General features: G+C 46.6%; 17 non-coding genes across 17 annotated transcripts; 10 read left to right on the top strand and 7 right to left on the bottom strand.

The window, feature by feature from the left end:
- Window positions 1-31,692: 31,692 nt before the first annotated feature.
- On the top strand, window positions 31,693-31,856 carry LOC134898858 (U1 spliceosomal RNA). Its single transcript, XR_010172547.1, has one exon. It is a non-coding gene; the product is annotated as a U1 spliceosomal RNA (small nuclear RNA).
- A 152-nt stretch (window positions 31,857-32,008) lies between these two features.
- LOC134899419 (U1 spliceosomal RNA) lies at window positions 32,009-32,171 on the top strand. The gene has a single exon (XR_010173096.1). It is a non-coding gene; the product is annotated as a U1 spliceosomal RNA (small nuclear RNA).
- A 674-nt stretch (window positions 32,172-32,845) lies between these two features.
- Window positions 32,846-33,009, top strand: LOC134899134 (U1 spliceosomal RNA). Its single transcript, XR_010172816.1, has one exon. It is a non-coding gene; the product is annotated as a U1 spliceosomal RNA (small nuclear RNA).
- A 152-nt stretch (window positions 33,010-33,161) lies between these two features.
- On the top strand, window positions 33,162-33,324 carry LOC134899270 (U1 spliceosomal RNA). Its single transcript, XR_010172950.1, has one exon. It is a non-coding gene; the product is annotated as a U1 spliceosomal RNA (small nuclear RNA).
- A 675-nt stretch (window positions 33,325-33,999) lies between these two features.
- LOC134899152 (U1 spliceosomal RNA) lies at window positions 34,000-34,163 on the top strand. The gene has a single exon (XR_010172834.1). It is a non-coding gene; the product is annotated as a U1 spliceosomal RNA (small nuclear RNA).
- Window positions 34,164-34,315: 152 nt separating this feature from the next.
- LOC134899305 (U1 spliceosomal RNA) lies at window positions 34,316-34,478 on the top strand. Its single transcript, XR_010172984.1, has one exon. It is a non-coding gene; the product is annotated as a U1 spliceosomal RNA (small nuclear RNA).
- A 670-nt stretch (window positions 34,479-35,148) lies between these two features.
- On the top strand, window positions 35,149-35,312 carry LOC134899147 (U1 spliceosomal RNA). The gene has a single exon (XR_010172829.1). It is a non-coding gene; the product is annotated as a U1 spliceosomal RNA (small nuclear RNA).
- Window positions 35,313-35,464: 152 nt separating this feature from the next.
- LOC134899552 (U1 spliceosomal RNA) lies at window positions 35,465-35,627 on the top strand. Its single transcript, XR_010173221.1, has one exon. It is a non-coding gene; the product is annotated as a U1 spliceosomal RNA (small nuclear RNA).
- A 671-nt stretch (window positions 35,628-36,298) lies between these two features.
- LOC134898988 (U1 spliceosomal RNA) lies at window positions 36,299-36,462 on the top strand. The gene has a single exon (XR_010172676.1). It is a non-coding gene; the product is annotated as a U1 spliceosomal RNA (small nuclear RNA).
- Window positions 36,463-36,614: 152 nt separating this feature from the next.
- Window positions 36,615-36,777, top strand: LOC134899614 (U1 spliceosomal RNA). The gene has a single exon (XR_010173267.1). It is a non-coding gene; the product is annotated as a U1 spliceosomal RNA (small nuclear RNA).
- A 357-nt stretch (window positions 36,778-37,134) lies between these two features.
- On the bottom strand, window positions 37,135-37,298 carry LOC134898945 (U1 spliceosomal RNA). The gene has a single exon (XR_010172633.1). It is a non-coding gene; the product is annotated as a U1 spliceosomal RNA (small nuclear RNA).
- A 675-nt stretch (window positions 37,299-37,973) lies between these two features.
- Window positions 37,974-38,136, bottom strand: LOC134899341 (U1 spliceosomal RNA). Its single transcript, XR_010173020.1, has one exon. It is a non-coding gene; the product is annotated as a U1 spliceosomal RNA (small nuclear RNA).
- Window positions 38,137-38,288: 152 nt separating this feature from the next.
- On the bottom strand, window positions 38,289-38,452 carry LOC134899133 (U1 spliceosomal RNA). The gene has a single exon (XR_010172815.1). It is a non-coding gene; the product is annotated as a U1 spliceosomal RNA (small nuclear RNA).
- A 675-nt stretch (window positions 38,453-39,127) lies between these two features.
- On the bottom strand, window positions 39,128-39,290 carry LOC134899339 (U1 spliceosomal RNA). The gene has a single exon (XR_010173018.1). It is a non-coding gene; the product is annotated as a U1 spliceosomal RNA (small nuclear RNA).
- Window positions 39,291-39,442: 152 nt separating this feature from the next.
- LOC134899132 (U1 spliceosomal RNA) lies at window positions 39,443-39,606 on the bottom strand. Its single transcript, XR_010172814.1, has one exon. It is a non-coding gene; the product is annotated as a U1 spliceosomal RNA (small nuclear RNA).
- A 674-nt stretch (window positions 39,607-40,280) lies between these two features.
- On the bottom strand, window positions 40,281-40,443 carry LOC134899469 (U1 spliceosomal RNA). The gene has a single exon (XR_010173146.1). It is a non-coding gene; the product is annotated as a U1 spliceosomal RNA (small nuclear RNA).
- Window positions 40,444-40,595: 152 nt separating this feature from the next.
- On the bottom strand, window positions 40,596-40,759 carry LOC134898856 (U1 spliceosomal RNA). Its single transcript, XR_010172545.1, has one exon. It is a non-coding gene; the product is annotated as a U1 spliceosomal RNA (small nuclear RNA).
- Window positions 40,760-70,789: the final 30,030 nt, after the last annotated feature.

The raw sequence follows: 70,789 nt of genomic DNA, 5'->3' as shown, positions 1-70,789 counted from the left end.
TTTCTATCTCAGTCCGATGCCGCCAATGCCCGCTGCCTGCCTGCTCATTGTTCTTGTTATATATTATACATTTTTAAAGAAAAAAAAAATGAGTGTTTGGGACTGGGAAGGGTGAGGGAGGAGGACATGAATGCAATTTTGTTGTCCAGGGCTTCCATTAACTTAAAGGAGAAGGGTCTGCATGGGTTAAAAAAAAATGCGTGAGGTCCCCCCTCCTTAGTATAACCAGCCTCGGGCTCTTTGAGCCGGTCCTGGTTATTTAAATACTGGGGGGAAAAATGGACAGGGGTTCCCCGTATTTAGACAACCAGCACCGGGCTCTTAGAACGGTCCAGGTTCCAAAAATACGTGGGACAAAAGATGTAGGGGTCCCCCATATTTTTAAAACCAGCACCGGGCTCCACTAGCCAGAGAGATAATGCCACAGGCGGGGGACACTTTTATGTAGGTCCCTGCGGCCCTGGCATTACCCCTCCAACTAGTCACCCCTGGCCGGGGTTCCCTGGAGGAGTGGGGACCCCTTAAATCAAGAGGTTCCTCCCCTCGAGGCACCCAAGGGCCAGAGGTGAAGCCCGAGGCTGTCCCCAGCACCCCTGGGTGGTGGGTGCCGGGCTGATAGCCATGTGTGTAAAAAAAGAATATTGTTTTTTTTGTTGTGGAACTACAAGGCCCAGCAAGCCTCCCCCGCTTGCTGGTACTTGGAGAACCTCAAGTACCAGCAGGCGGGGAAATAACGGGCTTGCTGGTACCTGTAGTTCTACAACAACAAAAAATACCCAAATAAAAACACAAACACACACAGCGTGACAGTAAAATTATTAAGACAGGCTGTAGCATGTGGGTGCATGTAACCCTATAAAAGTGATGGATTGGGTGACTATTACAATACCCACTGTTGCTGTCTGAAAAATTATGGATTTATAGATTGCTCTGCCGAGACATGTTTTTTTCTAAAATGCACCACAGGTATGGATGGATAGTATACTTGACGACACAGAGGTAGGTAGAGCAGTAGCCTACTGTACCGTACTGCTATATATTATATTATTTATTATTATCCTTTATTTATATGGCGCCACAAGGGTTCCGCAGTGCCCAATTACAGAGTACATAAATAAATAATCAAACAGGAAAACAGCAACTTACAGTTGACGACAATATAGGACAAGTACAGGGTAAATAAACATAGCTACATCAGCAGATGACACTGGAATAAGTATCAGGTGGCAGAAGACTGCTGGATTTGGTGCAGCTGAAGATTATTAAAGTAAGAAAAGAGTAAGCACATGAGGGAAGAGGGCCCTGCTCGTGAGAGCTTACATTCTAAAAGGGAGGGGTAGACAGACAGGGGTGAGACAGATGGGGTACATAGAGAGCGTGGAACAGAGGTTTAGGATGAGATTTGGCTGGGTTTGGTGAAGTGGGTCTTGAGAACCCGTTTGAAGTTTTGTAGAGAGGTGGAGAGTCTGAGGGGGAGAGGTAGGGAATTCCAGAGAAGTGGTGCAGCACGTGAAAAATCTTGGAGGTAGGAGTGGGAGGAAGTAATCCGTAGGCAGGAGTCGGTGTGCATTAGCAGAGCGAAGAGGACGGGTGGGAGTGTAAAGCGAGATAAGATCAGAGATGTAGATGGGAGAGGAGTGGGTGAGGGCTTTGTAAGCAAGTGTGAAAAGCTTGAAATGGATTCTGAAAGGGAAGGGGAGCCAGTGAAGGACTAGTAAGAGAGGAGAGGTGGACGTAGTGCGTTTGGTGAGGAAAATGAGCCGGGAAGCAGCATTGAGGATAGATTGGAGTGGAGAGAGGTATTTGTCAGGAATGCCAGTCAGGAAGAGATTACAGCAGTCCAGTCTGGAGATGACCAGTGAGTGGATAAGAGTCTTACTTAGTAGCATCCTGGGTCAGAAAGGGTCTGATCCTGGAAATATTTTTTAGATGAAAACGGCAGGTTTGTGAGAGGTGCTGAATGTGTGGTTTGAAGGAGAGGGAGGAGTCAAGGATTACTCCAAGACAGCGCACTTGGGGGGTAGAGGAGATAGTAGTGCCATCAATAGATAATGAGATTGTAGGAGGTGAGGTTATGCGGGAGGGAGGGAAGATGATCAGCTCGGTCTTAGACATGTTAAGTTTAAGAAAGAGCTGGGACATCCAGGAAGAGATAGCAGAGAGACAGTTGGAGATACGAGTGAGGAGAGTAGGGGAGAGGTCTGGAGAGGAAAGATAGATTTGAGTGTCATCAGCATAGAGATGATATTGGAAACCAAAAGAACTAATGAGCTTACTTAGTGAGGACGTATAGAGAGAGAAGAGAAGAGGACCAAGGACAGAACCTTGGGGTACCCCTACAGTTAGTGGAAGTGAGGGGGAGGTGGAGTCATGAGAGGAGACAGAGAATGAACGGTCAGAAAGGTAGGACGACAACCAAGAGAGGGCTGTGTTACGCAGACCAATGGAGTGAAGGATTTGCAGTAGGAGAGGATGGTCCACAGTGTCAAAAGCAGCAGAGAGATCAAGTAGAATAAGTAGAGAGTAGTGTCCCTTAGATTTAGCAGAATGGAGGTCATTGCATACTTTTGTAAGGGCAGTTTCAGTGGAGTGGAGAGGACGGAAGCCAGACTGGAATGGGTCAAGCAGTGAGTGTGAGGAAAGAAAGGAAGTAAGGCGGTTGTAGACAATACGCTCAAGGAGTTTGGAGGCAAAAGGGAGGAGAGAGATGGGTCGGTAGTTGGAGAGAGTGTTTGGATCAAGGGTAGGTTTTTTAAGAATAGGAGAGATGAGAGCGTGCTTGAAGGCAGAGGGGACAGTGCCTGATGAGAGGGAGAGATTGAGAAGGTGGGAAAGATGGGAAAAAGCAGAAGAAGAGAGGTGGCAAAGGAGGCAGGAGGGGATTGGGTCAAGTGGGGAGGTGGTGAGGGGACAGGAACAAATGAGGGCCATGACTTCCTCTCCAGATGCATGGGAGAAAGATGACAGAGTTGGTGCGAGGGATGGGGAGGGTTCGTAAGGGTTGGGAGAAGGCTGGTTACTGATAGTCTGGTGTGATGTGATGTCCTGACGTATGGAGTCAATTTTGGATGTGAAGTAAGTGGCAAAGTCAAGAGCAGAGAGTGAGGAAGGGAGACGAGGTGGAGGTGGGCAGAGGAGTGAGTTGAGAGTGGCAAAGAGGCGCCGGGGGTTGGAAGACTGGGAGGAGATGAGGTTCTTGAAGTATGACTGTTTAGCAAGAGAAAGGGCAGCACTGAAGGATGAGAGCATAAGTTTGAAATGGAGGAAGTCTGCCTTAGAGCGTGATTTCCTCCAGTGTCGCTCAGCCGTACGTGAGCATTTTTGCAGATATCTGGTGCATTTGGTGTGCCAGGGTTGAGGTGTTAATTTGTGAGGGTGAATAGTGGTTGGTGGAGCAACAGAGTCAAGAGCAGAAGTAAGGGAAGCATTGTATGTGGAAGTGGCTTGTTCAGGGCATGAGAGAGAGAGAATAGGAGAGAGAAGTGAGTCAAACAGGGAGGAAAGGAATGTGGTGTCAATAGCTTCAATGTTACGCTTAGTGATGGTGGCCTTAGGAGGTAGAGATGGGGAAGTCGAGAGAGATAGGTTGAAGGAGAGCAGGTGGTGGTCAGAGAGGGGAAATGGGGAGTTGGAAAAATCAGAAATATCACAGCGGTGAGTGAAGACCAGATCCAGTGAGCTCCCATTCACATGGGAGGGTGAGGAGGTCCACTGGGAGAGACCAAGTGAAGAGGTGAGGTTAAGGAGTTTAGAGGCAGGGGATTGTGTGGGGATGTCAATAGGGATGTTGAAATCGCCTAGGATAATGGTGGGAATGTCAGAAGAGAGGAAGTGAGGAAGCCAGGAAGCAAAGTTGTCGATTAATTTGGAAGCAGTGCCAGGGGGGCGGTAAATGACAGCTACTCTAAGATGGACTGGTTGGAAGAGGCATATGGCGTGGACCTCAAATGTAGAGAATATAAGGGATGGTTCTGGTGGTATGAGTTGGTAGGAGTAACTAGAAGGTAAAAGGACCCCAACACCACCCCCATGGCGACCCCCAGGTCGGGGTGTGTGTGTGAATGTAAGGCCCCCAGCAGAGAGAGCAGCAGCAGAAGTAGTGTCAGAGGGCGTAATCCAAGTTTCAGTAATGGCTAGTAGGTGTAGGGAGTTGGAAATGAAAAGGTCATGAGTGGGGACCAGTTTGTTATAAACAGATCTGGCATTCCAGAGGGCACAGGATAGGGGGTATGAGTTTGTGGGAGAGATGTGAATTAGATTTTCAGGGTTGCTGTAGCGATGAGGTGGGATTAACTTTGAGGGCAGGGATGATGAGAGAGTAGTGATGGTACGGGTGCCTGAGCTAGGAGGGGAAACTGCAGGAGGTGGGCAGGGAGGGAGGTCAGTGTGATGTGGATGGGGGTGTGGGGAGGTGACAGGGAAGGGAGAGAGGGAGCAGGGCTGAGTTGTGGGGTAGCAGGACCATGGGGCAGAGGTGAATGAAAGTGGGGTAACAGGAAAGGTGGGGGAAGAAAACAGAGGGATGGAGGGGAGACAGAGGAGGGGAGAGAGGAGGAGGTGGAGGAGACTAGGGGGGAAGGCTAAAGATACATTATTAGGTAGACACTGAGTGATGTGGGGAGTATAAGAAAACCTTGACATAGTGTTAAGTAGGTAAATAGGTTGAGGGAAAGTGGAAGTAGGAGAGGAGACTGTAAGGCAATCTGAGCAGAAGAATTGCAGAAATGCAGGTGAGAAAAGCAGTGTAGGCTCAAGGGGTGTAGATTTAGTATGAAATGAGTCAAAAGCGTAGATAAAGTGGGTGCAGAAAAGAATTTGGAGTGTAAGAAATGAAAGGATTGTGAGAGGTTTAAGAAGCAATGGTAATTATGTTAGATGTTTTAAGTGTTTGCAGGTAAAATTGCATTGGTGCAGCTGTGCTTAAAAAACAAAATTACAATAATACAGATACAGGCATTTGTAGGTGAAATGGATGGTTTATGAAATGTCCAAGTAAGGTAGTTATGTGCTATGTAATCAGATGCAACAATCAGGAGGTGAGTGATCTGAGGAGTAAGTGACTCACATTTGTTATTAGTTCTTCAGTTTTCTTTGTTTTGTTAGATTGGTGTGCTTCTGTTTTCCTTCTTTTTCACTTCGATTGAACGCTGATTGAACACTGCTGTTATGTGTCAATTTTATCACGCTTTGATAAAAATGCACGCTTAGATCAATAAATGCACAGCCAAATGGCTTTGCACAGCCTACACCATTGGACTTAAGTAGAAGACTATTACAAGTGAAACCAATAATTGAAATCTGTAACCACACCCCACCCCCTCAAATGCCAGGCAATAAATTACCTTAAAAACAACAACCAGGCATTCCACAAAGATTAAACTGGGTCTATATCATTCAAAACTTTAAAAAAGTACTTCAAAATCACATACTATGCAATAATGTTTCAATTTGCATTACCCAGCAGAATTAGCTTTGCATATATAGATATAGTGCAGCAGAATATATTGGTGGTTGTAGTCAATTGTAATTACCTGTAGGTGACAAGAAGAGAAGAAACGTCAATTCACAATCGATATCAGCTGAAGATAAATTAATGCTGATTGAACACTGCTGTTATGTGTCAATTTTATCACGCTTTGATAAAAATGCACGCTTAGATCAATAAATGCACAGCCAAACGGCTTTGCACAGCCTACACCATTGGACTTAAGTAGAAGACTATTACAAGTGAAACCAATAATTGAAATCTGTAACCACACCCCACCCCCTCAAATGCCAGGCAATAAATTACCTTAAAAACAACAACCAGGCATTCCACAAAGATTAAACTGGGTCTATATCATTCAAAACTTTAAAAAAGTACTTCAAAATCACATACTATGCATTAATGTTTCAATTTGCATTACCCAGCAGAATTAGCTTTGCATATATAGATATAGTGCAGCAGAATATATTGGTGGTTGTAGTCAATTGTAATTACTCAGCAGAATTAGCTTTGCATATATAGATATAGTGCAGCAGAATATATTGGTGGATGTAGTCAATTGTAATTACCCAGCAGAATTAGCTTTGCAAATATAGATATAGTGCAGCAGAATATATTGGTGGTTGTAGTCAGTTGTAATTACCCAGCAGAATTAGCTTTGCATATATATAGTGCAGCAGAATATATTGGTGGTTGTAGTCAATTGTAATTACCCAGCAGCAGCTCTACTGCACTCAACATCACCAGTGCTCACAATATATATAATGATATATACTATGCCATAGTGGTGCTTACTATATAACACCTCCTACTGCGTTCCCCCTGGCAATGAGCATGACACCCAGAGAGTGAAACCCCTGGCAATGAGCATGACACCCAGCACGTGAAACTCTTGGCATTGAGCAGTTTTTGTAAAAGTAATTAGAAGCTTTACTGTAGGGCATAGTGTATCACAGATATTGTGGTGAGTGACATAATATGTTCCAAAGGGCATTAATGTGTGGGGCTTAACATGGTGGAAATTACTGTACTTTTTTCCCTGTGGTGGCCGAGGTCTGTTGGTGCAGGGTCAAGAACTGGGGTGTAAGGTAGTCTTTGCCTGCAAGGCTACGCCCATTTTATGGAGACCATACCCATTTTTGCGAGGTCACGCCCCCCCATCCCGTCCGGAGCGCTCACGCAAATATAGTTTTTTTTTATATATATATATATATATATGGGGGAGGGGCACAATTTTTAATGCCAATGGTGGCGGGGGGCACGCATTTGAAGCCAAATTGTTTAGAAACACCCCTGCAAGAAAATATCTGCAAATCCAATGTTACCATAAGTGTGGCATATACCTGCGCTTGCTCTTGGGGTGAGAACATCTCCCTAATTGAATTCAGCGATATGAATAGAGGTTGTGCAGCAGCCACAGAAAGGGTTAATCTCTGCAGCTTGTCACTAAATTACATTGTTGCAATTTTAGCTGGGAGCTGCAATAATTACTCTAATACATAACACAGCCAACACTTCTATATTCACACAATATACTGCATGGTGAATATAGAAGTGGTGCTTACTAAACAGCACCTCCTACTGCATTCCACATCACCGCTGGTCACACTCATATCAGGCCCATAATGCTGTATACTATGCCATAGTGGTGCTTACTATATAACACCAGGTGCTGTGCAGTGGTCAAAACACACTAACTGGTCCCATGCTGTTGTTGAACTAAAGGCCTATACACACGATGAGATTCGGTCTATGCTAATAGGTTTAAAAAGGTTACATAAAAGCTACTTTATGTATTTATTCATTAAAGTTTTTAAGTTGTATTTTACAACCATACAATGATATGATATATAATGTATCGTATAATCATTACATAATGTTGATGGCATTGAATTGTCTCTGCCTTGACTAGTGGCAGCAGCTTCAGCACTAGGTGGAAGTGGATCTTGATCTTTCCCTATTTTACCCTCCACCTTTTTGTTCTCCATTTTTTAATGTGTGGAATTATATGCCAGTAATATATCTGGAATTAGACGGTGGTAATGTCTGGAATTAGATACCACTAGATAGATACCAGATATCACTGCATACCCTCCAACATTTTACACACAAAAATCGGTACAAATTAGAAAAAGGGGCGTGGTCACATGTAAAGGGGGCGTTGTCACGCCCCTTTTCCTATACTTTCAATGGAAGTTTGGAGAGCCAAAAATAGGTACAGACCATGAAAAAATAAGATTTTACTTACCGATAAATCTATTTCTCGTAGTCCGTAGTGGATGCTGGGACTCCGTAAGGACCATGGGGAATAGCGGCTCCACAGGAGACAGGGCACAAGAATAAAAGCTTTAGGATCAGGTGGTGTGCACTGGCTCCTCCCCCTATGACCCTCCTCCAAGCCTCAGTTAGGATACTGTGCCCGGACGAGCGTACATAATAAGGAAGGATATTGAATCCCGGGTAAGACTCATACCAGCCACACCAATCACACTGTACAACCTGTGATCTGAACCCAGTTAACAGCATGATAACAGCGGAGCCTCTAAAAAGAAGGCTCACAACAATAATAACCCGATTTTTGTAACAATAACTATGTACAAGTATTGCAGACAATCCGCACTTGGGATGGGCGCCCAGCATCCACTACGGACTACGAGAAATAGATTTATCGGTAAGTAAAATCTTATTTTCTCTGACGTCCTAGTGGATGCTGGGACTCCGTAAGGACCATGGGGATTATACCAAAGCTCCCAAACGGGCGGGAGAGTGCGGATGACTCTGCAGCACCGAATGAGAGAACTCCAGGTCCTCCTCAGCCAGGGTATCAAATTTGTAGAATTTAGCAAACGTGTTTGCCCCTGACCAAGTAGCTGCTCGGCAAAGTTGTAAAGCCGAGACCCCTCGGGCAGCCGCCCAAGATGAGCCCACTTTCCTTGTGGAATGGGCTTTCACAGATTTTGGCTGTGGCAGGCCTGCCACAGAATGTGCAAGTTGAATTGTACTACAAATCCAACGAGCAATAGTCTGCTTAGAAGCAGGAGCACCCAGCTTGTTGGGTGCATACAGGATAAACAGCGAGTCAGACTTTCTGACTCCCGCCGTCCTGGAAACATATATTTTCAGGGCCCTGACAACGTCAAGTAACTTGGAGTCCTCCAAGTCCCTAGTAGCCGCAGGCACCACAATAGGTTGGTTCATGTGAAAAGCAGAAACCACCTTAGGGAGAAATTGAGGACGAGTCCTCAATTCTGCCCTGTCAGAATGAAAAATTAAGTAAGGTCTTTTATATGATAAAGCCGCCAATTCTGACACACGCCTGGCTGAAGCCAGGGCTAACAGCATCGTCACCTTCCATGTGAGATATTTTAAGTCCACAGTGGTGAGTGGTTCAAACCAATGTGACTTAAGGAACCTCAAAACAACATTGAGTTCCCAAGGTGCCACTGGAGGCACAAAAGGAGGTTGTATATGCAGTACCCCTTTTACAAATGTCTGAACTTCAGGTACTGAAGCCTGTTCTTTCTGGAAGAAAATCGACAGGGCCGAAATTTGAACCTTAATGGACCCTAATTTTAGGCCCATAGACAGTCCTGTTTGCAGGAAATGGAGGAAACGACCCAGTTGAAATTCCTCTGTAGGGGCCTTCTTGGCCTCACACCACGCAACATATTTTCGCCAAATGCGGTGATAATGTTTTGCGGTTACATCCTTCCTGGCTTTGACCAGGGTAGGGATGACTTCATCTGGAATGCCTTTTTCCTTCAGGATCCGGCGTTCAACCGCCATGCCGTCAAACGCAGCCGCGGTAAGTCTTGGAACAGACAAGGCCCCTGTTGGAGCAGGTCCTTTCTTAGAGGTAGAGGCCACGGGTCTTCCGTGAGCATCTCTTGAAGTTCCGGGTACCAAGTCCTTCTTGGCCAATCCGGAACCACGAGTATCGTTCTTACTCCTCTCCTTCTTATGATTCTCAGTACTTTTGGTATGAGAGGCAGAGGAGGGAACACATACACTGACTGGTACACCCACGGTGTCACCAGAGCGTCCACCGCTATTGCCTGAGGGTCCCTTGACCTGGCGCAATATCTGTCTAGTTTTTTGTTTAGACGTGACGCCATCATGTCCACCTTTGGTTTTTCCCAACGGTTTACAATCAGGTGGAAGACTTCTGGGTGAAGTCCCCACTCTCCCGGGTGAAGGTCGTGTCTGCTGAGGAAGTCTGCTTCCCAGTTGTCCACTCCCGGAATTAACACTGCTGACAGAGCTACCACATGATTTTCCGCCCAGCGAAGAATCCTTGCAGCTTCTGCCATTGCCCTCCTGCTTCTCGTGCCGCCCTGTCTGTTTACGTGGGCGACTGACGTGATGTTGTCCGATTGGATCAATACCGCCTGACCCTGAAGCAGGGGTTTCGCTTGACTTAGGGCATTGTAAATGGCCCTTAGTTCCAGAATGTTTATATGAAGAGATGTTTCCATGCTTGACCACAAGCCCTGGAAATTTTTTCCCTGTGTGACTGCCCCCCAGCCTCTCAGGCTGGCGTCCGTGGTCACCAGGACCCAATCCTGAATGCCAAATCTGCGGCCCTCTAGTAGATGAGCACTCTGCAGCCACCACAGAAGAGACACCCTTGTCCTTGTCGACAGGGTTATCCGCTGATGCATCTGAAGATGCGATCCGGACCATTTGTCCAGTAGATCCCACTGAAACGTTCTTGCATGGAATCTTCCGAATGGAATCGCTTCGTAAGAAGCCACCATTTTTCCCAGGACCCTCGTGCACTGATGCACTGACACCTGGTCTGGTTTTAGGAGGTTCCTGACTAGCTCGGATAACTCCCTGGCCTTCTCCTCCGGGAGAAACACCTTTTTCTGGACTGTGTCCAGAATCATTCCTAGGAACAGTAGACGTGTCGTTGGAATCAGCTGCGATTTTGGAATATTTAGGATCCACCCGTGCTGACGTAACACTACCTGAGATAGTGCTACTCCGATTTCTAACTGTTCCCTGGACCTTGCCCTTATCAGGAGATCGTCCAAGTAAGGGATAATTAAGATGCCTTTTCTTCGAAGAAGAATCATCATTTCGGCCATTACCTTGGTAAAGACCCGAGGTGCCGTGGACAACCCAAACGGCAGCGTCTGAAACTGATAATGACAGTTTTGTACTACAAACCTGAGGTACCCTTGGTGAGACGGGTAGATTGGGACGTGGAGATAAGCATCCTTGATGTCCAGAGACACCATATAGTCCCCTTCTTCCAGGTTTGCTATCACCGCTCTGAGTGATTCCATCTTGAATTTGAACCTCTTTATGTAAGTGTTCAGGGATTTTAGATTTAAAATTGGTCTCACCGAGCCGTCCGGCTTCGGTACCACAAACAGCGTGGAATAATACCCCTTTCCCTGTTGTAGGAGGGGTACCTTGATTATCACCTGCTGGGAATACAGCTTGTGAATGGCTTCCAAAACTGCCTCCCTGTCGGAGGGAGACTTTGGTAGAGCAGACTTCAGGAACCGGCGAGGGGGAAACGCCTCGAATTCCAGTTTGTACCCCTGCGATACCACCTGTAGAATCCAGGGGTCCACTTGCGAGTGAGCCCACTGCGCGTTGAAATTCTTGAGACGGGCCCCCACCATGTCTGAGTCTGCTTGTAAAGCCCCAGCGTCATGCTGAAGACTTGGCAGAAGCAGGGGATGGCTTCTGCTCCTGGGAAGCGGCTGCATGGTGCAGTCTTTTTCCCCTTCCTCTGCCCCGGGGCTGGAAGGAATGGCCTTTAGCTCGCTTGTACTTATGGGAACGAAAGGACTGAGTTTGAAAAGACGGTGTCTTTTTCTGCTGATGTGAAGTGACCTGGGGTAAAAAGGTGGATTTTCCAGCCGTTGCCGTGGCCACCAGGTCCGATAGACCAGCCCCAAATAACTCCTCCCCTTTATACGGCAATACTTCCATATGTCGTTTGGAATCCGCATCGCCTGACCACTGTCGCGTCCATAACGCTCTTCTGGCAGAAATGGACATAGCACTTACTCTTGATGCCAGGGTGCAAATATCCCTCTGTGCATCACGCATATATAGTAATGCATCCTTCAAATGCTCTATAGTTAACAGTATATTGTCCCTATCCAGGGTATCAATATTTTCAGTCAGGGAATCCGACCACGCGACGCCAGCACTGCACATCCAGGCTGAAGCGATTGCTGGTCGCAGTATAACACCAGTATGTGTGTATATACTTTTAAGAATATTTTCCAGCCTTCTATCTGCTGGTTCTTTGAGGGTGGCCGTATCAGGAGACGGTAACGCTACTTGTTTAGATAAACGTGTGAGCGCTTTATCTACCCTAGGGGGTGTTTCCCAACGTGTCCTAACCTCTAACGGGAAAGGATATAGTGCCAATAATTTTTTAGAAATTAGCAGTTTTTTGTCGGGGGAAACCCACGCTTTATCACACACCTCATTTAACTCATCTGACTCAGGGAAAACTATTGGTAGTTTTTTCACACCCCACATAATACCCTTCTTTGTGGTACTTGTAGTGTCAGAAATGTTCAATGCTTCCTTCATTGCCGTGATCATGTAACGTGTGGCCCTACTGGACATTACGTTTGTCTCCTCACCGTCGACACTAGACTCAGTATCTGTGTCTGGATCTGTGTCGACCCACTGAGGTAACGGGCGTTTTAGGGCCCCTGACGGTGTCTGAGACGCCTGGACAGGCACTAATTGATTTGCCGGCTGTCTCATGTCATCAACCGTTCTTTGCAAAGTGCTGACATTATCACTTAATTCTTTAAATACGATCATCCAGTCAGGTGTCGACTCCCTAGGGGGTGACATCACTAACCCAGGCAATTGCTCCGCCTCCACATCATTTTCCTCCTCATACATGTCGACACACACGTACCGACACACAGCACACACACCGGGAATGCTCTGATAGAGGACAGGACCCCACAAGCCCTTTGGAGAGACAGAGGGAGAGTCTGCCAGCACACACCAAGCGCTATATATATATACAGGGATAACCTTATATAAGTGTTAATCCCTTATAGCTGCTGTTTATATAGTTTTTAGCTGCCAATAGTGCCCCCCCTTCTCTTTTTTACCCTGATTCAGTAGCAAGTCTGCAGGGGAGAGTCAGGGAGCCGTCCTTCCAGCGGAGCTGTGAGGGAAAATGGCGCTTGTGTGCTGAGGAGATAGGCTCCGCCCCTTCACGACCACCTTATCTCCCGCTTTTTCTGTAAAAAATGGCAGGGGTTAAAATACATCCATATAGCCCCAGAGCTATATGTGATGTATTCTTTAGCCAATCTAAGGTATATCATGTTATATTGCGTCTCAGGGCGCTCCCCCCCAGCGCCCTGCACCCTCAGTGACCGGAGTGTGAAGTGTGCTGAGAGCAATGGCGCACAGCTGCGGTGCTGTGCGCTACCTTAGTCTGAAGACAGGATCGTCTTCTGCCGCCGATTTCACCGGACCTCTTCGCTCTTCTGGCTCTGTAAGGGGGCCGGCGGCGCGGCTCCGGGACCCATCCATGCTGAACCTGTGATCGTCCCTCTGGAGCTAATGTCCAGTAGCCTAAGAAACCCGATCCACTCTGCACGCAGGTGAGTCCGTTTCTTCTCCCCTTAGTCCCACGATGCAGTGAGCCTGTTGCCAGCAGGACTCACTGAAAATAAAAAACCTAAAATATACTTTTATTCTAAGCAGCTCAGGAGAGCCACCTAGCCTGCACCCTTCTCGTTCGGGCACAAAAATCTAACTGGGGCTTGGAGGAGGGTCATAGGGGGAGGAGCCAGTGCACACCACCTGATCCTACAGCTTTTATTCTTGTGCCCTGTCTCCTGCGGAGCCGCTATTCCCCATGGTCCTTACGGAGTCCCAGCATCCACTAGGACGTCAGAGAAAATACCTATTAAAAAGGTACAGTTGGAGGGTATGTCACTGTGACTGGAATGATGACATATGCACAGTGACAGGACACTACCACAGCACCCTACAGCAGCCATATGCGGCACAAGACACTGGAGTATTAGTAATGTACTGTAGTATACTGAGCACCACAAGACAATGAGCAGTGATACGGAGCACTGATGAGATTACTAGAACTGACACAGAGCAGCCAGATGCAGTACTGGACTATTAGTAATGTTCTGTAGTATACTGAGCACCACAATGCAGCACAAAACAATGAGCAGTGATACTGAGCACTGATGAGGATACTAGAACTGACACTGAGCAGCAAGATGCAGCACTGGACTATTAGTAATGTACTCTAGTATACTGAGCACCACAATGCAGCACAAGACAATGAGCAGTGATACTGAGCACTGATGAGGATACTACTGAGAACTGACACTGAGCAGGAGAGACACACTACAATTTCATCTTGCGCCTCTTTTTTTATTTATCTTTGCATCATGTGCTGTTTGGGGCTATTTTTTTAAGTGCCATCTTGTCTGACACTGCAGTGCCACTCCTAGATGGGCCAGGTGTTTGTGCTGCCCACTTGGGTCGCTTAGCTTAGTCATCCAGGGACCTTGGTGCAAATTTTAGGACTAAAAATAATATTGGGAGGTGTGAGGTGTTCAGAATAGACTGGAAAGAAGTAGAAATTGGTTATTGAGCTTAATACTATAGGATCAAAATTACCCCCAAATTCTATCTATGGGCTGGATTCAAATGTCCCTTTCCTCCCTCAATCGTGCCCGTCAGCAGCTATTCTAATGTTGCTGCCAACGGGTGCGACATGTTTATTTCAGCTCGCTACCCCCAGGGGAAACAAGCTGAAATGTGTGCAAAGAGACCCATTTGGGCAACCAAACGGTGTCTTTTCACGATCGCGCCCATTACTTTATTCAGGTTTAGGTGCTTTGTGCACCTAAACCAGAGTGTAATGGGCGCAATAATTGAATGCATTTGAATTTCCCTTATATGTGTGTGTGTGATATACAAACAGACACACATACTGTATTTCTTTATATAATGGACACCTCAGTTTCTATTCATTCATGTCCTGCCCCCTACTCTGTCAGACCCCTTCCCCTCTACTTTTCTGACCCCAAACGCCACTCATTCTTGTTGAGTGCTGGTGGGCCCATTCAGAATTTTGCTATGGGGCCCACAAAGGTCTAGTTACGCCACTGGGCAGGGTTATAGAGGAGGCGGTGCAAGGCATCCTGGGAACAGTCAAAGCTTTAGCCTGTTGGTGCCTTGGATCAACATCCAACTCTACACCCCGATGTTAGTGTAGTGCCTTTTGGGGTTAAGGTTTTACAGAAAGTTACAGTTTTTTTTAATTTAGTAAAATATGCCCCATTTTAAAGATAGGGCATTTAAATTTGTTGCACCTGTGCAGTACATAGCAGCCTGCAGGGCATGTACAGTGGCTTCATTTGGGTGCACATACATTGCCGACTCCTGGTCGCAAACTGAAATTATTGTGTGTAAGTGGAATTAGCGGTGTTTATGTCATACAGGGGGGTGGGGGAGGTTTGTGGTTGGCGGGGGGCACGCTGTGCGATTATTATCCTGCATCTATACATACATGCGCTAACACCTGGACATACACTGATGTACCCACACCTAATATCCATACATACACGCCCTGACACCTGGACATACACCAACATTCCCACACCTGCATCTATACATACACATGCTGACACCTGGACATACACCAACATACAAGCACCTGCATCTATATATACACGCGCTGACAAATGGACATACACCGACGTACCCACACTTGCATCTATACATACATGCACTGACATCTGGACATACAAGCACCTGCATCTATACATACACGCGCTGACACCTGAACCTACACTGACGTTCCCACACCTGCATCTATACATACACATTCTGACACCTGGACATACACAGACGTACCCACACCTGCATCTATACATACACGCGTTGACAAGCATTCCTGGGGGAAGGTCTGCAGCAGACGGATTTGCATTCAGTGATGTCATCCAAGCAGTGGGCCAAAGTTGGCTGGAACCCTCATCTGTATATGAAAAGAGAAAAGGGGCATGTGGGGCATGGCGGTCTTTTGCGGCGCTTGGATAACCCCAAGTTTGCATTAAACACCCCCACCCTCCTTCGGTGTGGGGCTCATGTTGGCCATGCCCAAGCCCCTGAAGCATTCAAGCTGATTTCTTGCAGCAGCTGGGCACTGTAACAGCTTCAGAGCTGATCTACAAGACAAGTAAAAGGGTGTGGGCCCTGCAGCACCACCGGTAGTTTGCATACACACATATATAGGACAGCATCTCTTATATGCCCCAGGGTCAATAAAATAGTATCCTTGTCTAGGCTATCCATCCCCTCAGATAAGGCATTTGTCCATGCCGCTACAGCACTACACACCCAGGTCGACGCAATTGCCGGTCTGAGTAAGGTACCTGAATGTGTATAAATGGACTTCAGGGTAATCTCCTGTTTGCGGTCAGCACACTCTTTGAGGGTAGCCGTATCCTGGGACGGGAGGGCTACCTTCTTGGATAAGCGTGTTAATGCTTTGTCCACCCTAGGGGAGGATTCCCATCGTAACCTATCCGTTGATGGGAAAGGATACGCCATAAGAATCCTTTTGGAAATCTGCAGTCTTTTATCTGGAGATTTCCAAGCTTTTTCACATAACTCGTTCAGCTCGTGTGAGGGGGGAAAGGTTACCTCAGGCTTCTTTCCCTTGTACATATGTACCCTCTTGTCAGCGACAGGGGGTTACTCTGTGATGTGCAAAACATTTTTTATTGCCATAATCATAAATCGAATGGATTTTGCCAATTTTGGCTGTAACTTTGCATCATCGTAATCGACACTGGAGTCAGAATCCGTGTCGGTATCTGTGTCAACAAACTGGGATAGTGGGCGCTTATGAGACCCTGACAGTCCCTGCAACATAGGATCAGGCATGGGTTGAGACCCTGACTGTCCCAAAGCTTCTGCCTTGTCTAATCTTTTGTGCAATGAGTTTACACTAGCATTTAAAACATTCCACATATCCATCCAATCAGCTGTCGGCGGAGACACCACATTCATTTGCTCCCGCTCCTCTCTAATATAGCCTTCTTCCTCAGACATGTCGACACACGTGTACCGACACACCACACACACAGGGAATGCTTTTTCTGAAGACAGTTTCCCCACAAGGCCCTTTGGAGAGACAGAGAGGGAGTATGCCAGCACACACCCCAGCGCTATATAACCCAGGAATAAAACAGTAACTTAATGTTTGCCCAGTAGTGCTGCTGTATGTAATTTGCGAATTATGTGCCCCCCCCCCTCTTTTCAACCCTCTTGTCTAACGTGGTATAAGCAGGGTAGAGTCCGGGGAGCTTCCTCTCAGCGGTGCTGTGGAGAAAAAATGGCGCTGGTGAGTGCTGAGGGAGAAGCCCCGCCCCCTCGGAGGCGGGCTTCTGTCCCGCTTAAACTGTAAAATTGGTGGGGGCTCATACATATATACAGTGCCCAGCTGTATATATGTTATATTTTTGCGAAAGAGGTTTATATTGCTGCCCAGGGCGCCCCCCCTGCGCCCTGCACCCTTACAGTGACCGGAGTATGTGAGGTGTATGGGAGCAAAGGCACACAGCTGCAGTGCTGTGCGTTACCTCAGTGAAGATCATGAAGTCTTCTGCCGCCTCTGAAGTCTTCTTTTCTTCTCATACTCACCCGGCTTCTATCTTCCGGCTCTGCGAGGGGGACGGAGGCGCGGCTCTGGGACGGACGGCGAGGGTGAGATCCTGCGTACCAATCCCTCTGGAGCTAATGGTGTCCAGTAGCCTAAGAAGCAGGACCTTGCAACTCAGAGAGTAGGGCTGCTTCTCTCCCCTCAGTCCCTCGATGAGGGAGTCTGTTGCCAGCAGTGCTCCCTGAAAATTAAAAACCTAACAAAATACTTTCTGTCAGAAAGCTCAGGAGAGCTCCTGAAAAGCACCCAGTCTCCACTGGGCACAGTATCAAACTGAGGTCTGGAGGAGGGGCATAGAGGGAGGAGCCAGTGCACACCCAGAACTAAAGTCTTTCTTAAAGTGCCCATGTCTCCTGCGGAGCCCGTCTATCCCCATGGTCCTTACGGAGTCCCCAGCATCCTCTAGGACTTTAGAGAAAATAGGATTTTAATACCTACTGGTAAATCCTTTTCTCTTAGTCCGTAGAGGATGCTGGGCACCCGTCCCAGTGCGTACTGTGTCTGCAGTTATTAAATGGCCCTTAACTCCAGAACATTTATGTGGAGACAACTTTCCTGACTTGACCATCTTCCTTGGATGTTTTCCCCCTGTGTGACCGCTCCCCAGCCTCGGAGGGTTGCATCCGTGGTCCCTAGGATCCCGTCCTGGATCCCAAACCATCGCCCCTCTAGGTGGTGAGAACTGTGCAGCCACCAATGGAGTGAGATTCTGGTCTTGGAAGACAGGATTATCCTCCGGTGCATGTGTAGGTGGGATCCGGACCACTTGTCCAACAGGTCCCACTGGAACACTCTGGCATGGAGCCTGCCAAACTGAATGGCCTCGTAGGCCGCAACCATCTTCCCCAGCAACCGAATGCATTGATGGATTAACACTCTTGCTGGTTTCAGAATTTGTTTGACCAGACTCTGGATCTCCAGAGCCATTCCACTAGAAGAAAACCTCTTCTGTGTCCAGTATCACTCCCAAAAACAACAACCGCGTCATTAGGACCAACTGCGATTTTGGCAAGTTTAGGAGCCAACCATGTTGTTAAAGAACTGTCAGGGAGAGTAGATGTTTTGCACCAACTGGTACCTGGATCTCGCCTTTATCAGGAGATCATCCAAGTACGGGATAATTGTGACTCCTTGCTTGCGAAGGAGAACCATCATTTCCGCCATCACCCTGGTGAAAATCCTCGGAGCCGTGGACAGACCAAACGGCAACGTCTGAAATTGATAATGACAATCCTGAATTGCAAACCTCAGGTAGCTTGATGCAGTGGCTAAATGGGAACATGTAAGTAGGCATCCTTTATGTCTACCAAAACCAGGAAATCTCCTTTATCCCCCGGACTGGAGATCACTACCCTGAGAGATTCCATCTTGAAATTGAATTTCTTTAGGTAGAAATTAAGGGATTTCAGATTTAAGATTGGTCTGACTGAGCCGTCCGGCTTCGGGACCACGAAGAGGCTTGAATAAAAACCTTCTCCCTGCTGACTAAGGCTGATTTGAACAATCGGTGAGGGGGAACTTCTTGAAACCCCAGTTTGTACCCTTGGGACACTATTTGTAAAACCCACGAGTCCAGGTCCGAATGAATCCAGAACTGACTGAAGAGTTTTAGACGTGCCCCCCAGTGGTGGAACTAGCGAGCAGTGGGCCCATGTGCGACAAAATGGCTTGGGCCCCCCCCCCATCCCTTCCCATCCAAGTCCACCCCCTCACCCCTGAAGAGGATCTGGTTAGGGGGGCCTGCTCAGGGAAGTGGATACTTAGCAACAGTGCCGTAACTAGACATTTTAGCAGTGTGTGCAAGAAACGGCATTGGAGCCCCACCCCTGCATGCAAAACAGGGGCAGTGCGCGCCGTAGGCGCGCGCAAAAAAACATAGTGGCGTGGCTTCGTGGTTAAGGGGTGTGGCCACAAAATAATACCAATTCATAAAACGGTGCACAGTAGTCTCCATTATTCAAATTACGCCGCACAGTAGCACCACTACACCAGGTAGAGACCCTTTTACACCTTACGGCGGACAGATTCCTCTTTTTACACATTACAGCAGACAGCGTCCTCTTTTTACACATTACAGCAGACAGCGTCCCCTTTTTACACATTACGGCAGACAGCATCCCCCTTTTTTACACAACGGCAGACAGCGTGCCCTTGTTACACATAGCGGCAGACAGCGTACATTTTTTTCACATAACGGCAGACAGCCTGCCCTTGTTAAACATAGCGGCAGACAGCGTACACTTTTTACACATAACGGCAGACAGCCTGCCCTTGTTAAACATAGCGGCAGACAGCGTACACTTTTTTCACATAACAGCAGTCAGCCTGCCCTTGTTACACATAATGGCAGACATCGTACACTTTTTACACATTACAGCAGACAGCTTGCCCTTGTTACACATTACAGCAGACAGCTTGCCCTTGTTACACATTATGGCAGACAGCGTGCCCTTGTTACACATTACGGCAGACAGCATCCCCCTTGTTACACATTACGGCAGGCAGATTCCCCCTTGTTACACATTGCGGCAAGCAGATTCCCCCTTTTTACACATTGCGGCAAGCAGCTTCCCCCTTTTTACACATTGCGGCAGGCAGATTCCCCCTTTTTACACATTGCGGCAGGCAGTCCCCCTTTTTACACATAGCTGCAGGCAGATTCCCCCTTTTTACACATAGCGGCAGGCAGATTCCCCCTTTTTACACATTGCGGAAGGTAGTCCCCCTTTTTACACATAGCTGCAGGCAGATTCCCCCTTTTAACACATAGCTGCAGGCAGATTCCCCCCTTTTACACATAGCTGCAGGCAGATTCCCCCTTTTTACACATAGCGGCAGGCAGTCCCAACAAAGAAAGAAAGAGACGAAAGAAAGAAAGAAAGAAAGAAAGAAAGAAAGAAAGAAAGAAAGAAAGAAAGAAAGAAAGAAAGAAAGAAAGAAAGAAGAATTATACTTACCCTCTCCGCTGGCTCAGGCTTCTCGTGCAGCTTGACGATTCCCGGGCAGTAGAGAAGGAGGAGGAGGGAGGTGGAGGAGGGAGCCGCAGCAGCGCTGTCTTATTGGTGGAGGCGCTGCTGCTGCTGCCCCTCTGCTTCACTATAGGCTGTTCTCGGAAGACAGCCTATAGTGAAGCAGAGGGGCAGCAGCAGCAGCGCCTCCACCAGTAACAAAGCGCTGCTGCGGCTCCTTCCTTCACCTCCCTCCTCCTCCTCCTCCCGCCCGTGCCGCTGCTCCTCTCATCTCCAAGCGACCCTCCTCCCTCTTCGTGTGTTACAGAGGCGGCAGCGTGTCTGGTGCTGCGGCTGCTGCCCGTAGTGCCCTGGCCTGATCTGTTCGTTACGACGGGCGGGCGGCGGGAGTCGCAGGACGCAGACCTGACGGGAGCGCTGGTGTGCGGCTGCGGCATAATACAATGAGTCATTGTGACTCATTGTAATGCCGGCGGCTGTGGGCCCTTGAGTGCGGTGGGGCACCAGTGCAATGCACTGCCTGCCCTGCCAGTAGTTCCGCCCCTGGTGCCCCCCACTGGTGTGGGCTCCTGCAAGAGAGCCCCAGCGTCATGCAGTGGATTTGGCAGAAGCAGAGGACTCTGCTCCTGCGATCTTGAAGAGGCTTCTTGGAGTCAGCATCAGCATTCCCTTGGTGAATCCACAATGCCCTTCTATCCGAGACTGCCATGAAATTGGCCCGTGAGCACTTGTGCCCGGTGTAGGATTTTTAAATATGTGTAGTTTACTGTATGCAAGGGTTTAAAACCTTTTAGGAACTGAGATCTAAGGTGTATTACATGTAGTTTAAAAAAAACAAAAAAGGTTTATTTTATGGCAGTAGTTTCCAAACTGGGGTTCTTGCACTGGTAGCATAGTTTGGTGGTCCAGGACCAATTAAAATTATTTATACTTTATTAAATTGGCAAAACCATTCCCTCACAACATAACTGAACCTGAGGATGACATGCTATAAACACAATTTACTTAATTTTATATTTTTTTCTGAATTTCTCAATAAAAAAAACTTTGGCCTAGGGGTGCCGTGAAACAAATTTTGATACTATTTATTTATATAGTGCTCTTTCTCCAACAGGACTTGAGATATGGCTTCTGGAACTGAACACAGGATTCTAAATGTGGCTGTACCAAGGACCTATACAGTGGCATTACAGGTTGAGTATCCCTTATCCAAAATGCTTGGGACCAGAGGAATTTTGGATATCGGATTTTTCTGTATTTTGGAATAATTGCATACCATAACGAGATATTATGGTGATGGGACCTAAATCTAAGCACAGAATGCATTTATGTTTCATATATACCATATATACACAGCCTGAAGGTAATTTTAGCCAATATTTTTTATAACTTTGTGCATTAAACAAAGTGTGTGTACATTCACAGAATTCATTTATGTGTCATATACACCTTATACACACAGTCTGAAGTTCATTTAATACAATATTTTTAATAACTTTGAGTATTAAACAAAGTTTGTGTACACTGAGCCATCAAAAAACAAAGGTTTCACTATCTCAGTCTCACTCAAAAAAGTCCGTATTTCGGAATATTCCGTATTTCGGAATATTTGGATATGGGATACTCAACCTGTATTACTTTTTTCTGCTACTGGTTCTTTACCTAAGCATCTGACTTGCCTTTCCTATTGCTTTGTTACATTGCTCACCTGAAATAGTAATACTTAGATAGCTTTCCTCTTGCCATTATAATGCCCTTAATATTATAGTTAGCCTTTGTATTTTTGAGACGTGTATGATTTTGCATTTTTTGGCATTAAATGTTGCCATGTTCTTGACCATTCCTCTAGTCCAGGGGCGGAACTGCCAGAGACAACGGAGTCAGTTGCCGCCGGGCTCCAGCCCTAAAGGGGCTTCCTCCATTGCCCTCCGGCTGTTACGTGCCCTTCCTACTAAATAGACAAAGGCGCTACCAGCAGGGTCTCGCAGTTTGTACATTCCATGCCGTAACACCCTTCTTTCCACCTTTTTCAAGACCCAGCCCAGCAGCCTCGCCGCTGCCACCACCGCTAGCTGCAGCACTGCCAGCGGTGGGGTGCCCCTGCTTCTTCTCACACCACAGATAGCTGGGCAGCACTGCAACTGCCTGCCTGATTGCTCCGCCCCCTTCCGGCTCCCAAGCACCTCTGCTGCCCAGTGATCCAGGAGCCTGCTGCTAGGAAGAAGTGGCCGAGCTTCAGCAAGCGAGTCTGGACACTGGCGGAGGAAGCCATGATAACCAGATAATGGGGAGTGGAGAGCCAGTTCCAAGGTAATACTTTATACAGCTGGTTGAGATCCTGGTCGGTGGATATGGATTCCAAGAAAACCCTGGAGGTGCTTCCTTTCAAGGGAGACACTCTCTTTGGAGAAGACCTCAATAAGATTGTAGCTGATCTGGCTACTGCTAAAACAGCTTGCCTACCTAGTATGACTCCTACCACGCAGAAGGCTAAAAGTACTTTCCCTTGGCCCTTTCATCCTCAAGGTAAAGCGTACCCAAGGTCAGGCATACCCAAAGCAAGCTCATGCTTCCAGACCTGCCAAGCCCAGACTGAAGCAAGCCTGGGCTGCCCATCAGCCTGCTTCCAAAACGGACAAGCCTGCCGCATGACGGTGCAGGCCTCCCTCTGGGGGATCCCAGGGTGGGGGGCCCGACTTCTAGGTTTGGCATAATTCTAAGCTAGAGAATTCTGTTTGGAGCTTACCTTGTACTTTGTGAAGAAATAATCAGCATTGTGGCTGAGCAGATACATGTAGTGTGTGGCTGCAAACTGCATGGATCTGCTGCGTTGTAATGCTGATACTTTTTTTTTCAAAGTACCAATAGCTTCATATAATGTTCACAATTTTTATGCAGGATCAAATAGCTCAATAGGTAGGGTGTTTGATTAGAATTCAACAGGTTATAGGTTTGAATCCTGGGTATGGTAGTTTGAGATGTGTTATTTAATAAAGTATGTTGTTCTGACTGCCGGCATCCTATCACCTGGGATATCATACTAAATAAATGGAGTTGATCAATTTTTTTTAATTTTTTTTATAAACTAGGGACAATTTCCAGATACTTTTCTTTATAACTGAGATTGCCCCCTGGAACTTCACATCAGTTGACAACTATGCATGAGTGGGCAGTGCTTGCTCTGGATCTGCCCACCCATTTATGTGCCGTCATAAAAGAAAGCACAACTGACAGTTATCCTGGGCGTACACTACACAATTATCTGTCAGGCTATCTATCCAGTCTGGATGGATGGAATGAAAATCTGGTAATGTATAGGAGCAAATGTCAATTAACCATTTGCTCCCAAACACTAGAAAAGTGGTCAAAAATGGTCATTACACAAATTGGTTAAACCCAAAATTTAACCAATTTGTTTAGGGGACCATTTTTGTCCATTTTCTAGTGTTTGAGAGTAAATCGTTGATGGTCATTTGCTCACATAGATAACCGGATTTCTATTCCAACCAGCCAGTGTTGGAGATATGGTCTGCCAGATTACATAATGCATACCAGAGCCATAACTAGACTTTTTGGTGCCCTGTGACAGATAATTATATGCCCCCCCCCTCCCCATTTTTGCAATATGGACAAAAGGCGCATGCCTTGTGGGGAAGGGGCATAACAAGATTGGTCTCAGAGAAAGCACATGAGATATGAAGATATATCTAGTATACTTGACACTCAATGGTTTGTGGTATTGCCGGGGTGCCCTCCTTAAATGCATATACAGTCACACATGGCGTGTTTGTGCAAATGGCATATCAGCAGTCAGCACTAACTGGTGACATGCCATTTGTACAAGTAAGCCATGTGTGACTAATATATAAACATACTTTATTAAATAACACCTCAAACTATCATACCCAGGATTCAAACCTATAACCTGTTGAATTCTAATCAAATACCTTACCCATTGAGCTACTTGATCCTGCATCTATTCAAACCTCCAAAAACAGATTCAGTTGCATTTTCCAGCGTGTTTTGTTTGCGCCTTTGCAAATGTCTTACATCGACAAACTTATTTAGTACTATTTTGCAAATAGGGTTACATTGTCGCAACATTGTGTTCCCTAATTGCTTGATTTTTTTAAATGCAACAATTGATAAAGACACCTGATAATTGCTCTGTGGAGTCTTATTTTGTGTCTACTTCTTATCTACATTTAATTCCCTACCTCTAATCAAGGCATTTTTAAATGCTGGGGGCTGCCAGGACGTGAGGCCTACCTAGACTTTAGATCTGAATTTGAATGTACTTGTGAACTAACTTAATTTTCTACTTCTAAATTCATTCCTAAATTCACTACTTACATTAATCCTGTAGTTGGGCATTTTGAGCCTTCAATTGTGGGCATTGTTTTGTGTCCAGACCAGCAGCTGGTGGTGTGCATTTGCTGGAAAGGCATCGAAGACCTCCGATATGCTGCATCTCCTGATGTGTGTCTCCCTCAAGTGGCTGTCAGCAAATGCATGATAGACACCCCATTCCAAGCTGATTGTGACATCACGGAACATGCATCATAGAACAGGCATGCTAGAATATGGGTCTTCAACCTGCGACCCTCCAGCTGCTGTGGAACTACATATACCAGCATGCCCTGCCTCAGTTTTAGCATACCTTAATAGCAAAACTGTGGCAGGGCATGCTGGGATGTGTAGTTTCACAGCAGCTGGAGAGCCACAGGATGAAGACCCATGTGCTAGAGCCAAGCCGCAGGTACATTGAATGCTAGCAAGCTGAATGTTTAAATCATTTTTGTTCCGCAGCATTCCAATGCGGAAGATTCCATGGAACCAGAGATTATTCCATTGAGAAGGACATGCTGCCTTGATGACTGCACTGTGCAAATTAAATCACGGAGCCAGTTGGCTTGTGGGTGGCTCTGGTGACTGGGTGGTTGGGTGGGCTGTGTGTCGGAGGTGGAGCACATGCAAATGAATGTGTATCATCCAGCTAGTGAGAGTGAAAACTCATGCAGGAGTGTGCCTGCTTGTCAGTGGGTTATGCACCTTGCCAGGCGTCAAATCTACATGGAGCAGCTGGAGGGGACAAGAGCAGGTTTGCAAAATATAGATAGAAGAGCATATATGCTGGCGCATTCTCCATGATTGTGTCAGCTTATGTTTTGGTGCACTGCACTTTCCTTCACTAAGTTTTAGCCATTTTGGTTAAACGCAAGTGTAGTTGCTTCTCGCCCTTTTGGCTGTGATCTTGTATCGTGGTTGAAGAGTCTGCTGGAGGGATTGTTTTCTTCATTGGCGAGAGACTGAAGATATTCCAGGATGGAAGGCTTGGGAACACTATCCGTTTTTCAGTTGTGGAAGAGTTGAAAGACCGGATTGGACTACATTCTATAGTAAAGGATATCTTTGTATTTATTAATCCTCCATTTATATGTGTCTGTCTTTCAATAAAGCTTCGGGCTTGTGATTCCTTCACCCTCTTACACTCCACACCCATAGCCTTATTAACTGTTGTATTATTGTATTGTTTAAATGTATAGTGCAGTTCATGATTTATAGTGTAGGCTGGCTTGTGCTGTAGTTCTTGAACTGTACTATACCGACAGCATTTGTATTGTGTTTTGGCTGTGCTGCAACACGGTACTTATGTGTGTAATGTTTATGTATGTTTTTTTGCTTCTTTATGTCAATAAAGACTGCTTTTTCAATCCAATATCTGAAAACAATCAATGTTTATCTTTGATGGCAATAGAAGTGGTATGATATTTGCTGCTTTTTAAAGGCAATATCTGATATGTCCCCTATCTGGGAACCATATATTAAATGGCTTTTCAGAAAAGGGAGATGGGAGAAGAGCTTTCAGTACTTGTAGGACCGATGCTCATTTCCTATTCTAGCCTCCAAAAACAGATTCAGTTGCATTTTCCAGCGTGTTTTGGATGCGCCTTTGCAAATGTCTTACATCGACAAACTTATTTAGTACTATTTTGCAAATAGGGTTACATTGTTGCAACATTGTGTTCCCTAATTGCTTGATTTTTTAAATGCAACAATTGATAAAGACAGCTGATAACTGCTCTGTGGAGTCTTATTTTGTGTCTACTTCTTATCTACATTTAATTCTCTACCTCTAATCAAGGCATTTTTAAATGCTGGGGGCTGCCAGGACGTGAGGCCTACCTAGACTTTAGATCTGAATTTGAATGTACTTGTGAACTAACTTAATTTCCTACTTCTAAATTCATTCCTAAATCCACTACTTACATGAATCCTGTAGTTGGGCATTTTGGGACTTCGATTGTGGGCATTGTTTTGTGTCCAGACCAGCAGCAGGTGGTGTGCATTTGCTGGAAAGGCATCGAAGACCTCCGATATGCTGCATCTCCTGATGTGTGTCTCCCTCAAGTGTCTGTCAGCAAATGCCTGCTAGACACCCCATTCCAAGCTGATTGTGACATCACGGTACATGCATCATAGAACAGGCATGCTAGAACATGGGTCTTCAACCTGCGACCCTCCAGCTGCTGTGGAACTACACATCCCAGCATGCCCTGCCTCAGTTTTAGCATACCTTAATAGCAAAACTGTGGCAGGGCATGCTGGGATGTGTAGTTTCACAGCAGCTGGAGGGCCACAGGATGAAGACCCATGTGCTAGAGCCAAGCCGCAGGTACATTGAATGCTAGCAAGCTGAATATTTAAATCCTTTTTGTTCCGCAGCATTCCAATGTGGAAGATTCCATGGAACCAGAGATCCTTCCATTGAGAAGGACATGCTGCCTGGATGACTACACTGTGCAAATTAAATCACGGAGCCAGTTGGTTTGTGGGTGGCTCTGGTGACTGGGTGGTTGGGTGGGTGGTGTGTCGGAGGTGGAGCACATGCAAATGATTGTGTATCATCCAGCTAGTGAGAGAGAAAACTCATGCAGGAGTGTGCCTGCTTGTCAGTGGGTTATGCACCTTGCCAGACGTCAAATCTACATAGAGCAGCTGGAGGGGACAAGAGCAGGTTTGCAAAATATAGATAGAAGAGCATATCTGCTGGCACATTCTCCATGATTGTGTCAGCTTATGTTTTGGTGCACTGCACTTTCCTCCACTAAGTTTTAGCCATTTTTGTTAAGCTCAAGTGTAGTTGCTTCTCGGCCTTTTGGCTGTGATCTTGTATCGTGGTTGAAGGGTCTGCTGGAGGGAGGGATTGTTTTCTTCATTGGCGAAAGACCAAAGATATTCCAGGATGGAAGGCTTGGGAACACTATCCGTTTTTCAGTTGTGGAAGAGCACAGAGGTCGGATTGGACTACATTCTATAGTAAAGGATACCTTTCTATTTATTGCCCCTCCCCTTATATGTGTCTGTGTTACAATAAAGCTTCGGTCTTGTGATTCCCTCACCCTCTTACACTCCACACACATAGCCTTATTAACTGTTGTATTATTGTATAGTTTAAATGTATAGTGCAGTTCATGATTTATAGTGTAGGCTGGCCTGTGCTGTAGTTCTTGAACTGTACTATACCGACAGCATTTGTATTGTGTTTTGGCTGTGCTGCAACACAGTACTTATGTGTGTAATGTTTATGTATGTTTTTTTGCTTCTTTATGTCAATAAAGACTGCTTTTTCAATCCAATATCTGAAAACAATCAATGTTTATCTTTGATGGCAATAGAAGTGGTATGATATTTGCTGCTTTTGAAAGGCAATATCTGATATGTCCCCTATCTGGGAACCATATATTAAATGGCTTTTCAGAAAAGGAAGATGGTAGAAGAGCTTTCAGTACTTGTTGGACCGATGCACATTTCCTATTCTAGCCTCCAAAAACAGATTCAGTTGCATTTTCCAGTGTGTTTTAAATGCGCCTTTGCAAATGTCTTACATCGACAAACTTATTTAGTACTATTTTGCAAATAGGGTTACATTGTTGCAACATTGTGTTCCCTAATTGCTTGATTTTTTAAATGCAACAATTGATAAAGACACCTGATAACTGCTCTGTGGAGTCTTATTTTGCGTCTACTTCTTATCTACATTTAATTCCCTACCTCTAATCAAGGCATTTTTAAATGCTGGGGGCTGCCAGGACGTGAGGCCTACCTAGACTTTAGATCTGAATTTGAATGTACTTGTGAACTAACTTAATTTCCTACTTCTAAATTCATTCCTAAATTCACTACTTACATGAATCCTGTAGTTGGGCATTTTGGGACTTCGATTGTGGGCATTGTTTTGTGTCCAGACCAGCAGCAGGTGGTGTGCATTTGCTGGAAAGGCATCGAAGACCTCCGATATGCTGCATCTCCTGATGTGTGTCTACCTCAAGTGGCTGTCAGCAAATGCCTGCTAGATACCCCATTCCAAGCTGATTGTGACATCACGGAACATGCATCATAGAACAGGCATGCTAGAACATGGGTCTTCAACCTGCGACCCTCCAGCTGCTGTGGAACTACACATCCCAGCATGCCCTGCCTCAGTTTTAGCATACCTTAATAGCAAAACTGTGGCAGGGCATGCTGGGATGTGTAGTTTCACAGCAGCTGGAGGGCCACAGGATGAAGACCCATGTGCTAGAGCCAAGCCGCAGGTACATTGAATGCTAGCAAGCTGAATGTTTAAATCCTTTTTGTTCCGCAGCATTCCAATGCGGAAGATTCCATGGAACCAGAGATTATTCCATTGAGAAGGACATGCTGCCTGGATGACTGCACTGTGCAAATTAAGTCACGGAGCCAGTTGGCTTGTGGGTGGCTCTGGTGACTGGGTGGTTGGGTGGGTGGTGTGTCGGAGGTGGAGCACATGCAAATGAATGTGTATCATCCAGCTAGTGAGAGTGAAAACTCATGCAGGAGTGTGCCTGCTTGTCAGTGGGTTATGCACCTTGCCAGACGTCAAATCTACATGGAGCAGCTGGAGGGGACAAGAGCAGGTTTGCAAAATATAGATAGAAGAGCATATATGCTGGCGCATTCTCCATGATTGTGTCAGCTTATGTTTTGGTGCACTGCACTTTCCTCCACTAAGTTTTAGCTATTTTGGTTAAACAAAAGTGTAGTTGCTTCTCGCCCTTTTGGCTGTGATCTTGTATCGTGGTTGAAGAGTCTGCTGGAGGGATTGTTTTCTTCATTGGCGAGAGACTGAAGATATTCCAGGATGGAAGGCTTGGGAACACTATCCGTTTTTAAGTTGTGGAAGAGTTGAAAGACCGGATTGGACTACATTCTATAGTAAAGGATATCTTTGTATTTATTAATCCTCCTTTTATATGTGTCTGTCTTTCAATAAAGCTTCGGGCTTGTGATTCCCTCACCCTCTTACACTCCACACCCATAGCCTTATTAACTGTTGTATTATTGTATTGTTTAAATGTATAGTGCAGTTCATGATTTATAGTGTAGGCTGGCCTGTGCTGTAGTTCTTGAACTGTACTATACCGACAGCATTTGTATTGTGTTTTATCTGTGCTGCAACACAGTACTTATGTGTGTAATGTTTATGTATGTTTTTTTGCTTCTTTATGTCAATAAAGACTGCTTTTTCAATCCAATATCTGAAAACAATCAATGTTTATCTTTGATGGCAATAGAAGTGGTATGATATTTGCTGCTTTTGAAAGGCAATATCTGATATGTCCCCTATCTGGGAACCATATATTAAATGGCTTTTCAGAAAAGGGAGATGGTAGAAGAGCTTTCAGTACTTGTAGGACCGATGCACATTTCCTATTCTAGCCTCCAAAAACAGATTCAGTTGCATTTTCCAGCGTGTTTTGGATGCGCCTTTGCAAATGTCTTACATCGACAAACTTATTCAGTACTATTTTGCAAATAGGGTTACATTGTTGCAACATTGTGTTCCCTAATTGCTTGATTTTTTAAATGCAACAATTGATAAAGACACCTGATAACTGCTCTGTGGAGTCTTATTTTGTGTCTACTTTTTATCTACATTTAATTCTCTACCTCTAATCAAGGCATTTTTAAGTGCTGGGGGCTGCCAGGACGTGAGGCCTACCTAGACTTTAGATCTGAATTTGAATGTACTTGTGAACTAACTTAATTTCCTACTTCTAAATTCATTCCTAAATCCACTACTTACATGAATCCTGTAGTTGGGCATTTTGGGACTTCGATTGTGGGCATTGTTTTGTGTCCAGACCAGCAGCAGGTGGTGTGCATTTGCTGGAAAGGCATCGAAGACCTCCGATATGCTGCATCTCCTGATGTGTGTCTCCCTCAAGTGGCTGTCAGCAAATGCCTGCTAGACACCCCATTCCAAGCTGATTGTGACATCACGGTACATGCATCATAGAACAGGCATGCTAGAACATGGGTCTTCAACCTGCGACCCTCCAGCTGCTGTGGAACTACACATCCCAGCATGCCCTGCCTCAGTTTTAGCATACCTTAATAGCAAAACTGTGGCAGGGCATGCTGGGATGTGTAGTTTCACAGCAGCTGGAGGGCCACAGGATGAAGACCCATGTGCTAAAGCCAAGCCGCAGGTACATTGAATGCTAGCAAGCTGAATATTTAAATCCTTTTTATTCCGCAGCATTCCAATGTGGAAGATTCCATGGAACCAGAGATCCTTCCATTGAGAAGGACATGCTGCCTGGATGACTACACTGTGCAAATTAAATCACGGAGCCAGTTGGCTTGTGGGTGGCTCTGGTCACTGGGTGGTTGGGTGGGTGGTGTGTCGGAGGTGGAGCACATGCAAATGATTGTGTATCATCCAGCTAGTGAGAGAGAAAACTCATGCAGGAGTGTGCCTGCTTGTCAGTGGGTTATGCACCTTTCCAGACGTCAAATCTACATGGAGCAGCTGGAGAGGACAAGAGCAGGTTTGCAAAATATAGACAGAAGAGCTCTCCAGCCTAGTTTGCTGTCTGTTTCCACTTCTCTTTTCTTGAGCCGCTCCCTTCTATGCCCTTGCGCACTATCCTGACTTCTCCCATCTGCTTACTTTGTGCCTTCCAACGCACAATGCGAACTACAGGTAGTGCTGCAGGGCCCACACCCTTTTACTTGCCATACAGAGCATCTCTGGAGCTGTTACAGTGCCCAGCTTCTGCAAGAAATCAGCTTGAATGCTTCAGGGGCTGGGGCATAGCCAACATGAGCCCCACACCGAAGGAGGGTGGAGGTGTTTAATGCAAACTATAGGTCATCCAAGCGCCGCAAAAGGCCGCCATGCCCTGCACGCCCCTTTTCTCTTTTCATATGCAGACGAGGGTTGAAGCCAACTTTGACCCACTGCTTGGATGACATCACCATATGCAAATCCATCTGCTGCAGGCCTTCCCGCAGGAATGCTTGCACTAGTTGTTGCATTTGGTTTGTTGTTTGGGGGTGCTTCAGTATTAGGCAGCCTTCTGCCCTCCCATGTTCATCTGAAAATATGTGTTCTCCCTGCAGTTGTTGTCCCCAGATGAGAGTTCCCTTGTGCTGCCTCAGTTGAATCTTCTTTACTTGACAGAGATGTGCCTGAGCAGCGGCCCTCCCCAGCCCTATCCCAAATCATACTTATTTTGCATAGGAGATACCATGGTCATGAAGATTGTTCTCCCAGGGTGAGGTTCATTCATTGCATTCTGGGTATGCTGACCCCTGTGATTTCCCCAAATTTGGGAAACTTGACTGCATTATTTGTGGTAGTGGGGGACTGTGTTTGTGCTTTCCTCTGGTCAGCTCTGGTAAAAGTCAGATTTCTTTGTCTCAGATCTTCCTCTAGCCTTGTTCTTCTTTCGAGAGTTCCCTTGTGCTGCCTCAGTTGGATCTCCTTTACTTGACAGGGGGGTGCCCAAGCAGCGACCCTCCCCAGCTCTAGCCCAACTCCTACTTACCTGCCAGGTGAGATACTATGATCATGAAGGTGCTTCTCCCAGGGCAAGGGTCACTCATTGCACTCTGGGTGTGCTGCCCCTGTGATTTCCCCAAATGTGGGAAACTTGACTGCATAATTTGTGTTTCTACTGGTCGGCTTTCATATAATTCAGATCTCTTTGTCTCAGGTCTCTCTCCAGCCTAGTTTGCAGTCTGTTTCCACTTCTTCTTTTTTGAGCCCCTCCCTTCTATACCCTTGTGCACTATCCTGACTTCTCCTCCTGTCTGCTTACTTTGTGCCTTCCAATGCACAATGCAAACTACAGGTAGTGCTGCAGGGCCCACAAACTTTTACTTGCATTACAGAGCAGCTCTGGAGCTGTTACAGTGCCAAGCTGCTGCAAGAAATCAGCTTGAATGCTTCAGGGGCTGGGGCATTGCCAACATGAGCCCCACACCGAAGGAGGGTGGGGGTGTTTAATGCGAACTAAGGGTCATCCAAGCGCCGCAAAAGGCCGCCATTCCCTGCATACCCCTTTTCTCTTTTCATATGCAGATGAGGGTTCCAGCCAACTTTGGCCCACTGCTTGGATGACATCACTGTATGCAAATCCGGCTTCTGCAGACCTTCCCCCAGGAATGCTTGTACTAGTTGTTGCATTTGGTTTGTTGTTTGGGGGTGCTTCAGTATTAGGCAGCCTTCTGCCCTCCCATGTTCATCTGAAAATATGTGTTCTCCCTGCAGTTGTTGTTCCCAGATGAGAGTTCCCTTGTGCTGCCTCAGTTGAATCTCCTTTACTTGACAGAGATGTGCCTGAGCAGCGGCCCTCCCCAGCCCTATCCCAAATCATACTTATTTTGCATAGGAGATATCATGGTAATGAAGACTGTTATCCCAGGGTGAGGTTCATTCATTGCATTCTGGGTATGCTGACCCCTGTGATTTCCCCAAATGTGGGAAACTTGACTGCATTATTTGTGGTAGTGGGGGACTGTGTTTGTGCTTTCCTCTGGTCAGCTCTGGTAGAAGTCAGATTTCTTTGTCTCAGATCTTCCTCTAGCCTTGTTCTTCTTTCGAGAGTTCCCTTGTGCTGCCTCAGTTGGATCTCCTTTACTTGACAGGGGGGTGCCCAAGCAGCGACCCTCCCCAGCTCTAGCCCAACTCCTACTTACCTGCCAGGTGAGATACTATGATCATGAAGGTGCTTCTCCCAGGGCAAGGCTCACCCATTGCACTCTGGGTGTGCTGCCCCTGTGATTTCCCCAAATGTGGGAAACTTGACTGCATAATTTGTGTTTCCACTGGTCGGCTTTCATATAATTCAGATCTCTTTGTCTCAGGTCTCTCTCCAGCCTAGTTTGCAGTCTGTTTCCACTTCTTTTTTTTTTGAGCCCCTCCCTTCTATACCCTTGTGCACTATCCTGACTTCTCCTCCTGTCTGCTTACTTTGTGCCTTCCAATGCACAATGCAAACTACAGGTAGTGCTGCAGGGCCCACAAACTTTTACTTGCATTACAGAGCAGCTCTGGAGCTGTTACAGTGCCAAGCTGCTGCAAGAAATCAGCTTGAATGCTTCAGGGGCTGGGGCATTGCCAACATGAGCCCCACACCGAAGGAGGGTGGGGGTGTTTAATGCGAACTAAGGGTCATCTAAGCGCCGCAAAAGGCCGCCATTCCCTGCATACCCCTTTTCTCTTTTCATATGCAGATGAGGGTTCCAGCCAACTTTGGCCCACTGCTTGGATGACATCGCTGTATGCAAATCCGTCTTCTGCAGACCTTCCCCCAGGAATGCTTGTACTAGTTGTTGCATTTGGTTTGTTGTTTGGGGGTGCTTCAGTATTAGGCAGCCTTCTGCCCTCCCATGTTCATCTGAAAATATGTGTTCTCCCTGCAGTTGTTGTCCCCAGATGAGAGTTCCCTTGTGCTGCCTCAGTTGAATCTCCTTTACTTGACAGAGATGTGCCTGAGCAGCGGCCCTCCCCAGCCCTATCCCAAATCATACTTATTTTGCATAGGAGATATCATGGTAATGAAGATTGTTATCCCAGGGTGAGGTTCATTCATTGCATTCTGGGTATGCTGACCCCTGTGATTTCCCCAAATGTGGGAAACTTGACTTCATTATTTGTGGTAGTGGGGGACTGTGTTTGTGCTTTCCTCTGGTCAGCTCTGGTAAAAGTCAGATTTCTTTGTCTCAGATCTTCCTCTAGCCTTGTTCTTCTTTCGAGAGTACCCTTGTGCTGACTCAGTTGGATCTCCTTCACTTGACAGGGAAGTGCCCGAGCAGCGACCCTACCCAGCTCTAGCCCAACTCCTACTTACCTGCCAGGTGAGATACTATGATCATGAAGGTGCTTCTCCCAGGGCAAGGCTCACCCATTGCACTCTGGGTGTGCTGCTCTTGCGATTTCCCCAAATGTGGGAAACTTGACTGCATAATTTGTGTTTCCCCTGGTCGGCTCTCGTATAATTCAGATCTCTTTGTCTCAGGTCTCTCTCCAGCCTAGTTTGCTGTCTGTTTCCACTTCTCTTTTCTTGAGCCGCTCCCTTCTATGCCCTTGCGCACTATTATGACCTCTCCTGTCTGCTTACTTTGTGCCTTCCAACGTCAATGCAAACTACAGGTAGTGCTGCAGGGCCCACACCCTTTTACATGCTTTACAGAGCAGCTCTGGAGCTGTTACAGTGCCCAGCTGCTGCAAGAAATCAGCTTGAATGCTTCAGGGGCTGGGGCATAGCCAACATGAGCACCACACCGAAGGAGGGTGGAGGTGTTTAATGTGAATTAGGGGTCATCCAAGCGCCGCAAAAGGCCGCCATGCCCTGCACATCCCTTTTTTCTTTTCATATGCAGACGAGGGTTGAAGCCAACTTTGACCCACTGCTTGGATGACATCACCATATGCAAATCCATCTGCTGCAGGCCTTCCCCCAGGAATGCTTGCACTAGTTGTTGCATTTGGTTTGTTGTTTGGGGGTGCTTCAGTATTAGGCAGCCTTCTGCCCTCCCATGTTCATCTGAAAATATGTGTTCTCCCTGCAGTTGTTGTCCCCAGATGAGAGTTCCCTTGTGCTGCCTCAGTTGAATCTCCTTTACTTGACAGAGATGTGCCTGAGCAGCGGCCCTCCCCAGCTCTATCCCAAATCATACTTATTTTGCATAGGAGATACCATGGTCATGAAGATTGTTCTCCCAGATTGAGGTTCATTCTTTGCATTCTGGGTATGCTGACCCCTGTGATTTCCCCAAATGTGGGAAACTTGACTGCATTATTTGTGGTAGTGGGGGACTGTGTTTGTGCTTTCCTCTGGTCAGCTCTGGTAAAAGTCAGATTTCTTTGTCTCAGATCTTCCTCTAGCCTTGTTCTTCTTTCGAGAGTTCCCTTGTGCTGCCTCAGTTGGATCTCCTTCACTTGACAGGGGGGTGCCCGAGCAGCGACCCTCCCCAGCTCTAGCCCAACTCCTACTTACTTGCCAGGTGAGATACTATGATCATGTAGGTGCTTCTCCCAGGGCAAGGCTCACCCATCGCACTCTGGGTGTGCTGCCCCTGTGATTTCCCCAAATGTGGGAAACTTGACTGCATAATTTGTGTTTCCCCTGGTCGGCTCTCGTATAATTCAGATGTCTTTGTCTCAGGTCTCTCTCCAGCCTAGTTTGCTGTCTGTTTCCACTTCTCTTTTCTTGAGCCGCTCCCTTCTATGCCCTTGCGCACTATCCTGACTTCTCCCGTCTGCTTACTTTGTGCCTTCCAACGCACAATGCGAACTACAGGTAGTGCTGCATGGCCCACACCCTTTTACTTGCCTTACAGAGCAGCTCTGGAGCTGTTACAGTGCCCAGCTGCTGCAAGAAATCAGCTTGAATGCTTCAGGGGCTGGGGCATAGCCAACATGAGCCCCACACCGAAGGAGGGTGGAGGTGTTTAATGCTTACTAGGGGTCATCCAAGCGCCGCAAAAGGCCGCCATGCCCTGCACGCCCCTCTTCTCTATTCATATGCAGATGAGGGTTGAAGCCAACTTTGACCCACTGCTTGGATGACATCACCATATGCAAATCCATCTGCTGCAGGCCTTCCCCCAGGAATGCTTGCACTAGTTGTTGCATTTGGTTTGTTGTTTGGGGGTGCTTCAGTATTAGGCAGCCTTCTGCCCTCCCATGTTCATCTGAAAATATGTGTTCTCCCTGCAGTTGTTGTCCCCAGATGAGAGTTCCCTTGTGCTGCCTCAGTTGAATCTCCTTTACTTGACAGAGATGTGCCTGAGCAGCGGCCCTCCCCAGCTCTATCCCAAATCATACTTATTTTGCATAGGAGATACCATGGTCATGAAGATTGTTTTCCCAGGGTGAGGTTCATTCATTGCATTCTGGGTATGCTGACCCCTGTGATTTCCCCAAATGTGGGAAACTGGACTGCATTATTTGTGGTAGTGAGGGACTGTGTTTGTGCTTTCCTCTGGTCAGCTCTGGTAAAAGTCAGATTTCTTTGTCTCAGATCTTCCTCTAGCCTTGTTCTTCTTTCGAGAGTTCCCTTGTGCTGCCTCAGTTGGATCTCCTTCACTTGACAGGGGGGTGCCCGAGCAGCGACCCTCCCCAGCTCTAGCCCAGCTCCTACTTACCTGCCAGGTGAGATACTATGATCATGAAGGTGCTTCTCCCAGGGCAAGGCTCACCCATTGCACTCTGGGTGTGCTGCTCCTGCGGTTTCCCCAAATGTTGGACACATGACTGCATAATTTGTGTTTCACCTGGTCGGCTCTCGTATAATTCAGATCTCTTTGTCTCAGGTCTCTCTCCAGCCTAATTTGCAGTCTGTTTCCACTTCTCTTTTCTTGAGTTGCTCCCTTCTATGCCCTTGCGCACTATCCTGACTTCTCCTGTCTGCTTACTTTGTGCCTTCCAACGCACAATGCAAACTACAGGTAGTGCTGCAGGGCCCACACCCTTTTACTTGCCTTACAGAGCAGCTTTGGAGCTGTTACAGTGCCCAGCTGCTGCAAGAAATCAGCTTGAATGCTTCAGGGGCTGGGGCATAGCCATCATGAGCCCCACACCGAGGGAGCAACTCGAAAGAAGAACAAGGCTAGAGGAAGATCTGAGACAAAGAAATCTGACTTTTACCAGAGCTGACCAGAGGAAAGCACAAACACAGTCCCTCACTACCACAAATAATGCAGTCCAGTTTCCCACATTTGGGGAAATCACAGGGGTCAGCATACCCAGAATGCAATGAATGAACCTCACCCTGGGAGAACAATCTTCATGACCATGGTATCTCCTATGCAAAATAAGTATGATTTGGGGATAGAGCTGGGGAGGGCCGCTGCTCAGGCACATCTCTGTCAAGTAAAGGAGATTCAACTGAGGCAGCACAAGGGAACTCTCATCTGGGGACAACAACTGCAGGGAGAACACATATTTTCAGATGAACATGGGAGGGCAGAAGGCTGCCTAATACTGAAGCACCCCCAAACAACAAACCAAATGCAACAACTAGTGCAAGCATTCCTGGGGGAAGGCCTGCAGCAGATGGATTTGCATATGGTGATGTCATCCAAGCAGTGGGTCAAAGTTGGCTTCAACCCTCGTCTGCATATGAAAAGAAAAAAGGGATGTGCAGGGCATGGCGGCCTTTTGCGGCGCTTGGATGACCCCTAATTCACATTAAACACCTCCACCCTCCTTCGGTGTGGGGCTCATGTTGGCTATGCCCCAGCCCCTGAAGCATTCAAGCTGATTTCTTGCAGCAGCTGGGCACTGTAACAGCTCCAGAGCTGCTCTGTAAAGCATGTAAAAGGGTGTGGGCCCTGCAGCACTACCTGTAGTTTGCATTGTGCATTGGAAGGCACAAAGTAAGCAGACAGGAGGAGAAGTCAGGATAGTGCACAAGGGTATAGAAGGGAGGGGCTCAAAAAAAAAGAAGTGGAAACAGACTGCAAACTAGGCTGGAGAGAGACCTGAGACAAAGAGATCTGAATTATATGAAAGCCGACCAGTGGAAACACAAATTATGCAGTCAAGTTTCCCACATTTGGGGAAATCGCAAGAGCAGCACACCCAGAGTGCAATGGGTGAGCCTTGCCCTGGGAGAAGCACCTTCATGATCATAGTATCTCACCTGGCAGGTAAGTAGGAGTTGGGCTAGAGCTGGGTAGGGTCGCTGCTCGGGCACTTCCCTGTCAAGTGAAGGAGATCCAACTGAGTCAGCACAAGGGAACTCTCGAAAGAAGAACAAGGCTAGAGGAAGATCTGAGACAAAGAAATCTGACTTTTACCAGAGCTGACCAGAGGAAAGCACAAACACAGTCCCCCACTACCACAAATAATGCAGTCAAGTTTCCCACATTTGGGGAAATCACAGGGGTCAGCATACCCAGAATGCAATGAATGAACCTCACCCTGGGATAACAGTCTTCATTACCATGATATCTCCTATGCAAAATAAGTATGATTTGGGATAGGGCTGGGGAGGGCCGCTGCTCAGGCACATCTCTGTCAAGTAAAGGAGATTCAACTGAGGCAGCACAAGGGAACTCTCATCTGGGGACAACAACTGCAGGGAGAACACATATTTTCAGATGAACATGGGAGGGCAGAAGGCTGCCTAATACTGAAGCACCCCCAAACAACAAACCAAATGCAACAACTAGTACAAGCATTCCTGGGGGAAGGTCTGCAGAAGCCGGATTTGCATACAGTGATGTCATCCAAGCAGTGGGCCAAAGTTGGCTGGAACCCTCATCTGCATATGAAAAGAGCAAAAGGGGTATGCAGGGAATGGCGGCCTTTTGCGGCGCTTGGATGACCCTTAGTTCGCATTAAACACCCCCACCCTCCTTCGGTGTGGGGCTCATGTTGGCAATGCCCCAGCCCCTGAAGCATTCAAGCTGATTTCTTGCAGCAGCTTGGCACTGTAACAGCTCCAGAGCTGCTCTGTAATGCAAGTAAAAGTTTGTGGGCCCTGCAGCACTACCTGTAGTTTGCATTGTGCATTGGAAGGCACAAAGTAAGCAGACAGGAGGAGAAGTCAGGATAGTGCACAAGGGTATAGAAGGGAGGGGCTCAAAAAAAAAGAAGTGGAAACAGACTGCAAACTAGGCTGGAGAGAGACCTGAGACAAAGAGATCTGAATTATATGAAAGCCGACCAGTGGAAACACAAATTATGCAGTCAAGTTTCCCACATTTGGGGAAATCGCAAGAGCAGCACACCCAGAGTGCAATGGGTGAGCCTTGCCCTGGGAGAAGCACCTTCATGATCATAGTATCTCACCTGGCAGGTAAGTAGGAGTTGGGCTAGAGCTGGGTAGGGTCGCTGCTCGGGCACTTCCCTGTCAAGTGAAGGAGATCCAACTGAGTCAGCACAAGGGAACTCTCGAAAGAAGAACAAGGCTAGAGGAAGATCTGAGACAAAGAAATCTGACTTCTACCAGAGCTGACCAGAGGAAAGCACAAACACAGTCCCCCACTACCACAAATAATGCAGTCAAGTTTCCCACATTTGGGGAAATCACAGGGGTCAGCATACCCAGAATGCAATGAATGAACCTCACCCTGGGATAACAGTCTTCATTACCATGATATCTCCTATGCAAAATAAGTATGATTTGGGATAGGGCTGGGGAGGGCCGCTGCTCAGGCACATCTCTGTCAAGTAAAGGAGATTCAACTGAGGCAGCACAAGGGAACTCTCATCTGGGAACAACAACTGCAGGGAGAACACATATTTTCAGATGAACATGGGAGGGCAGAAGGCTGCCTAATACTGAAGCACCCCCAAACAACAAACCAAATGCAACAACTAGTACAAGCATTCCTGGGGGAAGGTCTGCAGAAGCCGGATTTGCATACAGTGATGTCATCCAAGCAGTGGGCCAAAGTTGGCTGGAACCCTCATCTGCATATGAAAAGAGAAAAGGGGTATGCAGGGAATGGCGGCCTTTTGCGGCGCTTGGATGACCCTTAGTTCGCATTAAACACCCCCACCCTCCTTCGGTGTGGGGCTCATGTTGGCAATGCCCCAGCCCCTGAAGCATTCAAGCTGATTTCTTGCAGCAGCTTGGCACTGTAACAGCTCCAGAGCTGCTCTGTAATGCAAGTAAAAGTTTGTGGGCCCTGCAGCACTACCTGTAGTTTGCATTGTGCATTGGAAGGCACAAAGTAAGCAGACAGGAGGAGAAGTCAGGATAGTGCACAAGGGTATAGAAGGGAGGGGCTCAAAAAAGAAGAAGTGGAAACAGACTGCAAACTAGGCTGGAGAGAGACCTGAGACAAAGAGATCTGAATTATATGAAAGCCGACCAGTAGAAACACAAATTATGCAGTCAAGTTTCCCACATTTGGGGAAATCACAGGGGCAGCACACCCAGAGTGCAATGAGTGACCCTTGCCCTGGGAGAAGCACCTTCATGATCATAGTATCTCACCTGGCAGGTAAATAGGAGTTGGGCTAGAGCTGGGGAGGGTCGCTGCTTGGGCACCCCCCTGTCAAGTAAAGGAGATCCAACTGAGGCAGCACAAGGGAACTCTCGAAAGAAGAACAAGGCTAGAGGAAGATCTGAGACAAAGAAATCTGACTTTTACCAGAGCTGACCAGAGGAAAGCACAAACACAGTCCCCCACTACCACAAATAATGCAGTCAAGTTTCCCAAATTTGGGGAAATCACAGGGGTCAGCATACCCAGAATGCAATGAATGAACCTCACCCTGGGAGAACAATCTTCATGACCATGGTATCTCCTATGCAAAATAAGTATGATTTGGGATAGGGCTGGGGAGGGCCGCTGCTCAGGCACATCTCTGTCAAGTAAAGAAGATTCAACTGAGGCAGCACAAGGGAACTCTCATCTGGGGACAACAACTGCAGGGAGAACACATATTTTCAGATGAACATGGGAGGGCAGAAGGCTGCCTAATACTGAAGCACCCCCAAACAACAAACCAAATGCAACAACTAGTGCAAGCATTCCTGCGGGAAGGCCTGCAGCAGATGGATTTGCATATGGTGATGTCATCCAAGCAGTGGGTCAAAGTTGGCTTCAACCCTCGTCTGCATATGAAAAGAGAAAAGGGGCGTGCAGGGCATGGCGGCCTTTTGCGGCGCTTGGATGACCTATAGTTTGCATTAAACACCTCCACCCTCCTTCGGTGTGGGGCTCATGTTGGCTATGCCCCAGCCCCTGAAGCATTCAAGCTGATTTCTTGCAGAAGCTGGGCACTGTAACAGCTCCAGAGATGCTCTGTATGGCAAGTAAAAGGGTGTGGGCCCTGCAGCACTACCTGTAGTTCGCATTGTGCGTTGGAAGGCACAAAGTAAGCAGATGGGAGAAGTCAGGATAGTGCGCAAGGGCATAGAAGGGAGCGGCTCAAGAAAAGAGAAGTGGAAACAGACAGCAAACTAGGCTGGAGAGCTCTTCTGTCTATATTTTGCAAACCTGCTCTTGTCCTCTCCAGCTGCTCCATGTAGATTTGACGTCTGGAAAGGTGCATAACCCACTGACAAGCAGGCACACTCCTGCATGAGTTTTCTCTCTCACTAGCTGGATGATACACAATCATTTGCATGTGCTCCACCTCCGACACACCACCCACCCAACCACCCAGTGACCAGAGCCACCCACAAGCCAACTGGCTCCGTGATTTAATTTGCACAGTGTAGTCATCCAGGCAGCATGTCCTTCTCAATGGAAGGATCTCTGGTTCCATGGAATCTTCCACATTGGAATGCTGCGGAATAAAAAGGATTTAAATATTCAGCTTGCTAGCATTCAATGTACCTGCGGCTTGGCTTTAGCACATGGGTCTTCATCCTGTGGCCCTCCAGCTGCTGTGAAACTACACATCCCAGCATGCCCTGCCACAGTTTTGCTATTAAGGTATGCTAAAACTGAGGCAGGGCATGCTGGGATGTGTAGTTCCACAGCAGCTGGAGGGTCGCAGGTTGAAGACCCATGTTCTAGCATGCCTGTTCTATGATGCATGTACCGTGATGTCACAATCAGCTTGGAATGGGGTGTCTAGCAGGCATTTGCTGACAGCCACTTGAGGGAGACACACATCAGGAGATGCAGCATATCGGAGGTCTTCGATGCCTTTCCAGCAAATGCACACCACCTGCTGCTGGTCTGGACACAAAACAATGCCCACAATCGAAGTCCCAAAATGCCCAACTACAGGATTCATGTAAGTAGTGAATTTAGGAATGAATTTAGAAGTAGGAAATTAAGTTAGTTCACAAGTACATTCAAATTCAGATCTAAAGTCTAGGTAGGCCTCACGTCCTGGCAGCCCCCAGCACTTAAAAATGCCTTGATTAGAGGTAGAGAATTAAATGTAGATAAAAAGTAGACACAAAATAAGACTCCACAGAGCAGTTATCAGGTGTCTTTATCAATTGTTGCATTTAAAAAATCAAGCAATTAGGGAACACAATGTTGCAACAATGTAACCCTATTTGCAAAATAGTACTAAATAAGTTTGTCGATGTAAGACATTTGCAAAGGCGCATCCAAAACACGCTGGAAAATGCAACTGAATCTGTTTTTGGAGGCTAGAATAGGAAATGTGCATCGGTCCTACAAGTACTGAAAGCTCTTCTACCATCTCCCTTTTCTGAAAAGCCATTTAATATATGGTTCCCAGATAGGGGACATATCAGATATTGCCTTTCAAAAGCAGCAAATATCATACCACTTCTATTGCCATCAAAGATAAACATTGATTGTTTTCAGATATTGGATTGAAAAAGCAGTCTTTATTGACATAAAGAAGCAAAAAAACATACATAAACATTACACACATAAGTACTGTGTTGCAGCACAGCCAAAACACAATACAAATGCTGTCGGTATAGTACAGTTCAAGAACTACAGCACAGGCCAGCCTACACTATAAATCATGAACTGCACTATACATTTAAACTATACAATAATACAACAGTTAATAAGGCTATGTGTGTGGAGTGTAAGAGGGTGAGGGAATCACAAGACCGAAGCTTTATTGTAACACAGACACATATAAGGGGAGGGGCAATAAATAGAAAGGTATCCTTTACTATAGAATGTAGTCTAATCCGACCTCTGTGCTCTTCCACAACTGAAAAACGGATAGTGTTCCCAAGCCTTCCATCCTGGAATATCTGTGGTCTTTCGCCAATGAAGAAAACAATCCCTCCCTCCAGCAGACCCTTCAACCACGATACAAGATCACAGCCAAAAGGCCGAGATGCAACTACACTTGAGCTTAACAAAAATGGCTAAAACTTAGTGGAGGAAAGTGCAGTGCACCAAAACATAAGCTGACACAATCATGGAGAATGTGCCAGCATATATGCTCTTCTATCTATATTTTGCAAACCTGCTCTTGTCCCCTCCAGCTGCTCTATGTAGATTTGACGTCTGGCAAGGTGCATAACCCACTGACAAGCAGGCACACTCCTGCATGTGTTTTCGCTCTCACTAGCTGGATGATACACAATCATTTGCATGTGCTCCACCTCCGACACACCACCCACCCAACCACCCAGTCACCAGAGCCACCCACAAACCAACTGGCTCCGTGATTTAATTTGCACAGTGTAGTCATCCAGGCAGCATGTCCTTCTCAATGGAAGGATCTCTGGTTCCATGGAATCTTCCACATTGGAATGCTGCGGAACAAAAAGGATTTAAATATTCAGCTTGCTAGCATTCAATGTACCTGCGGCTTGGCTCTAGCACATGGGTCTTCATCCTGTGGCCCTCCAGCTGCTGTGAAACTACACATCCCAGCATGCCCTGCCACAGTTTTGCTATTAAGGTATGCTAAAACTGAGGCAGGGCATGCTGGGATGTGTAGTTCCACAGCAGCTGGAGGGTCGCAGGTTGAAGACCCATGTTCTAGCATGCCTGTTCTATGATGCATGTACCGTGATGTCACAATCAGCTTGGAATGGGGTGTCTAGCAGGCATTTGCTGACAGCCACTTGAGGGAGACACACATCAGGAGATGCAGCATATCGGAGGTCTTCGATGCCTTTCCAGCAAATGCACACCACCTGCTGCTGGTCTGGACACAAAACATTGCCCACAATCGAAGTCCCAAAATGCCCAACTACAGGATTCATGTAAGTAGTGAATTTAGGAATGAATTTAGAAGTAGGAAATTAAGTTAGTTCACAAGTACATTCAAATTCAGATCTAAAGTCTAGGTAGGCCTCACGTCCAGGCAGCCCCCGGCATTTAAAAATGCCTTGATTAGAGGTAGAGAATTAAATGTAGATAAGAAGTAGACACAAAATAAGACTCCACAGAGCAGTTATCAGGTGTCTTTATCAATTGTTGCATTTAAAAAATCAAGCAATTAGGGAACACAATGTTGCAACAATGTAACCCTATTTGCAAAATAGTACTAAATAAGTTTGTCGATGTAAGACATTTGCAAAGGCGCATCCAAAACACGCTGGAAAATGCAACTGAATCTGTTTTTGGAGGCTAGAATAGGAAATGAGCATCGGTCCTACAAGTACTGAAAGCTCTTCTCCCATCTCCCTTTTCTGAAAAGCCATTTAATATATGGTTCCCAGATAGGGGACATATCAGATATTGCCATTCAAAAGCATCAAATATCATACCACTTCTATTGCCATCAAAGATAAACATTGATTGTTTTCAGATATTGGATTGAAAAAGCAGTCTTTATTGACATAAAGAAGCAAAAAAACATACATAAACATTACGCACATAAGTACTGTGTTGCAGCACAGCCAAAACACAATACAAATGCTGTCGGTATAGTACAGTTCAAGAACTACAGCACAGGCCAGCCTACACTATAAATCATGAACTGCACTATACATTTAAACAATACAATAATACAACAGTTAATAAGGCTATGGGTGTGGAGTGTAAGAGGGTGAAGGAATCACAAGCCCGAAGCTTTATTGAAAGACAGACACATATAAAGAGAGGATTAATAAATACAAAGATATCCTTTACTATAGAATGTAGTCCAATCCGGTCTTTCAACTCTTCCACAACTGAAAAACGGATAGTGTTCCCAAGCCTTCCATCCTGGAATATCTTCAGTCTCTCGCCAATGAAGAAAACAATCCCTCCAGCAGACTCTTCAACCACGATACAAGATCACAGCCAAAAGGGCGAGAAGCAACTACACTTGCGTTTAACCAAAATGGCTAAAACTTAGTGAAGGAAAGTGCAGTGCACCAAAACATAAGCTGACACAATCATGGAGAATGCGCCAGCATATATGCTCTTCTATCTATATTTTGCAAACCTGCTCTTGTCCCCTCCAGCTGCTCCATGTAGATTTGACGCCTGGCAAGGTGCATAACCCACTGACAAGCAGGCACACTCCTGCATGAGTTTTCACTCTCACTAGCTGGATGATACACATTCATTTGCATGTGCTCCACCTCCGACACACCGCCCACCCAACCACCCAGTCACCAGAGCCACCCACAAGCCAACTGGCTCCGTGATTTAATTTGCACAGTGCAGTCATCCAGGCAGCATGTCCTTCTCAATGGAATAATCTCTGGTTCCATGGAATCTTCCGCATTGGAATGCTGCGGAACAAAAATGATTTAAACATCAGCTTGCTAGCATTCAATGTACCTGCGGCTTGGCTCTAGCACATGGGTCTTCATCCTGTGGCTCTCCAGCTGCTGTGAAACTACACATCCCAGCATGCCCTGCCACAGTTTTGCTATTAAGGTATGCTAAAACTGAGGCAGGGCATGCTGGTATATGTAGTTCCACAGCAGCTGGAGGGTCGCAGGTTGAAGACCCATATTCTAGCATGCCTGTTCTATGATGCATGTTCCGTGATGTCACAATCAGCTTGGAATGGGGTGTCTAGCATGCATTTGCTGACAGCCACTTGAGGGAGACACACATCAGGAGATGCAGCATATCGGAGGTCTTCGATGCCTTTCCAGCAAATGCACACCACCAGCTGCTGGTCTGGACACAAAACAATGCCCACAATTGAAGGCTCAAAATGCCCAACTACAGGATTAATGTAAGTAGTGAATTTAGGAATGAATTTAGAAGTAGGAAATTAAGTTAGTTCACAAGTACATTCAAATTCAGATCTAAAGTCTAGGTAGGCCTCACGTCCTGGCAGCCCCCAGCATTTAAAAATGCCTTGATTAGAGGTAGGGAATTAAATGTAGATAAGAAGTAGACACAAAATAAGACTCCACAGAGCAATTATCAGGTGTCTTTATCAATTGTTGCATTTAAAAAAATCAAGCAATTAGGGAACACAATGTTGCGACAATGTAACCCTATTTGCAAAATAGTACTAAATAAGTTTGTCGATGTAAGACATTTGCAAAGGCGCAAACAAAACACGCTGGAAAATGCAACTGAATCTGTTTTTGGAGGTTAGAATAGATGCAGGATCAAGTAGCTCAATGGGTAGGGTATTTGATTAGAATTCAACAGGTTATAGGTTTGAATCCTAAGTATGATAGTTTGAGGTGTTATTTAATAAAGTATGTTTATATATTAGTCACACATGGCTTACTTGTACAAATGGCATGTCACCAGTTAGTGCTGACTGCTGATATGCCATTTGCACAAACACGCCATGTGTGACTGTATATGCATTTAAGGAGGGCACCCCGGCAATACCACAAACCATTGAGTGTCAAGTATACTAGATATATCTTCATATCTCATGTGCTTTCTCTGAGACCAATCTTGTTATGCCCCTTCCCCACAAGGCATGCGCCTTTTGTCCATATTGCAAAAATGGGGGGGGGGGGGGGGCATATAATTATCTGTCACAGGGCACCAAAAAGTCTAGTTATGGCTCTGGTATGCATTATGTAATCTGGCAGACCATATCTCCAACACTGGCTGGTTGGAATAGAAATCCGGTTATCTATGTGAGCAAATGACCATCAACGATTTACTCTCAAACACTAGAAAATGGACAAAAATGGTCCCCTAAACAAATTGGTTAAATTTTGGGTTTAACCAATTTGTGTAATGACCATTTTTGACCACTTTTCTAGTGTTTGGGAGCAAATGGTTAATTGACATTTGCTCCTATACATTACCAGATTTTCATTCCATCCATCCAGACTTGATAGATAGCCTGACAGATAATTGTGTAGTGTACGCCCAGGATAACTGTCAGTTGTGCTTTCTTTTATGACGGCACATAAATGGGTGGGCAGATCCAGAGCAAGCACTGCCCACTCATGCATAGTTGTCAACTGATGTGAAGTTCCAGGGGGCAATCTCAGTTATAAAGAAAAGTATCTGGAAATTGTCCCTAGTTTAAAAAAAAAATAAAAAAAAATTGATCAACTCCATTTATTTAGTATGATATCCCAGGTGATAGGATGCCGGCAGTCAGAACAACATACTTTATTAAATAACACATCTCAAACTACCATACCCAGGATTCAAACCTATAACCTGTTGAATTCTAATCAAACACCCTACCTATTGAGCTATTTGATCCTGCATAAAAATTGTGAACATTATATGAAGCTATTGGTACTTTGAAAAAAAAAGTATCAGCATTACAACGCAGGAGATCCATGCAGTTTGCAGCCACACACTACATGTATCTGCTCAGCCACAATGCTGATTATTTCTTCACAAAGTACAAGGTGAGCTCCAAACAGAATTCTCTAGCTTAGAATTATGCCAAACCTAGAAGTCGGGCCCCCCACCCTGGGATCCCCCAGAGGGAGGCCTGCACCGTCATGCGGCAGGCTTGTCCGTTTTGGAAGCAGGCTGATGGGCAGCCCAGGCTTGCTTCAGTCTGGGCTTGGCAGGTCTGGAAGCATGAGCTTGCTTTGGGTATGCCTGACCTTGGGTACGCTTTACCTTGAGGATGAAAGGGCCAAGGGAAAGTACTTTTAGCCTTCTGCGTGGTAGGAGTCATACTAGGTAGGCAAGCTGTTTTAGCAGTAGCCAGATCAGCTACAATCTTATTGAGGTCTTCTCCAAAGAGAGTGTCTCCCTTGAAAGGAAGCACCTCCAGGGTTTTCTTGGAATCCATATCCACCGACCAGGATCTCAACCAGCTGTATAAAGTATTACCTTGGAACTGGCTCTCCACTCCCCATTATCTGGTTATCATGGCTTCCTCCGCCAGTGTCCAGACTCGCTTGCTGAAGCTCGGCCACTTCTTCCTAGCAGCAGGCTCCTGGATCACTGGGCAGCAGAGGTGCTTGGGAGCCGGAAGGGGGCGGAGCAATCAGGCAGGCAGTTGCAGTGCTGCCCAGCTATCTGTGGTGTGAGAAGAAGCAGGGGCACCCCACCGCTGGCAGTGCTGCAGCTAGCGGTGGTGGCAGCGGCGAGGCTGCTGGGCTGGGTCTTGAAAAAGGTGGAAAGAAGGGTGTTACGGCATGGAATGTACAAACTGCGAGACCCTGCTGGTAGCGCCTTTGTCTATTTAGTAGGAAGGGCACGTAACAGCCGGAGGGCAATGGAGGAAGCCCCTTTAGGGCTGGAGCCCGGCGGCAACTGACTCCGTTGTCTCTGGCAGTTCCGCCCCTGGACTAGAGGAATGGTCAAGAACATGGCAACATTTAATGCCAAAAAATGCAAAATCATACACGTCTCAAAAATACAAAGGCTAACTATAATATTAAGGGCATTATAATGGCAAGAGGAAAGCTATCTAAGTATTACTATTTCAGGTGAGCAATGTAACAAAGCAATAGGAAAGGCAAGTCAGATGCTTGTTTGCATAGGTAAAGAACCAGTAGCAGAAAAAAGTAATACAGGTTGAGTATCCCATATCCAAATATTCCGAAATACGGAATATTTCGAAATACGGACTTTTTTGAGTGAGACTGAGATAGTGAAACCTTTGTTTTTTGATGGCTCAGTGTACACAAACTTTGTTTAATACTCAAAGTTATTAAAAATATTGTATTAAATGAACTTCAGACTGTGTGTATAAGGTGTATATGACACATAAATGAATTCTGTGAATGTACACACACTTTGTTTAATGCACAAAGTTATAAAAAATATTGGCTAAAATGACCTTCAGGCTGTGTGTATATGGTATATATGAAACATAAATGCATTCTGTGCTTAGATTTAGGTCCCATCACCATAATATCTCGTTATGGTATGCAATTATTCCAAAATACAGAAAAATCCGATATCCAAAATTCCTCTGGTCCCAAGCATTTTGGATAAGGGATACTCAACCTGTAATGCCACTGTATAGGTCCTTGGTACAGCCACATTTAGAATCCTGTGTTCAGTTCCAGAAGCCATATATCAAGTCCTGTTGGAGAAAGAGCACTATATAAATAAATAGTATCAAAATTTGTTTCACGGCACCCCTAGGCCAAAGTTTTTTTTTTTGAGAAATTCAGAAAAAAATATAAAATTAAGTAAATTGTGTTTATAGCATGTCATCCTCAGGTTCAGTTATGTTGTGAGGGAATGGTTTTGCCAATTTAATAAAGTATAAATAATTTTAATTGGTCCTGGACCACCAAACTATGCTACCAGTGCAAGAACCCCAGTTTGGAAACTACTGCCATAAAATAAACCTTTTTTGTTTTTTTTAAACTACATGTAATACACCTTAGATCTCAGTTCCTAAAAGGTTTTAAACCCTTGCATACAGTAAACTACACATATTTAAAAATCCTACACCGGGCACAAGTGCTCACGGGCCAATTTCATGGCAGTCTCGGATAGGAGGGCATTGTGGATTCACCAAGGGAATGCTGATGCTGACTCTTCAAGATCGCAGGAGCAGAGTCCTCTGCTTCTGCCAAATCCACTGCATGACGCTGGGGCTCTCTTGCAGGAGCCCACACCAGTGGGGGGCACCAGGGGCGAAACTACTGGCAGGGCAGGCAGTGCATTGCACTGGGGCCCCGCCGCACTCAAGGGCCCACAGCCGCCGGCATTACAATGAGTCACAATGACTCATTGTATCATGCCGCAGCCGCACACCAGCGCTCCCGTCAGGTCTGCGTCCTGCGACTCCCGCCGCCCGCCCGTCGTAACGAACAGATCAGGCCAGGGCACTACGGGCAGCAGCCGCAGCACCAGACACGCTGCCGCCTCTGTAACACACGAAGAGGGAGGAGGGTCGCTTGGAGATGAGAGGAGCAGCGGCACGGGGGGGAGGAGGAGGAGGAGGGAGGTGAAGGAATGAGCTGCAGCAGCGCTTTGTTACTGGTGGAGGCGCTGCTGCCCCTCTGCTTCACTATAGGCTGTCTTCCGAGAACAGCCTATAGTGAAGCAGAGGGGCAGCAGCAGCAGCGCCTCCACCAATAAGACAGCGCTGCTGCGGCTCCCTCCTCCACCTCCCTCCTCCTCCTTCTCTACTGCCCGGGAATCGTCAAGCTGCACGAGGAGCCTGAGCCAGCGGAGAGGGTAAGTATAATTCTTCTTTCTTTCTTTCTTTCTTTCTTTCTTTCTTTCTTTCTTTCTTTCTTTCTTTCTTTCTTTCTTTCTTTCTTCTCTTTCTTTCTTTGTTGGGACTGCCTGCCGCTATGTGTAAAAAGGGGGAATCTGCCTGCCGCTATGTGTAAAAAGGGGGAATCTGCCTGCCGCTATGTGTAAAAAGGGGGAATCTGCCTGCAGCTATGTGTAAAAGGGGGGAATCTGCCTGCAGCTATGTGTTAAAAGGGGGAATCTGCCTGCAGCTATGTGTAAAAAGGGGGACTGCCTGCCGCAATGTGTAAAAAGGGGGAATCTGCCTGCCGCTATGTGTAAAAAGGGGGAATCTGCCTGCAGCTATGTGTAAAAAGGGGGACTGCCTGCCGCAATGTGTAAAAAGGGGGAATCTGCCTGCCGCAATGTGTAAAAAGGGGGAAGCTGCTTGCCGCAATGTGTAAAAAGGGGGAATCTGCTTGCCGCAATGTGTAACAAGGGGGAATCTGCCTGCCGTAATGTGTAACAAGGGGGATGCTGTCTGCCGTAATGTGTAACAAGGGCACGCTGTCTGCCATAATGTGTAACAAGGGCAAGCTGTCTGCTGTAATGTGTAACAAGGGCAAGCTGTCTGCTGTAATGTGTAAAAAGTGTACGATGTCTGCCATTATGTGTAACAAGGGCAGGCTGACTGCTGTTATGTGAAAAAAGTGTACGCTGTCTGCCGCTATGTTTAACAAGGGCAGGCTGTCTGCCGTTATGTGTAAAAAGTGTACGCTGTCTGCCGCTATGTTTAACAAGGGCAGGCTGTCTGCCGTTATGTGAAAAAAATGTACGCTGTCTGCCGCTATGTGTAACAAGGGCACGCTGTCTGCCGTTTTGTAAAAAAGGGGGATGCTGTCTGCCGTAATGTGTAAAAAGGGGACGCTGTCTGCTGTAATGTGTAAAAAGAGGACGCTGTCTGCTGTAATGTGTAAAAAGAGGAATCTGTCCGCCGTAAGGTGTAAAAGGGTCTCTACCTGGTGTAGTGGTGCTACTGTGCGGCGTAATTCGAATAATGGAGACTACTGTGCACCGTTTTATGAATTGGTATTATTTTGTGGCCACACCCCTTAACCACGAAGCCACGCCACTATGTTTTTTTGCGCGCGCCTACAGCGCGCACTGCCCCTGTTTTGCATGCAGGGGTGGGGCTCCAATGCCGTTTCTTGCACACACTGCTAAAATGTCTAGTTACGGCACTGTTGCTAGGTATCCACTTCCCTGAGCAGGCCCCCCTCACCAGATCCTCTCCAGGGGTGAGGGGGTGGACTTGGATGGGAAGGGATGGGGGGGGGGGGGCCAAGCCATTTTGTCGCACATGGGCCCACTGCTCGCTAGTTCCACCACTGGGGGGCACGTCTAAAACTCTTCAGTCAGTTCTGGATTCATTCGGACCTGGACTCGTGGGTTTTACAAATAGTGTCCCAAGGGTACAAACTGGGGTTTCAAGAAGTTCCCCCTCACCGATTGTTCAAATCAGCCTTAGTCAGCAGGGAGAAGGTTTTTATTCAAGCCTCTTCGTGGTCCCGAAGCCGGACGGCTCAGTCAGACCAATCTTAAATCTGAAATCCCTTAATTTCTACCTAAAGAAATTCAATTTCAAGATGGAATCTCTCAGGGTAGTGATCTCCAGTCCGGGGGATAAAGGAGATTTCCTGGTTTTGGTAGACATAAAGGATGCCTACTTACATGTTCCCATTTAGCCACTGCATCAAGCTACCTGAGGTTTGCAATTCAGGATTGTCATTACCAATTTCAGACGTTGCCGTTTGGTCTGTCCACGGCTCCGAGGATTTTCACCAGGGTGATGGCGGAAATGATGGTTCTCCTTCGCAAGCAAGGAGTCACAATTATCCCGTACTTGGATGATCTCCTGATAAAGGCGAGATCCAGGTACCAGTTGGTGCAAAACATCTACTCTCCCTGACAGTTCTTTAACAACATGGTTGGCTCCTAAACTTGCCAAAATCGCAGTTGGTCCTAATGACGCGGTTATTGTTTTTGGGAGTGATACTGGACACAGAAGAGGTTTTCTTCTAGTGGAATGGCTCTGGAGATCCAGAGTCTGGTCAAACTAATTCTGAAACCAGCAAGAGTGTTAATCCATCAATGCATTTGGTTGCTGGGGAAGATGGTTGCGGCCTACGAGGCCATTCAGTTTGGCAGGCTCCATGCCAGAGTGTTCCAGTGGGACCTGTTGGACAAGTGGTCCGGATCCCACCTACACATGCACCGGAGGATAATACTGTCTTCCAAGACCAGAATCTCACTCCATTGGTGGCTGCACAGTTCTCACCACCTAGAGGGGCGATGGTTTGGGATCCAGGACGGGATCCTAGGGACCACGGATGCAACCCTCCGAGGCTGGGGAGCGGTCACACAGGGGGAAAACATCCAAGGAAGATGGTCAAGTCAGGAAAGTTGTCTCCACATAAATGTTCTGGAGTTAAGGGCCATTTAATAACTGCAGACACAGTACGCACTGGGACGGGTGCCCAGCATCCTCTACGGACTAAGAGAAAAGGATTTACCAGTAGGTATTAAAATCCTATTTTCTCTAAAGTCCTAGAGGATGCTGGGGACTCCGTAAGGACCATGGGGATAGACAGGCTCCGCAGGAGACATGGGCACTTTAAGAAAGACTTTAGTTCTGGGTGTGCACTGGCTCCTCCCTCTATGCCCCTCCTCCAGACCTCAGTTTGATACTGTGCCCAGTGGAGACTGGGTGCTTTTCAGGAGCTCTCCTGAGCTTTCTGACAGAAAGTATTTTGTTAGGTTTTTAATTTTCAGGGAGCACTGCTGGCAACAGACTCCCTCATCGAGGGACTGAGGGGAGAGAAGCAGCCCTACTCTCTGAGTTGCAAGGTCCTGCTTCTTAGGCTACTGGACACCATTAGCTCCAGAGGGATTGGTTCGCAGGATCTCACCCTCGCCGTCCGTCCCAGAGCCGCGCCTCCGTCCCCCTCGCAGAGCCGGAAGATAGAAGCCGGGTGAGTATGAGAAGAAAAGAAGACTTCAGAGGCGGCAGAAGACTTCATGATCTTCACTGAGGTAACGCACAGCACTGCAGCTGTGTGCCTTTGCTCCCATACACCTCACATACTCCGGTCACTGTAAGGGTGCAGGGCGCAGGGGGGGCGCCCTGGGCAGCAATATAAACCTCTTTCGCAAAAATATAACATATATACAGCTGGGCACTGTATATATGTAGGAGCCCCCACCAATTTTACAGTTTAAGCGGGACAGAAGCCCGCCTCCGAGGGGGCGGGGCTTCTCCCTCAGCACTCACCAGCGCCATTTTTTCTCCACAGCACCGCTGAGAGGAAGCTCCCCGGACTCTACCCTGCTTATACCACGTTAGACAAGAGGGTTGAAAAGAGGGGGGGGGAGGCACATAATTCGCAAATTACATACAGCAGCACTACTGGGCAAACATTAAGTTACTGTTTTATTCCTGGGTTATATAGCGCTGGGGTGTGTGCTGGCATACTCCCTCTCTGTCTCTCCAAAGGGCCTTGTGGGGAAACTGTCTTCAGAAAAAGCATTCCCTGTGTGTGTGGTGTGTCGGTACACGCGTGTCGACATGTCTGAGGAAGAAGGCTATATTAGAGAGGAGCGGGAGCAAATGAATGTGGTGTCTCCGCCGACAGCTGATTGGATGGATATGTGGAATGTTTTAAATGCTAGTGTAAACTCATTGCACAAAAGATTAGACAAGGCAGAAGCTTTGGGACAGTCAGGGTCTCAACCCATGCCTGATCCTATGTTGCAGGGACTGTCAGGGTCTCATAAGCGCCCACTATCCCAGTTTGTTGACACAGATACCGACACGGATTCTGACTCCAGTGTCGATTACGATGATGCAAAGTTACAGCCAAAATTGGCAAAATCCATTCGATTTATGATTATGGCAATAAAAAATGTTTTGCACATCACAGAGTAACCCCCTGTCGCTGACAAGAGGGTACATTTGTACAAGGGAAAGAAGCCTGAGGTAACCTTTCCCCCCTCACACGAGCTGAACGAGTTATGTGAAAAAGCTTGGAAATCTCCAGATAAAAGACTGCAGATTTCCAAAAGGATTCTTATGGCGTATCCTTTCCCATCAACGGATAGGTTACGATGGGAATCCTCCCCTAGGGTGGACAAAGCATTAACACGCTTATCCAAGAAGGTAGCCCTTCCGTCCCAGGATACGGCTACCCTCAAAGAGTGTGCTGACTGCAAACAGGAGATTACCCTGAAGTCCATTTATACACATTCAGGTACCTTACTCAGACCGGCAATTGCGTCGACCTGGGTGTGTAGTGCTGTAGCGGCATGGACAAATGCCTTATCTGAGGGGATGGATAGCCTAGACAAGGATACTATTTTATTGACCCTGGGGCATATAAGAGATGCTGTCCTATATATGTGTGTATGCAAACTACCGGTGGTGCTGCAGGGCCCACACCCTTTTACTTGTCTTGTAGAGCAGCTCTGAAGCTGTTACAGTGCCCAGCTGCTGCAAGAAATCAGCTTGAATGCTTCAGGGGCTTGGGCATGGCCAACATGAGCCCCACACCGAAGGAGGGTGGGGGTGTTTAATGCAAACTTGGGGTTATCCAAGCGCCGCAAAAGACCGCCATGCCCCGCATGCCCCTTTTCTCTTTTCATATACAGATGAGGGTTCCAGCCAACTTTGGCCCACTGCTTGGATGACATCACCGAATGCAAATCCGTCTGCTGCAGACCTTCCCCCAGGAATGCTTGCAATAGTTGTTGCATATGGTTTAATGTCTGAGGGTGCTTCAGTATTAGGCAGCCTTCCGCCCTCCCATGTTCATCTGAAAAGATGTGGTCTCCCTGCAGTTGTTGTCCCCAGACGAGAGTTCCCTTGTGCTTCCTCAGTTAAGTCTCCTTAACTTGACGAGGGTGTGCCCGAGCAGCCGCCCTCCCCAGCCCTTTCCCAACACATACTTATCTTGCATATGAGATCTCTTGATCATGAAGATAGTTCTCACAGGTTGAGGTTCATCCTGGCCCCGCTCCCCGCTGGAGAGCGCTGATGGGGACAGCAGCGGGGCTTCAGCAGCAGGGTGAGTATGTGTGGCCAGAGACCTCCCTTCCCATGTGCAGGCCTGCAGAGTGTGCCGCGCAGGATGGGGCATGTGACACTCTCCCTCCCTGGGGCTCTTCCAGATGTAGCTCCTCAGCAGTATTTTTCCCGGGCTGCGCGGCGCTCTCCCCGACTGGCATCCGCCCTGGAACACTGCCTTCCTCAACGCAACATCAGCAGGGGGCCCGGGCCTCATCACCATCCCAGGTCTTTCTCATGTATGTATCATGTATGTGTGTGTGATATATGTATGAATCATATATGTTTGTGATATATATATATATATATATATATATATATGTATCTATCTATCTATCTATCTATCTATCTATCTATCTATCTATCTATCTATCTATCGTATGTGTGTGTATATATGTATCTATCATGTATGTATGTATGTATCTATCTTGTATGTATGTGTTCTATCTATCTATCTATCTATCTATCTATCTATCTATCTATCTATCTATCTATCTATCTATCTATCGTGTGTGTGATATATGTATGTATCTATCATGTATGTGTTATATGTATGTATCACACCTTCCTCTATACATATACATACATACATACATACATACACACACCTATATCTGTACGTACACTGACATACACACACCAACATCTATACATAAACACGCTGACCCCTAAACGTACACCAACGTACCCACATGTGAATCTATACATACATGTGCTGACACCTGGACATACACTGATGTACCCACACCTAACATCTATACATACACATGCTAACAACTGGACGTATACAGACGTACCCACATTTGCATCCATGCATATATAGATGTAGGTGTGTGTACGTCAGTGTACGTCCAGGTGTCAACGCGTGTATGTATAGATGCAGGTGTGGGTACGTCTGTGTATGTCCAGGTGTCAGAATGTGTATGTATAGATGCAGGTGTGGGAACGTCAGTGTAGGTTCAGGTGTCAGCGCGTGTATGTATAGATGCAGGTGCTTGTATGTCCAGATGTCAGTGCATGTATGTATAGATGCAAGTGTGGGTACGTCGGTGTATGTCCATTTGTCAGCGCGTGTATATATAGATGCAGGTGCTTGTATGTTGGTGTATGTCCAGGTGTCAGCATGTGTATGTATAGATGCAGGTGTGGGAATGTTGGTGTATGTCCAGGTGTCAGGGCGTGTATGTATGGATATTAGGTGTGGGTACATCAGTGTATGTCCAGGTGTTAGCGCATGTATGTATAGATGCAGGATAATAATCGCACAGCGTGCCCCCCGCCAACCACAAACCTCCCCCACCCCCCTGTATGACATAAACACCGCTAATTCCACTTACACACAATAATTTCAGTTTGCAACCAGGAGCCGGCAATGTATGTGCACCCAAATGAAGCCACTGTACATGCCCTGCAGGCTGCTATGTACTGCACAGGTGCAACAAATTGAAATGCCCTATCTTTAAAATGGGGCATATTTTACTAAATTAAAAAAACCTGTAACTTTCTGTAAAACCTTAACCCCAAAAGGCACTACACTAACATCGGGGTGTAGAGTTGGATGTTGATCCAAGGCACCAACAGGCTAAAGCTTTGACTGTTCCCAGGATGCCTTGCACCGCCTCCTCTATAACCCTGCCCAGTGGCGTAACTAGACCTTTGTGGGCCCCATAGCAAAATTCTGAATGGGCCCACCAGCACTCAACAAGAATGAGTGGCGTTTGGGGTCAGAAAAGTAGAGGGGAAGGGGTCTGACAGAGTAGGGGGCAGGACATGAATGAATAGAAACTGAGGTGTCCATTATATAAAGAAATACAGTATGTGTGTCTATGTGTATATCACACACACACATATAAGGGAAATTCAAATGCCCTCAATTATTGCGCCCATTACACTCTGGTTTAGGTGCACAAAGCACCTAAACCTGAATAAAGTAATGGGCGCGATCGTGAAAAGACACCGTTTGGTTGCCCAAATGGGTCTCTTTGCACACATTTCAGCTTGTTTCCCCTGGGGGTAGCGAGCTGAAATAAACATGTCGCACCCGTTGGCAGCAACATTAGAATAGCTGCTGACGGGCACGATTGAGGGAGGAAAGGGACATTTGAATCCAGCCCATAGATGCAATGTGAATATGTAATTTGTACCTTCCTATCTTAAAATGTATATAGTAGTGTATACACTAGAGGTCTTTCCGAACCCCCTAATCCTAACATTGTAATTTGCTTTAGGGCGCACCTCCAATTAGTCTAGTGTTTCGTATTTTCACATTAAATACTTTCTTGCATTGGTTGGTTAAAGATTAGATCGTATATTTTTCTAGATATAGCTGTGCATAGTCTACAAGGCTACATGCTTCTCCCCTAACTAGAGATGTGCAGCGGGCATTTTTCGTGTTTCATGTTTTGGTTTTGGTTTCGGATCCGCAGTTGTGTTTTGGATACGGACGCGTTTTGGCAAAACCACCCTTTCGGGTTTTGGATTCGGGTGATTTTTTTTTAAAACCTCAAACAGCTAAAATCATAGAATTTGGGGGTAATTTTGATCCTATAGTATTAAGCTCAATAACCAATTTCTACTCCTTTCCAGTCTATTCTGAACACCTCACACCTCCCAATATTATTTTTAGTCCTAAAATTTGCACCAAGGTCCCTGGATGACTAAGCTAAGCGACCCAAGTGGGCAGCACAAACACCTGGCCCATCTAGGAGTGGCACTGCAGTGTCAGACAAGATGGCACTTAAAAAAATAGCCCCAAACAGCACATGATGCAAAGATAAATAAAAAAAGAGGCGCAAGATGAAATTGTAGTGTGTCTCTCCTGCTCAGTGTCAGTTCTCAGTAGTATCCTCATCAGTGCTCAGTATCACTGCTCATTGTCTTGTGCTGCATTGTGGTGCTCAGTATACTAGAGTACATTACTAATAGTCCAGTGCTGCATCTTGCTGCTCAGTGTCAGTTCTAGTATCCTCATCAGTGCTCAGTATCACTGCTCATTGTTTTGTGCTGCATTGTGGTGCTCAGTATACTACAGAACATTACTAATAGTCCAGTGCTGCATCTGGCTGCTCTGTGTCAGTTCTAGTAATCTCATCAGTGCTCCGTATCACTGCTCATTGTCTTGTGGTGCTCAGTATACTACAGTACATTACTAATACTCCAGTGTCTTGTGCCGCATATGGCTGCTGTAGGGTGCTGTGGTAGTGTCCTGTCACTGTGCATATGTCATCATTCCAGTCACAGTGACATACCCTCCAACTGTACCTTTTTAATAGGTACAGTACCTTTTTTTCATGGTCTGTACCTATTTTTGGCTCTCCAAACTTCCATTGAAAGTATAGGAAAAGGGGCGTGACCACGCCCCTTTACCTGTGACCACGCCCCTTTTTCTAATTTGTACCGATTTTTGTGTGTAAAATGTTGGAGGGTATGCAGTGATATCTGGTATCTATCTAGTGGTATCTAATTCCAGACATTACCACCGTCTAATTCCAGATATATTACTGGCATATAATTCCACACATTAAAAAATGGAGAACAAAAAGGTGGAGGGTAAAAATAAGATTTTACTTACCGATAAATCTATTTCTCGGAGTCCGTAGTGGATGCTGGGGTTCCTGAAAGGACCATGGGGAATAGCGGCTCCGCAGGAGACAGGGCACAAAAAGTAAAGCTTTTTCAGATCAGGTGGTGTGCACTGGCTCCTCCCCCTATGACCCTCCTCCAGACTCCAGTTAGGTACTGTGCCCGGACGAGCGTACACAATAAGGGAGGATTTTGAATCCCGGGTAAGACTCATACCAGCCACACCAATCACACCGTACAACCTGTGATCTAAACCCAGTTAACAGTATGATAACAGCGGAGCCTCTGAAAGATGGCTTCCTTCAACAATAACCCGAATTAGTTAACAATAACTATGTACAATTTATGCAGATAATCCACACTTGGGATGGGCGCCCAGCATCCACTACGGACTCCGAGAAATAGATTTATCGGTAAGTAAAATCTTATTTTCTCTATCGTCCTAGTGGATGCTGGGGTTCCTGAAAGGACCATGGGGATTATACCAAAGCTCCCAAACGGGCGGGAGAGTGCGGATGACTCTGCAGCACCGAATGAGAGAACTCCAGGTCCTCCTTAGCCAGAGTATCAAATTTGTAAAATTTTACAAACGTGTTCTCCCCTGACCACGTAGCTGCTCGGCAAAGTTGTAATGCCGAGACCCCTCGGGCAGCCGCCCAAGATGAGCCCACCTTCCTTGTGGAGTGGGCCTTTACAGATTTAGGCTGTGGCAGGCCTGCCACAGAATGTGCAAGTTGGATTGTGCTACAGATCCAACGAGCAATCGTCTGCTTAGACGCAGGAGCACCCATCTTGTTGGGTGCATACAATATAAACAACGAGTCAGATTTTCTGACTCCAGCTGTCCTTGCAATATATATTTTTAATGCTCTGACAACGTCCAGTAACTTGGAGTCCTCCAAGTCACTTGTAGCCGCAGGCACTACAATAGGCTGGTTCAGATGAAATGCTGACACCACCTTAGGGAGAAAATGCGGACGAGTCCGCAGTTCTGCCCTGTCCGAATGGAAAATCAGATATGGGCTTTTGTAAGATAAAGCTGCCAATTCTGACACTCTCCTGGCAGAAGCCAGGGCTAGAAGCATGGTCACTTTCCAAGTGAGATATTTCAAATCCACCTTATTTAGTGGTTCAAACCAATGAGATTTTAGAAAGTCCAAAACCACATTGAGATCCCACGGTGCCACTGGAGGCACCACAGGGGGCTGTATATGCAGCACTCCCTTAACAAAGGTCTGGACTTCAGGGACTGAAGCCAATTCTTTTTGAAAGAAAATCGACAGGGCCGAAATTTGAACCTTAATAGATCCCAATTTGAGACCCATAGACAATCCTGATTGCAGGAAATGTAGGAATCGACCCAGTTGAAATTCCTCCGTCGGAGCACTCCGATCTTCGCACCACGCAACATATTTTCGCCAAATTCGGTGATAATGTTGCACGGTTACTTCCTTCCTTGCTTTAATCAAAGCAGGAATGACTTCTTCCGGCATGCCTTTTTCCTTTAGGATCCGGCGTTCAACCGCCATGCCGTCAAACGCAGCCGCGGTAAGTCTTGAAACAGACAGGGACCCTGCTGAAGCAAGTCCCTCCTTAGAGGTAGAGGCCACGGATCTTCCGTGATCATCTCTTGAAGTTCCGGGTACCAAGTCCTTCTTGGCCAATCCGGAACCACTAGTATCGTTCTTACGCCTCTTTGCCGTATAATTCTCAATACTTTTGGTATGAGAGGCAGAGGAGGAAACACATACACCGACTGGTACACCCAAGGCGTTACCAGCGCGTCCACAGCTATTGCCTGCGGATCTCTTGACCTGGCGCAATACCTGTCCAGTTTTTTGTTGAGGCGAGACGCCATCATGTCCACCATTGGTCTTTCCCAACGGGTTACCAGCATGTGGAAGACTTCTGGATGAAGTCCCCACTCTCCCGGGTGAAGATCGTGTCTGCTGAGGAAGTCTGCTTCCCAGTTGTCCACTCCCGGGATGAACACTGCTGACAGTGCTATCACATGATTCTCTGCCCAGCGAAGAATCCTTGCAGCTTCTGCCATTGCACTCCTGCTTCTTGTGCCGCCCTGTCTGTTCACATGGGCGACTGCCGTGATGTTGTCCGACTGGATCAACACCGGTTTTCCCTGAAGCAGAGGTTCTGCCTGGCTTAGAGCATTGTATATTGCTCTTAGTTCCAGAATGTTTATGTGAAGAGACGTTTCCAGGCTTGTCCATACTCCCTGGAAGTTTCTTCCTTGTGTGACTGCTCCCCAGCCTCTCAGGCTGGCGTCCGTGGTCACCAGGATCCAATCCTGTATGCCGAATCTGCGGCCCTCCAATAGATGAGGACTCTGCAACCACCACAGAAGAGACACCCTTGTCCTTGGAGACAGGGTTATCCGTAGGTGCATCTGAAGATGCGACCCTGACCATTTGTCCAACAGATCCCTTTGGAAAATTCTTGCGTGGAATCTGCCGAATGGAATTGCTTCGTAAGAAGCCACCATTTTTCCCAGGACTCTTGTGCATTGATGTACAGACACCTTTCCTGGTTTTAGGAGGTTCCTGACAAGCTCGGATAACTCCTTGGCTTTTTCCTCCGGGAGAAAAACCTTTTTCTGAACCGTGTCCAGAATCATCCCTAGGAACAGCAGACGAGTTGTCGGCATTAACTGGGATTTTGGAATATTCAGAATCCACCCGTGCTGTTTTAGCACTTCTTGAGACAGTGCTAATCCCATCTCTAGCTGTTCTCTGGACCTCGCCCTTATTAGGAGATCGTCCAAGTATGGGATAATTAATACGCCTTTTCTTCGAAGAAGAATCATCATCTCGGCCATTACCTTTGTAAAGATCCGAGGTGCCGTGGACAATCCGAACGGCAGCGTCTGAAACTGATAGTGACAGTTTTGTACAACGAACCTGAGGTACCCCTGGTGTGAGGGGTAAATTGGAACGTGGAGATACGCATCCTTGATGTCCAAGGATACCATAAAGTCCCCCTCTTCCAGGTTCGCTATCACTGCTCTGAGTGACTCCATCTTGAACTTGAACTTCTTTATGTACAGGTTCAAGGACTTCAGATTTAGAATAGGCCTTACCGAGCCATCCGGCTTCGGTACCACAAAAAGAGTGGAATAATACCCCTTCCCTTGTTGTAGAAGAGGTACCTTGACTATCACCTGCTGAGAGTACAGCTTGTGAATGGCTTCCAAAACCGTCTCCCTTTCGGAGAGGGACGTTGGTAAAGCAGACTTCAGGAAACGGCGAGGTGGATCTGTCTCTAATTCCAACCTGTACCCTTGAGATATTATCTGCAGGATCCAGGGATCTACCTGCGAGTGAGCCCACTGCGCGCTGTAATTTTTGAGACGACCGCCCACCGTCCCCGAGTCCGCTTGAGAAGCCCCAGCGTCATGCTGAGGCTTTTGTAGAAGCCGGGGAGGGCTTCTGTTCCTGGGAAGGAGCTGCGTGTTGCTGTCTCTTCCCTCGACCTCTGCCTCGTGGCAGATATGAATAGCCCTTTGCTCTCTTATTTTTAAAGGAACGAAAGGGCTGCGGTTGAAAAGTCGGTGCCTTTTTCTGTTGGGGAGTGACTTGAGGTAGAAAGGTGGATTTCCCGGCTGTAGCCGTGGCCACCAAATCTGATAGACCGACTCCAAATAACTCCTCCCCTTTATACGGCAAAACTTCCATATGCCGTTTTGAATCCGCATCGCCTGTCCACTGTCACGTCCATAAAGCTCTTCTGGCCGAAATGGACATAGCACTTACCCGTGATGCCAGTGTGCAGATATCCCTCTGTGCATCACGCATATAAAGAAATGCATCCTTTATTTGTTCTAACGACAGTAAAATATTGTCCCTGTCCAGGGTATCAATATTTTCAATCAGGGACTCTGACCAAACTACCCCAGCACTGCCCATCCAGGCAGTCGCTACAGCTGGTCGTAGTATAACACCTGCATGTGTGTATATACTTTTTTGGATATTTTCCATCCTCCTATCTGATGGATCTTTAAGTGCGGCCGTCTCAGGAGAGGGTAACGCCACTTGTTTAGATAAGCGTGTTAGCGCCTTGTCCACCCTAGGAGGTGTTTCCCAGCGCTCCCTAACCTCTGGCGGGAAAGGGTATAATGCCAATAATTTCTTTGAAATTATCAGCTTTTTATCAGGGGCAACCCACGCTTCATTACACACGTCATTTAATTCTTCTGATTCAGGAAAAACTATAGGTAGTTTTTTCATACCCCACATAATACCCTGTTTAGTGGTACCTGTAGTATCAGCTAAATGTAACGCCTCCTTCATTGCCAAAATCATATAACGTGTGGCCCTACTGGAAAATACGGTTGATTCGTCACCGTCACCACTGGAGTCATCGCCTGTGTCTGGGTCTGTGTCGACCGACTGAGGCAAAGGGCGTTTCACAGCCCCTGACGGTGTTTGAGTCGCCTGGACAGGCACTAATTGATTGTCCGGCCGCCTCATGTCGTCAAACGACTGCTTTAGCGTGTTGACACTATCCCGTAGTTCCATAAATAAAGGCATCCATTCTGGTGTCGACTCCCTAGGGGGTGACATCCTCATATTTGGCAATTGCTCCGCCTCCACACCAATATCGTCCTCATACATGTCGACACACACGTACCGACACACAGCAGACACACAGGGAATGCTCCTAACGAAGACAGGACCCACTAGCCCTTTGGGGAGACAGAGGGAGAGTTTTCCAGCACACACCAAAAGCGCTATATATATATCAGGGATAGCCTTATAATAAGTGCTCCCTTATAGCTGCTTTGTTATATCAAAATATCGCCATAAATTTGCCCCCCCCTCTCTGTTTTACCCTGTTTCTGTAGTGCAGTGCAGGGGAGAGACTTGGGAGCCGTCCTGACCAGCGGAGCTGTGAGAGGAAATGGCGCCGTGTGCTGAGGAGATAGGCCCCGCCCCTTTTCTGGCGGGCTCGTCTCCCGCTATTTAGAAAAATTAGGCAGGGGTTAAATATCTCCATATAGCCTCTAGGGGCTATATGTGAGGTATTTTTAGCCTTTATAGGTAATCATTTGCCTCCCAGGGCGCCCCCCTCCCAGCGCCCTGCACCCTCAGTGACTGCCGTGTGAAGTGTGCTGAGAGGAAAATGGCGCACAGCTGCAGTGCTGTGCGCTACCTTTTGAAGACTGCAGGAGTCTTCAGCCGCCGATTCTGGACCTCTTCTGACTTCAGCATCTGCAAGGGGGCCGGCGGCGCGGCTCCGGTGACCATCCAGGCTGTACCTGTGATCGTCCCTCTGGAGCTTGATGTCCAGTAGCCAAGAAGCCAATCCATCCTGCACGCAGGTGAGTTGACTCCTTCTCCCCTCAGTCCCTCGCTGCAGTGATCCTGTTGCCAGCAGGAATCACTGTAAAATAAAAAACCTAGCTAAACTTTTTCTAAGCAGCTCTTTAGGAGAGCCACCTAGATTGCACCCTTCTCGGCCGGGCACAAAAATCTAACTGGAGTCTGGAGGAGGGTCATAGGGGGAGGAGCCAGTGCACACCACCTGATCTGAAAAAGCTTTACTTTTTGTGCCCTGTCTCCTGCGGAGCCGCTATTCCCCATGGTCCTTTCAGGAACCCCAGCATCCACTAGGACGATAGAGAAATAGGGAAAGATCAAGATCCACTTCCACCTAGTGCTGAAGCTGCTGCCACTAGTCAAGGCAGAGACAATTCAATGCCATCAACATTATGTAATGATTATACGATACATTATATATCATATCATTGTATGGTTGTAAAATACAACTTAAAAACTTTAATGAATAAATACATAAAGTAGCTTTTATGTAACCTTTTTAAACCTATTAGCAAAGACCGAATCTCATCGTGTGTATAGGCCTTTAGTTCAACAACAGCATGGGACCAGTTAGTGTGTTTTGACCACTGCACAGCACCTGGTGTTATATAGTAAGCACCACTATGGCATAGTATACAGCATTATGGGCCTGATATGAGTGTGACCAGCGGTGATGTGGAATGCAGTAGGAGGTGCTGTTTAGTAAGCACCACTTCTATATTCACCATGCAGTATATTGTGTGAATATAGAAGTGTTGGCTGTGTTATGTATTAGAGTAATTATTGCAGCTCCCAGCTAAAATTGCAACAATGTAATTTCGTGACAAGCTGCAGAGATTAACCCTTTCTGTGGCTGCTGCACAACCTCTATTCATATCGCTGAATTCAATTAGGGAGATGTTCTCACCCCGCGAGCAAGCGCAGGTATATGCCACACTTATGGTAACATTGGATTTGCAGATATTTTCTTGCAGGGGTGTTTCTAAACAATTTGGCTTCAAATGCGTGCCCCCCGCCACCATTGGCATTAAAAATTGTGCCCCTCCCCCATATATATATATATAAAAAAAACTATATTTGCGTGAGCGCTCCGGACGGGATGGGGGGGCGTAACCTCGCAAAAATGGGTATGGTCTCCATAAAATGGGCGTAGCCTTGCAGGCAAAGACTACCTTACACCCCAGTTCTTGACCCTGCACCAACAGACCTCGGCCACCACAGGGAAAAAAGTACAGTAATTTCCACCATGTTAAGCCCCACACATTAATGCCCTTTGGAACATATTATGTCACTCACCACAATATCTGTGATACACTATGCCCTACAGTAAAGCTTCTAATTACTTTTACAAAAACTGCTCAATGCCAAGAGTTTCACGTGCTGGGTGTCATGCTCATTGCCAGGGGTTTCACTCTCTGGGTGTCATGCTCATTGCCAGGGGGAACGCAGTAGGAGGTGTTATATAGTAAGCACCACTATGGCATAGTATATAGCATTATATATATTGTGAGCACTGGTGATGTTGAGTGCAGTAGAGCTGCTGCTGGGTAATTACAATTGACTACAACCACCAATATATTCTGCTGCACTATATATATGCAAAGCTAATTCTGCTGGGTAATTACAACTGACTACAACCACCAATATATTCTGCTGCACTATATCTATATTTGCAAAGCTAATTCTGCTGGGTAATTACAATTGACTACAACCACCAATATATTCTGCTGCACTATATCTATATATGCAAAGCTAATTCTGCTGAGTAATTACAATTGACTACAACCACCAATATATTCTGCTGCACTATATCTATATATGCAAAGCTAATTCTGCTGGGTAATGCAAATTGAAACATTATTGCATAGTATGTGATTTTGAAGTACTTTTTTAAAGTTTTGAATGATATAGACCCAGTTTAATCTTTGTGGAATGCCTGGTTGTTGTTTTTAAGGTAATTTATTGCCTGGCATTTGAGGGGGTGGGGTGTGGTTACAGATTTCAATTATTGGTTTCACTTGTAATAGTCTTCTACTTAAGTCCAATGGTGTAGGCTGTGCAAAGCCGTTTGGCTGTGCATTTATTGATCTAAGCGTGCATTTTTATCAAAGCGTGATAAAATTGACACATAACAGCAGCGTTCAATCAGCGTTAATTTATCTTCAGCTGATATTGATTGTGAATTGACGTTTCTTCTCTTCTTGTCACCTACAGGTAATTACAATTGACTACAACCACCAATATATTCTGCTGCACTATATCTATATATGCAAAGCTAATTCTGCTGGGATATGCAAATTGAAACATTATTGCATAGTATGTGATTTTGAAGTACTTTTTTAAAGTTTTGAATGATATAGACCCAGTTTAATCTTTGTGGAATGCCTGGTTGTTGTTTTTACGGTAATTTATTGCCTGGCATTTGAGGGGGTGGGGTGTGGTTACAGATTTCAATTATTGGTTTAACTTGTAATAGTCTTCTACTTAAGTCCAATGGTGTAGGCTGTGCAAAGCCATTTGGCTGTGCATTTATTGATCTAAGCGTGCATTTTTATCAAAGCGTGATAAAATTGACACATAACAGCAGTGTTCAATCAGCGTTCAATCGAAGTGAAAAAGAAGGAAAACAGAAGCACACCAATCTAACAAAACAAAGAAAACTGAAGAACTAATAACAAATGTGAGTCACTTACTCCTCAGATCACTCACCTCCTGATTGTTGCATCTGATTACATAGCACAGAACTACCTTACTTGGACATTTCATAAACCATCCATTTCACCTACAAATGCCTGTATCTGTATTATTGTAATTTTGTTTTTTAAGCACAGCTGCACCAATGCAATTTTACCTGCAAACACTTAAAACATCTAACATAATTACCATTGCTTCTTAAACCTCTCACAATCATTTCATTTCTTACACTCCAAATACTTTTCTGCACCCACTTTATCTACGCTTTTGACTCATTTCATACTAAATCTACACCCCTTGAGCCTACACTGCTTTTCTCACCTGCATTTCTGCAATTCTTCTGCTCGGATTGCCTTACAGTCTCCTCTCCTACTTCCACTTTCCCTCAACCTATTTACCTACTTAACACTATGTCAAGGTTTTCTTATACTCCCCACATCACTCAGTGTCTACCTAATAATGTATCTTTAGCCTTCCCCCCTAGTCTCCTCCACCTCCTCCTCTCTCCCCTCCTCTGTCTCCCCTCCATCCCTCTGTTTTCTTCCCCCACCTTTCCTGTTACCCCACTTTCATTCACCTCTGCCCCATGGTCCTGCTACCCCACAACTCAGCCCTGCTCCCTCTCTCCCTTCCCTGTCACCTCCCCACACCCCCATCCACATCACACTGACCTCCCTCCCTGCCCACCTCCTGCAGTTTCCCCTCCTAGCTCAGGCACCCGTACCATCACTACTCTCTCATCATCCCTGCCCTCAAAGTTAATCCCACCTCATCGCTACAGCAACCCTGAAAATCGAATTCACATCTCTCCCACAAACTCATACCCCCTATCCTGTGCCCTCTGGAATGCCAGATCTGTTTATAACAAACTGGTCCCCACTCATGACCTTTTCATTTCCAACTCCCTACACCTACTAGCCATTACTGAAACTTGGATTACGCCCTCTGACACTACTTCTGCTGCTGCTCTCTCTGCTGGGGGCCTTACATTCACACACACACCCCGACCTGGGGGTCGCCATGGGGGTGGTGTTGGGGTCCTTTTACCTTCTAGTTACTCCTACCAACTCATACCACCAGAACCATCCCTTATATTCTCTACATTTGAGGTCCACGCCATATGCCTCTTCCAACCAGTCCATCTTAGAGTAGCTGTCATTTACCGCCCCCCTGGCACTGCTTCCAAATTAATCGACAACTTTGCTTCCTGGCTTCCTCACTTCCTCTCTTCTGACATTCCCACCATTATCCTAGGTGATTTCAACATCCCTATTGACATCCCCACACAATCCCCTGCCTCTAAACTCCTTAACCTCACCTCTTCACTTGGTCTCTCCCAGTGGACCTCCTCACCCTCCCATGTGAATGGGAGCTCACTGGATCTGGTCTTCACTCACCGCTGTGATATTTCTGATTTTTCCAACTCCCCATTTCCCCTCTCTGACCACCACCTGCTCTCCTTCAACCTATCTCTCTCGACTTCCCCATCTCTACCTCCTAAGGCTACCATCACTAAGCGTAACATTGAAGCTATTGACACCACATTCCTTTCCTCCCTGTTTGACTCACTTCTCTCTCCTATTCTCTCTCTCTCATGCCCTGAACAAGCCACTTCCACATACAATGCTTCCCTTACTTCTGCTCTTGACTCTGTTGCTCCACCAACCACTATTCACCCTCACAAATTAACACCTCAACCCTGGCACACCAAATGCACCAGATATCTGCAAAAATGCTCACGTACGGCTGAGCGACACTGGAGGAAATCACGCTCTAAGGCAGACTTCCTCCATTTCAAACTTATGCTCTCATCCTTCAGTGCTGCCCTTTCTCTTGCTAAACAGTCATACTTCAAGAACCTCATCTCCTCCCAGTCTTCCAACCCCCGGCGCCTCTTTGCCACTCTCAACTCACTCCTCTGCCCACCTCCACCTCGTCTCCCTTCCTCACTCTCTGCTCTTGACTTTGCCACTTACTTCACATCCAAAATTGACTCCATACGTCAGGACATCACATCACACCAGACTATCAGTAACCAGCCTTCTCGCAACCCTTACGAACCCTCCCCATCCCTCGCACCAACTCTGTCATCTTTCTCCCATGCATCTGGAGAGGAAGTCATGGCCCTCATTCGTTCCTGTTCCCTCACCACCTCCCCACTTGACCCAATCCCCTCCTGCCTCCTTTGCCACCTCTCTTCTTCTGCTTTTTCCCATCTTTCCCACCTTCTCAATCTCTCCCTCTCATCAGGCACTGTCCCCTCTGCCTTCAAGCACACTCTCATCTCTCCTATTCTTAAAAAACCTACCCTTGATCCAAACACTCTCTCCAACTACCGACCCATCTCTCTCTTCCCTTTTGCCTCCAAACTCCTTGAGCGTATTGTCTACAACCGCCTTACTTCCTTTCTTTCCTCACACTCACTGCTTGACCCATTCCAGTCTGGCTTCCGTCCTCTCCACTCCACTGAAACTGCCCTTACAAAAGTATGCAATGACCTCCATGCTGCTAAATCTAAGGGACACTACTCTCTACTTATTCTACTTGATCTCTCTGCTGCTTTTGACCATCCTCTCCTACTGCAAATCCTTCACTCCATTGGTCTGCGTAACACAGCCCTCTCTTGGTTGTCGTCCTACCTTTCTGACCGTTCATTCTCTGTCTCCTCTCATGACTCCACCTCCCCCTCACTTCCACTAACTGTAGGGGTACCCCAAGGTTCTGTCCTTGGTCCTCTTCTCTTCTCTCTCTATACGTCCTCACTAAGTAAGCTCATTAGTTCTTTTGGTTTCCAATATCATCTCTATGCTGATGACACTCAAATCTATCTTTCCTCTCCAGACCTCTCCCCTACTCTCCTCACTCGTATCTCCAACTGTCTCTCTGCTATCTCTTCCTGGATGTCCCAGCTCTTTCTTAAACTTAACATGTCTAAGACCGAGCTGATCATCTTCCCTCCCTCCCGCATAACCTCACCTCCTACAATCTCATTATCTATTGATGGCACTACTATCTCCTCTACCCCCCAAGTGCGCTGTCTTGGAGTAATCCTTGACTCCTCCCTCTCCTTCAAACCATACATTCAGCACCTCTCACAAACCTGCCGTTTTCATCTAAAAAATATTTCCAGGATCAGACCCTTTCTGACCCAGGATGCTACTAAGACTCTTATCCACTCACTGGTCATCTCCAGACTGGACTGCTGTAATCTCTTCCTGACTGGCATTCCTGACAAATACCTCTCTCCACTCCAATCTATCCTCAATGTTGCTTCCCGGCTCATTTTCCTCACCAAACGCACTACGTCCACCTCTCCTCTCTTACTAGTCCTTCACTGGCTCCCCTTCCCTTTCAGAATCCATTTCAAGCTTCTCACACTTGCTTACAAAGCCCTCACCCACTCCTCTCCCATCTACATCTCTGATCTTATCTCGCTTTACACTCCCACCCGTCCTCTTCGCTCTGCTAATGCACACCGACTCCTGCCTACGGATTACTTCCTCCCACTCCTACCTCCAAGATTTTTCACGTGCTGCACCACTTCTCTGGAATTCCCTACCTCTCCCCCTCAGACTCTCCACCTCTCTACAAAACTTCAAACGGGCTCTCAAAACCCACTTCTTCACCAAACCCAGCCAAATCTCATCCTAAACCTCTGTTCCACGCTCTCTATGTACCCCA

This window comes from Pseudophryne corroboree, chromosome 3 (assembly GCF_028390025.1).
Source record: "Pseudophryne corroboree isolate aPseCor3 chromosome 3, aPseCor3.hap2, whole genome shotgun sequence".
Lineage (NCBI taxonomy): Eukaryota > Metazoa > Chordata > Amphibia > Anura > Myobatrachidae > Pseudophryne > Pseudophryne corroboree.
Note: the sequence above shows the minus strand (reverse complement) of the source record. Positions and strands in the feature narration are given on the sequence as shown.